General features: G+C 33.5%; 1 protein-coding gene across 3 annotated transcripts; it reads right to left on the reverse strand.

The window, feature by feature from the left end:
• Positions 1-32,388: 32,388 nt before the first annotated feature.
• LOC143234273 (uncharacterized) lies at positions 32,389-60,177 on the reverse strand. Of its 3 annotated transcripts, none has more exons than XM_076471511.1 (5): positions 59,893-60,177; positions 46,095-46,271; positions 40,977-41,235; positions 35,921-36,058; positions 32,389-33,807 (listed from the first exon to the last, which is right to left on the reverse strand). In XM_076471511.1, exons 1-5 carry the CDS (start codon positions 59,905-59,907, stop codon positions 33,398-33,400), a joined length of 999 nt encoding a protein of 332 aa, XP_076327626.1. In that variant the 5' UTR covers positions 59,908-60,177; the 3' UTR covers positions 32,389-33,397. The 3 variants fall into 3 exon arrangements, with proteins under 3 accessions (XP_076327626.1, XP_076327625.1, XP_076327627.1); XM_076471510.1 differs by lacking the exon at positions 59,893-60,177 and adding an exon at positions 48,467-48,579; XM_076471512.1 differs by lacking the exons at positions 35,921-36,058; positions 59,893-60,177 and adding an exon at positions 48,467-48,579.
• Positions 60,178-67,899: the final 7,722 nt, after the last annotated feature.

A 67,899-nucleotide genomic window follows, 5' to 3' on the forward strand; every position in this document is an offset into this window, starting at 1 on the left:
CAAAGACCGAGGTTTTCCATTATTTAATTTAAGTAGAAACTTAAATCTTTTTTTCTGTAAATTCTGTATTCGGCATAACTTCCATATGGTTAATAACATTAACACCAGATGTCAGCTATCGTTACGAACGCTGTCCAAACAGCCGTTTTAAAACAGCATATCGCAGAGAAATGACTAATTATTGCTCATTACTCCACTGCTTCCCGATGAAGGCTACGTAAATAGACCCAAATCTTGCAAATAAAGAAATAATATTTTAATGTAAAGAACAATCCATGTGTTTTTCTACATAGTTACTAATATGTTTATAGCAACCACACACACTCAAACTCTAACATTCGAATGAAAATTATGAAATAAAATAAAGATATAAAAAAGTCCTAAATATTGACGTATAAAAAGGCTTACAAGAAGCAAACATCTGTCAAAACAGTAGTTCAGGCACACGACTCGCAATCTGGGGGTCGCGGATTCGAATCTCCGTTATACCAAACTGTGGTACAACTGTATGCATGCGGACTTACAATCGCTAAAACCGCTAAAAAACCCTCGATACCCGTGGTTGGCAGAGCACAGATAGCCCATTGTGTTGACTTGTGCTTAAATTCAAACAGACTTTTCGTACATATTGGTTTATTAGTCTTTGAGATAAGTGCGCGGTAACACAGACAAACAGACAGACAGACACAATAACGTAATTGTAATACCCTTATCCACCCTTTGACATTTTTAATATGACTTGTTCTATAAACTAACTTCATTATACATGTATTTACTTAGAATCACCAACATGCATATTGTTTACAATTGCAGATTACAATACGGATTAAAGAGAAAGGTATATTTAGGGTTATTCGTTTTAGAAATAATTAGGTTTCTTTTTAAAACATTCACAGAAAATACGGCTATGATTCGTGTTCATGTATGCGCTTATGTGATCTAAAACAGTAATACAGTCACTTCTAGTACTTTACAGCAAAGATAGATAGAGACATATAGATGGATATGACGGTTTGCATATTTAATTTTCTGAAACGTTTATGACGCTTGTGCTGCCATCTAGGAGCAGCGAGTTCGAATCTTGTACTGTAATTTCTTGCCCTTTCAGCTGTAGAAGCATTATAATGTTACGATCAATCATCAGTCTCGCTTTTCGCTAGTTAAGAAGGAAACAAAGTATTGACGGTGTTGACTAGTCGCACTTTCAGTTATAGAAGCGTTATAAAGTTACGATCAATCACACTTTTCGCTGGTCAAAGAGTAGTCCAAGTATTGACGGTGTGGGATGCCTGTCTTTTTGCTAGTTAGTCTCTTACTTCTAAAGTAGGGACGACTAGCATAGCTAGTCCTTGTATATCTCTTCATGAAAATCTTAAACAGACACACACTCATCTATCTTTGTCTAAACTAGGTATAGTTAAAACTAAAATTACACTCACAGAGTGACTATTTTACAAAAACTAGATTTATTTGAACTAGGATGTTACTCGAAAAAACGCCTGTGTCTATAATAAGCAAGAAAAATTAAACAGGAACTGATAAGGCAGTTAATTCAGTTTAGATTAACGGTATATTGGCCTGTCATGGCCATGCGTGTTAAAGCGTACGACTCATAATCTGCGGGTCGCGGGTTCGCATCCGCGTCACGCCAACCATGCTTGCCCTTTCAGCCGTGGGGGTGGTATAATATGACGGTCAATTTCACTATTCGTTGGTAAAAGAGTAGCCCCAGAGTTGGCGGTGGGTGGTGATGACTAGCTGCCTTCCCTCTAGTCTTACACTACTAAATTAGGGACAACTAGTACAGATAGCCCTCAAGTAGCTTTGCACGAAATTCAAAAACAAACAAACAAATTTAAATGAAAATCCCGAGCTCTGTAGTTGATCCTTTACCATAAATAATAATCAAAACTTTTTGTTCTTTAATTGGTCAGTGGTGAGTTAACGGACGTGCGAGTCCGTGGTTCGATTCAATACAGTTAATAGAGCACAACTGTCTTATTGTGTACCTTTGCACTAAACTAACAATAGCTTCTGTTTTATTAAACAGAAACAGAACTTATTTTCGGATTTTATTGTAAGTTGCCAAATATTTACATGGTAAGACTTTTGTTGAATATGCTTTATTAATCCTTAAAATACGGGAATGTTGTAGGTAACAACCTCATTTTATGGCCGCCGTATAAGGGTTAAAAACAAACAGAACTTATTCTGATATTTTATTTTCAGTTGCCAAATCTTATCATGGTAAGAAATTTGTTGAACGTAGTTTGAAAATTAGATATTTCTCTCTCTTTTTTTCATATATGGTCACCACATGAGTTAACAAACGCAATTTTGTTTGTCAAACGAAAATGAGTTTGTACTCTTAGTTCTAACTTGTTTTTTCTTTACTTTTCTTTTAAAGCAGTTTTTATGTGTTCAACCAATCTCTGTTTGCCGTACACTGTAAGGTCAAACTGCCTAACAGTCTAATAGTTATTTAGGCTTTAAAAAGCGAAATTTACTTTCAGAGGAAAAGCTAAAGGGATGTAACTTATGAGAAATAATAATAATTCCTGTAGGGGGGTGAATGCTGTCTGAATGTCCTTGAAATAGGAAACAGTAGTTGAATCGTGAGGTAAACAACTCTGAAGAGAGGTTGTCAAGAACATAAATGGTGTGGAGCGAGCTTGTTTTACTGAGTTTGAGCTTATTTGTGGTGAGCAAAATCAGTTCATGTATTCGTGTTTCTGACTGCAATATGAAGTCCGTACTAGAGAAATAAATACGTAAAACAGAATAGTAGATATTATCAATACCGGCTATTGCTTATTAGAAACCTAATAAGGCTTAATTTAACGTACATTTCCTATAGAGGAAGAGAGGAAGTGAACTTTTTTCCAAACCATACCTTTAACATATGAGTTATACTGGACAGAGTAAATATTTGTTTAGGAAACAAAAACAACAAAACAAATAGTCAGTCCAGTATGACCAAGCACGAGTCAAGCTATCCAAGTTCAATAATGATATATTACACCTCTCTCAATCTGTGTCACCTACAATCTGTTAGCGACACCGCTAACACGTTTTTTTTTAAGTTATATGAGACAGAAAGTTATTATGTGATAAGAGTATATGAAGAAAGTAATTAATCAGTTTTTATATTGCAACAGACATCTTACACGTGCGTTTGTACTAAAGGGCACTGTAAGAGATAACGAAAAGCTTCTAATCTGATACATTTAATGTAAAATAATAAGAAAATAAACGTTATTGTGATATGTGTGCTCTGCTCACCACAGGCATCGAAACTCGGTTTCTAGACATACCACTGTGCCACTTTTAGATACCCACAGTTTCACAAGTATTTTAGCAGAATTTATGTATTTTATTATTGTTTGTCTGTTTTAGCTCAAAGCCACATTGCACTATCTTTTGTGTTCACTTTGGGGAATCGAATTCCGGATGTTAGTGTTGTAAGTTAGTAAGCTTACTGCTGTCTTGCGGACATAGCTTATGAGAAAATGACTCCATACTTTACAAATAATTATACTTTTACAAGAGTTACTTGATTAAAGTGTTCTCAATTGTCATCCATTCTGAAACTTTAGAAATAATTTCTATTCATTTAATATAAGAGCTCACCCCTTAAAATTCACTCAAACGTAAACGTGCAGGGTTTATATGATCTGAAAACGTTGAACAAAAATTCTGTATATATTAAACTAGTATTAATATTCATTGCAATAAATGTTCCGAGTATATACTGGCAGAAATGAGTTCTAGCAATTCACACCAATTTCCACTTATATACGATCTGTTACAAGTGTGACAGTAATAGCTCTCGTCTTTCGAAGAATAGTGTGGTTTAAATTTCGTTCATATCTGTCAGAGGACTATCTACGTTCATATCTGTCAGAGGACTATCTACGGTAGCCATTCAATAGCATCCCTAATTTAGCAGTTCAAGACTATGGGGAGAACAGTCTTGAAGGGTTTGGAGGAAAAGAATGTAGAAAGAGTAGTTTTGACATCTTCATTTGTTCCAAGCTCTTTTCCATCAAGATAGTTCTGCAAACTTCAAAATAGATGATAACCAGATGGGACAAGGTCTGGAGAATAAGGAGGATGTGGAAGTTTTCCCAGTCTAGCTCTTCAATCTTTACAGATGTAATCCTTGCTGTATGGAGCTGTGCATTATCCTGGTGTAACACAACACCTTTACAATTGATAAATTACAATTCTTTTATTTTCCTGAACGCTTTTATACACATCCTACTACATATTTTAGTCATTAAAGCCTGCTCCAAAGACAGAAATGATAATGCACTTTGTGCATTACATTTTCGGATGACTTGACACATTGAGAGACAGTGTATTTAGATAATAAATATATATGAACACGCAGCTTTTAACATATTTATTTGCTTTGCTTGTATGGGTGGAATGATTACCTTACAGGACGTTGAAACCATGCCAAATGACTCATATTTCTGAATGCATATACCTATCAGCAGTCAAGGTGCCATCATTTTTTATATATTCCTGACAATGTTAACCGAGTGTAAATGCTCCTCACTTCCACCGACGAACAAGTTTTTGCTCAACGTTGTTGAATAATTAAAACTTGGATTCATCTGAAAGAGCACACGTTTCAGCCTTTGTTTGTGCCATTGATTATGGGGCAGAAGTTTACACGTTAATTAAGTTCACTCCAAGATAACGTGTATACCTCACTCTTCTCGAGACAACATTCACGTATTTATTTATAGGAAGATCTGTACATAACTGTCATCTATTTTGTAAAACACATAGCCTTAGAGTTTCGGTTTTCTATCACATTCACTTCTATTATTAACGGCGTCATTTCCAAGTAACCCCTCTGGACCTTTGCATACAACTCTTACGGATACAAGAAGTCTTGTCGTAGTTTTAGCAACATACTGTAACCAGCCTAATCTTTCATTTTTACATATTTATCACAGAATATTTTAGTCCTGAGAGACTTTCATTATTCAATTCACACTATAACTACTGGACACAGTATGACTTACCGTACTTTTACAGGTTTTATATTGGAATGGTATTTTCTGATTTTCTATATAGCAGCTACCAAAGACTTAACCTGTTAACATCAGACCAAATTTAGACGCAACTTATTTTCATAGCATTTGCTTTTTAAGCCCTTTTGCTTAATTTTTTAAATAGATACTCCTAAACCTACATGTCTCAGAATCATAAAACCATTAAAGCATGGGTATATATAACAAGGTGTTAAAGTATACATAAAACATCATAAACATCAAAAAAGTTTGTTTTTCTTAATAATGGATTTACCATAATTCAACTACGTAGATTTCGAAAATGATATTCCTTTTTTACTAATCTTAGATCACAATATTATTTTATTTACCACAATGAATGTTTTCTATAGTTATGTTTACCATGTATGGGTTCTAGAATGATTGATGAGACTTTCACGTCGCGATTGGTCTAGAGAAATCTATAGCCAGTGGTTGTCAACATTTTAAGTATAACATTGAAAATGATTCTCTTATGTAAAAGCTCGTGTGACGTTTTCTTAAAAAGAAGCTGTACGTAGCGCGTGCGGGAATTACTGTAAAACATGTAAAACTTTCTAAACAAAAAAATTCTCGCAGACCTGTGAAATTAACCAGATTAATATGAGTGTCAATGGAAGGAACAAAATCACTTTCATTACAATTTCAGGTATTAACAAATGACGTTCTGATTTTGTAACATGAAGGAAAAAACGGTACAAACTTCGTCTAAGTCATTTTGCCATACATGTATATATATATGGAAAACGTGTCTGTATTTAATGAAACAAAATAGTACACATGTGAAGCACACGGTATGAAATTAATTTCAGTTGAAATTAACATCACAAATAAAAACACCGTTATTAATAAATAAATAAAAACTCACAGAATTAAATAAAGGTGTAAAAGGAGGTCATGCTACGCCATCTGAAAACAAAACAAAACTTAAATACATCATCAGTTGCATTAATTAGATTATTCAGGATTTTTTAAATGCACACGGATATATTCTGAACAGTTGGCCTTTTTATTTTGTTTTTAGTTTAGGTGTAAATTAGCCCTGTATTTCAAAGCTGGCCCGGCATGGCCAAGCGTGTTAAGGCGTGTGACTCGTAATCTGAGGGTCGCGGGTTCGCGCCCGAGTCGTGCCAAACATGCTCGCCCTTTCAGCCGTGGGGGAGTTATAAATTGACGGTCAATCCTACTATTCGTTGGTAAAAGAGTAGCCCAAGAGTTGGCGGTGGGTGGTGATGACTAGCTACCTTCCCTCTAGTCTTACACCGCTAAATTAGGGACGGCTAGCACAGATAGCCCTCGAGTAGCTTTGTGCGAAATTCAAAAAACAAACAAACAAATTTCAAAGCTAGCGGACGATTATGTACCTCACATAGTGGAGAGCATTCCCAGACTATGAATGCGATCAGACTAGCACAAAACGAATTTTGTTATGATCACTGTTTACCAGTTGTATTGTGTCTAGTCTATCGGCTCAAAATTAGGAATTACACAGCTGAAAGAAATGAAATCAATGTATGAAGCGAGTATTGGATAATATTAACTAGAATTATTTCATCAACTTTATACACGTGGAATCCTTGTTTAGTCACATGTCATATGATGGATAGAAAGCACAACGTGTTCATAAATATTTCTATTTCATCAAAAATATTATTCGAATGCTGACAGTCTAGAAAGGAAGTGACGTAACAACTCAGTTAACTTTATTAAGTTTTAAATGTAATATAAGAATTAAATCCGTACATATACCGACATACGCCACTAGATGGCCTAATGGCTTAAATCCTACCTTTTGTTAGATAATGCGATCCCCTAAATATATATTTAAATATGAGTTTTGTTCTCTTATTAATGGAATATCCACCAGGATTAAAAAAATAAGTGTATATTAAGAAGTCTCTACACGTCAGGTATTTATTTGCTGATTGATTAATTTAAACCATGGGGTCAACTTTCAACCACGACAGTATATTATAGCTTTATTTGTTTAAAGGTAATCAGTTTTGGTGTAACTGACATACATTATGTTACAAAACTTTTCATGTATCAATTTGCATCTTTAGCCGGCCGTTTAATTAGCTATTTATTTCCATGCTTGCATATAGGATTGCATGTTTATTTTATTTGTTTAAGTTGAAAGCTGCAAATATGTTATCCTCACCATTCCTCCGCAAGGGATTAGACCCGGAATTTTAGTTTCATAAGATCTAAGTTCCGGCCCAGCATGACCAGGTGGTTAAGGTACACGACTCGTAATCCGAGTGACACGGGTTCGAATCTCCGTCACACCAAACATGCTCTCTCTTTCAGCCTTGGGACGTTATGTGACGGTCAATCCCATTTATTCGTTGGTAAAAGAGCAGCTCAAGAGCTGGCGGTGGGTGGTGATGACTAACTGCTTTTCCTCTAGTCTTACACTGTTAAATTAGAGACAACTAGCGCAGATAGCCCACGTGTAGCTTTGTGCGGAATTCAAAACAAACCAATCTAAATTCTCTCATCAAGTGTCTATGTATTTGATCTACATTTGAACTCCAGTGCCCTCTATCAACATATACACGCACTATTTCAATTAAATCTAAAGTGTATAAGTAATCATTGTTCATCTTCAAAACAGTATCGTCTATATACATGTACCTATTTTTAACTGGACGTAAATTTTATGTTTCATAACATGTATGTTTGTGTGTAAAAATAATATATTTAATCAAAATTCATCAAGATTTTATTATATGTGCAAACAATTTCAGTCTTCTAAGGTTAAGGTGTGCAAAATACTTTTTGTACATACCTAATAACGTGTGATATTTGCATTTGACGTTTTATGATAAAGTGTGTGTGTTTTTTATTAGAGACTGCATTAATAATTTCATTAACGAATAATTGGTCTTCTGATGTATGGCGCGATGAGTCTGAAACCATATGTGTGAGAACGGAACAGACGAGCGCGGTGTCATTCGAAGTCAGTTATCTCCGGATAAATGAAGAAATAAAACATTTTAAAACCGGGCAAAGCTATATACAGGCTGATAAAAAACAATGATTTTAAAGAATTATTCAACTTATTTTTAGTTAAGCATTTACGGTAGTTTATCGTCAGACGCTGAAGCGTTCAGACATTTTATAATCATGGCTGTAAAACGTTGATACATGACGTGGGAAAGTTTAAAAGGTGTTGACGTTAAAATAGAGCAGTCGAAATTTGAGTACGTTTTTAAAGCTTGTAAAATACTGATAAAAACTAACAAATGTGCTGGCTTATATAAGGATCAGATAACATTAAACTGTGCTTGGAATATAAGGAGGAAGTTAACAAAAGTTAACGAATGGGCTGGGTTATATAAGGATCAGATAAGATTAAACTATGCTTGGAATATGAGGAGGAAGTTAACAATAGTTAACGAATGGGCTGGGTTATATAAGGATCAGATAACATTAAACTATGCTTGGAATATAAGGAGGAAGTTAACAATAGTTAACGAATGGGCTGGGTTATATAAGGATCAGATAATACAAAACTGTGCTTGGAATATAAGGAGGAAGTTAACAATAGTTAACGAATGGGCTGGGTTATATAAGGATCAGATAATACAAAACTGTGCTTGGAATATAAGGAGGAAGTTAACAAAAGTTAACGAATGGGCTGGGTTATATAAGGATCAGATAACATTAAACTGTGCTTGGAATATAAGGAGGAAGTTAACAATAGTTAACGAATGGGCTGGGTTATATAAGGATCAGATAACATTAAACTATGCTTGGAATATAAGGAGGAAGTTAACAAAGTTAACGAATGGGCTGGGTTATATAAGGATCAGATAAGATTAAACTGTGCTTGGAATATAAGGAGGAAGTTAACAATAGTTAACGAATGGGCTGGGTTTATAAGGATCAGATAAGATTAAACTGTGCTTGGAATATAAGGAGGAAGTTAACAATAGTTAACGAATGGGCTGGGTTATATAAGGATCAGATAACATTAAACTATGCTTGGAATATAAGGAGGAAGTTAACAATAGTTAACGAATGGGCTGGGTTATATAAGGATCAGATAATACAAAACTGTGCTTGGAATATAAGGAGGAAGTTAACAATAGTTAACGAATGGGCTGGGTTATATAAGGATCAGATAATACAAAACTGTGCTTGGAATATAAGGAGGAAGTTAACAATAGTTAACGAATGGGCTGGGTTATATAAGGATCAGATAACATTAAACTGTGCTTGGAATATAAGGAGGAAGTTAACAAAAGTTAACGAATGGGCTGGGTTATATAAGGATCAGATAACATTAAACTGTGCTTGGAATATAAGGAGGAAGTTAACAAAAGTTAACGAATGGGCTGGGTTATATAAGCTTCAAATAACATTAAACTGTGCTTGGAATATAAGGAGGAAGTTAACAAAAGTTAACGAATGGGCTGGGTTATATAAGGATCAGATAAGATTAAACTATGCTTGGAATATGAGGAGGAAGTTAACAATAGTTAACGAATGGGCTGGGTTATATAAGGATCAAATAACATTAAACTGTGCTTGGAATATAAGGAGGAAGTTAACAATAGTTAACGAATGGGCTGGGCTATATAAGGATCAGATAAGATTAAACTGTGCTTGGAATATAAGGAGGAAGTTAACAAAAGTTAACGAATGGGCTGGGTTATATAAGGATCAGATAACATTAAACTGTGCTTGGAATATAGGGAGGAAGTTAACAATAGTTAACGAATGGGCTGGGTTATATAAGGATCAGATAACATTAAACTATGCTTGGAATATAAGGAGGAAGTTAACAAAAGTTAACGAATGGGCTGGGTTATATAAGGATCAGATAAGATTAAACTGTGCTTGGAATATAAGGAGGAAGTTAACAATAGTTAACGAATGGGCTGGGTTATAAGGATCAGATAACATTAAACTGTGCTTGGAATATAAGGAGGAAGTTAACAATAGTTAACGAATGGGCTGGGTTATATAAGGATCAGATAACATTAAACTGTGCTTGGAATATAAGGAGGAAGTTAACAATAGTTAACGAATGGGCTGGGTTATATAAGGATCAGATAACATTAAACTATGCTTGGAATATAAGGAGGAAGTTAACAAAAGTTAACGAATGGGCTGGGTTATATAAGGATCAGATAAGATTAAACTGTGCTTGGAATATAAGGAGGAAGTTAACAATAGTTAACGAATGGGCTGGGTTATATAAGGATCAGATAACATTAAACTATGCTTGGAATATAAGGAGGAAGTTAACAATAGTTAACGAATGGGCTGGGTTATATAAGGATCAGATAATACAAAACTGTGCTTGGAATATAAGGAGGAAGTTAACAATAGTTAACGAATGGGCTGGGTTATATAAGGATCAGATAACATTAAACTGTGCTTGGAATATAAGAAGGAAGTTAACAATAGTTAACGAATGGGCTGAGTTATATAAGGATCAGATAACATTAAACTGTGCTTGGAATATAAGGAGGAAGTTAACAAAAGTTAACGAATGGGCTGGGTTATATAAGGATCAGATAACATTAAACTATGCTTGGAATATAAGGAGGAAGTTAACAAAAGTTAACGAATGGGCTGGGTTATATAAGGATCAGATAAGATTAAACTGTGCTTGGAATATAAGGAGGAAGTTAACAATAGTTAACGAATGGGCTGGGTTACATAAGGATCAGATAAGATTAAACTGTGCTTGGAATATAAGGAGGAAGTTAACAATAGTTAACGAATGGGCTGGGTTATATAAGGATCAGATAACATTAAACTATGCTTGGAATATAAGGAGGAAGTTAACAATAGTTAACGAATGGGCTGGGTTATATAAGGATCAGATAATACAAAACTGTGCTTGGAATATAAGGAGGAAGTTAACAATAGTTAACGAATGGGCTGGGTTATATAAGGATCAGATAATACAAAACTGTGCTTGGAATATAAGGAGGAAGTTAACAATAGTTAACGAATGGGCTGGGTTATATAAGGATCAGATAACATTAAACTGTGCTTGGAATATAAGGAGGAAGTTAACAAAAGTTAACGAATGGGCTGGGTTATATAAGGATCAGATAACATTAAACTGTGCTTGGAATATAAGGAGGAAGTTAACAAAAGTTAACGAATGGGCTGGGTTATATAAGCTTCAAATAACATTAAACTGTGCTTGGAATATAAGGAGGAAGTTAACAAAAGTTAACGAATGGGCTGGGTTATATAAGGATCAGATAAGATTAAACTATGCTTGGAATATGAGGAGGAAGTTAACAATAGTTAACGAATGGGCTGGGTTATATAAGGATCAAATAACATTAAACTGTGCTTGGAATATAAGGAGGAAGTTAACAATAGTTAACGAATGGGCTGGGCTATATAAGGATCAGATAAGATTAAACTGTGCTTGGAATATAAGGAGGAAGTTAACAAAAGTTAACGAATGGGCTGGGTTATATAAGGATCAGATAACATTAAACTGTGCTTGGAATATAGGGAGGAAGTTAACAATAGTTAACGAATGGGCTGGGTTATATAAGGATCAGATAACATTAAACTATGCTTGGAATATAGGAGGAAGTTAACAAAAAAGTTAACGAATGGGCTGGGTTATATAAGGATCAGATAAGATTAAACTGTGCTTGGAATATAAGGAGGAAGTTAACAATAGTTAACGAATGGGCTGGGTTATATAAGGATCAGATAACATTAAACTGTGCTTGGAATATAAGGAGGAAGTTAACAATAGTTAACGAATGGGCTGGGTTATATAAGGATCAGATAACATTAAACTGTGCTTGGAATATAAGGAGGAAGTTAACAATAGTTAACGAATGGGCTGGCTATATAAGGATCAGATAACATTAAACTATGCTTGGAATATAAGGAGGAAGTTAACAAAAGTTAACGAATGGGCTGGGTATATAAGGATCAGATAAGATTAAACTGTGCTTGGAATATAAGGAGGAAGTTAACAATAGTTAACGAATGGGCTGGGTTATATAAGGATCAGATAATACAAAACTGTGCTTGGAATATAAGGAGGAAGTTAACAATAGTTAACGAATGGGCTGGGTTATATAAGGATCAGATAACATTAAACTGTGCTTGGAATATAAGAAGGAAGTTAACAATAGTTAACGAATGGGCTGGGTTATATAAGGATCAGATAACATTAAACTGTGCTTGGAATATAAGGAGGAAGTTAACAAAAGTTAACGAATGGGCTGGGTTATATAAGGATCAGATAACATTAAACTGTGCTTGGAATATAAGGAGGAAGTTAACAATAGTTAACGAATGGGCTGGGTTATATAAGGATCAGATAATACAAAACTGTGCTTGGAATATAAGGAGGAAGTTAACAATAGTTAACGAATGGGCTGGGTTATATAAGGATCAGATAATACAAAACTGTGCTTGGAATATAAGGAGGAAGTTAACAATAGTTAACGAATGGGCTGGGTTATATAAGGATCAGATAACATTAAACTGTGCTTGGAATATAAGGAGGAAGTTAACAAAAGTTAACAAATGAGCTGGGTTATATAAGGATCAGATAGCATCAAACCGTGCTTGGAATATAAGGAATACATTTTTGTTTCATGAAAATATAGAACTACATACTTCCATGTAACTTAAATATAACAAAGACCTGCTGACAATCGTTTGAAGCTCAATTATATGTCTGAGAACTTATAACGCCAAAAAACTGGTTTTTGATACCCGCGGTATGCAGAACACAGATAATCCATCAGGTAGCTGTGTGCATAATAACAAACAAACGAAAGCCTGCTGCAGATTTCACACAAGTGTAATTTTATTATTTCATGTGGCCCGGCATGACCAGATTGTTCGGGCGTTCGACTCGTAATCTGAGGGTCATGGTTTCGAATCCTCGGCACACCAAACATGCTCGTCCTTTCAGTCGTGGGGGCCTGGTCTTTCTATATAAGCCAGTTACTTCATGATTAAGCTATTGTACGGTACAACAGGTGTATCTATATTTGTGGCTACAGTCTTCAGGTTTTATCTCAGTGCGATCAAACTCCTGACAAAAACGTTTGTGAATATTCAATTGTTCACAGTATCATTTGCTTTAAACTGCAAAACTTCTCTTGTGTTGGAAAACCTGAGTTTCCCATTTTGGTGGGATTCACGGAATTAGTGAAATGCAGAGTTTGAATGCTGTGTGTGTGTGTGTGTGTGTGTTTTTTTTATAGCAAAACCACATCAAGCTATCTGCTGAGTCCACCGAGGGGAATCGAACCGCTGATTTTAGTATTGTAAATTCGTAGACTTACCGCTGTGTCAGCGGGGGACGTTTGAATGTCGACTTTATGCATTACTTCCAAGCTAAGACCACGTGAAATAAGGAATTACAACCATATGCTAGTCATAGCTTTAGAACTTTTACCCGATAAGTTCAATTTTCTCAGTACTATAAAATGTCATAACATCAAATTAAAATCAAATAGTTACTCATTTATCATTAGGGGGCGCTAAGTTCTTCTGATAAAACGAAGCCTAGGGCTCGTGTAAATAACTTCCTGTAAGCTTGTTTGTTTGTTTGTTTTGGAATTTCGCACAAAGCTACTCGAGGGCTATCTGTGCTAGCCGTCCCTAATTTAGCAGTGTAAGACTAGAGGGAAGGCAGCTAGTCATCACCACCCACCGCCAACTCTTGGGCTACTCTTTTACCAACGAATAGTGGGATTGACCGTAACATTATACACCCCCACGGCTGGGAGGGCGAGCATGTTTAGCGCGACGCGGGCGCGAACCCGCGACCCTCAGATTACGAGTCGCACGCCTTACGCGCTTGGCCATTCCAGGCCTCCTGTAAGCTTCAATTTGTGTTTAAATCCCAATAAAGTATTATCAGTATGAAGTGATTTGATAATTAAATTGAGGTATTTATATTGTAATCAAGTCATCTAATTTCGTAAAGCAATTAAATAAAGATCTCACCCGTCCACATACACACGCATGCATCCTTATTTGCATGGTAATTGGTTGAATTTCTATTAACATATTTCATGTTGCCATAATTTCTAAAAATTACTGAAGACGCAAATCTTATCCTCTGCGTCAGTTCTGTTACAAAAGTGGTCCATACGTCAATACAACCAATATATCGAAGCTGACTAAATAATGACAGCTGTGTATGGCGTAACAAACTATTATTAATAATGTAAATGGTTGGTTCAATGGATGTATTTGAAAAGATGGATACACCGAATTTCAATATCTGATTCTAATCATTTTTAGATAGGCTAGGAAACAGTCAGGTAAATTTTCAACACACTACAGCTGCTGTTAATCACGGTGTTAGGACCATCCACTTTAGACCTCTTTCGTGTTTTATAATGATTTAGAAACGACCATTTCTTTATTTGTTCACCGTTTTCATTTTCCAGTTAAGGGGTTTATCTTTTGTGGAGAATTTGGTTCAGGTTTCTTGCTCTTTTCAAATATAACAATCGCGTGGATCAATTATTAAAAACTAGAGAGCGCAGCTGTATATCTGAGGAAATTTAAAAGAAACATTGTGCTTTCTAATAAATACGAAGTGTAGTGTTTTAAGAAGTTTTTTTTAAAATATATTCTGGCTCAGTTAGATAGAGCTTGTTTTATTACTTGTTATCTTTAATCAAATTAAGTATTTGAAAACTCGTTCGCTTGCTTAATGTAATTATAAGGAACAAACTTTATATATTGGAATTCATGTTGACACATTACGGGCTCACGTATTTTACTGTGAGGACTGGAATGGGGTAATGCGAAAACGAAACTTTTCGGATTAAGGTATCGATTAAATTAGATTTAGGAAAACATGCGCGATCATTTATTTTTCTGATTTAAGAATTTAAATAACATCTTAAGAAGTATAATTCCTTATAAGTCAGTTGTCTGAGTTAATAATATAAACATTTACATTCTTTTGACACTTTTGTTACCAATATATTAAACGGAATTATATAACTAACATGAAGAAGCGTCAAACCCCTCTTGTTTCCCGGTGGGACAGTGGTAAGCCTAAAAATTTGGAACACTAAAATTAGGGGTTTATAGGACATAGTAGATAACACAAGCCCCTCGCTATTATTACCAATGGTATTTTACCGCGAGCAAGTGAATCATAAACATTTACAAGATGTTGTCAAACATTTTCAATAATAAAATGATAAACTTAAATCGCAAAACAATTCCAGATTTGGAAATATAACTTGTAACCATTTTCCATTCGAAATTACTAGCTTTTCTTCTCCGAAAAGGGACCGAGGTCGCTTGGAAGGGTCACCTGTTTTAACCACTCGCACCATAATATAATACTGTGTTGTCTGTCAGTCATTCAGTAGACACTAAAATGATGTCACGTAAGGGACGCTTAACGTTGCAATTTGTATTATCGTGAGTAAGACGTACACATGCTACGAATTATAAAAAAATAATTGTGCGCTCTAAGCATGAGATATGAATTATAAAACTAATTGTGCGTTCTGAGCATGAGATATGAATTTCAAATGGGAGAAATAAAAAATATTTGTTATTTGTAACTTTGGTTTAGTTTACTCTTGAAACAAAACACTTTCAGGGACCGTGCGGAAGTACACCTAGTATATATATATATATATGTTATTTTAAAGACGATCCCTTACGTGTTTGTATGTGTATTAACATTGATCATCTCAGTTTTGTTGGCTAGATTTCTGTAAAACATTTCAACAGCTTCAATTTTACTTTGGAGTTTTTCTGCAAAAAATTCAATAGTACCATCACAGACGGTCCGGCATGGCTAGGTATTAAGGCACTCGACTTGTAATCTGAGGGTAGTGGTTTCGAATCCTCGTCGCACCAAACATGCTGGTCCTCTCAGCTGTGGGGGCGTTATAACGTTACGGTCAATCCACTATTCGCTGGTAAAAGAGTAACCCAATAGTTGGTGGTGGGTGTTTATGACTAGCTGCCTTCCCTCTAGTCTTACACTGCTAAATTAGGGACGGCTGGCGCAGATAGCTCTCAAGTAGCTTTGCGCAAAATTCAAAACAAATAAACCAATCCATCACCCATACTTAGGCTCGATTATCGTAATTTATGGTGAGTAACTGGACCCTGTTCGACAATGTACGTAAATTAAGTCGTTTTAGGGTTGTTGTTGTTTTGTTTTGTTTTTTTGGCCTGAGAAAAATAGTAAAAGACAACCTGAAATAGGGCATATATCTACTTTTTTATAGACTTCTTGCTTTGAACTTAGACATAAGTAATTAATCAGTTACATTTGTCAATTATCACCTTCTACAAAGTAGGATATAACAATTAGGATCTAATGAGGTCGTCGGGGGTTTAATAGCAAAGAAAAAAGAAAGAAGACAGGGTTAATATTATCAACATTGTCCTTGAGTCAGTATTTGTTTTCTCAACAATGTTAGATCGTGAGTATGAAATAGATATTGAACTCTTAAATTGTCTTTCTTTTTCTCTTCTTATGAACAGATACGTAGTGTTTTTTTTATATTATGACACAAAAATATTTCTAGACGTTTATTTATAAATGTAATCCTTATTGAAAACATGAGAATAGCTAGTATGTGTCAAATCCTAAGGGAAATTACACATCTTATGTCCTAAATGTAATTACTACAGATTGACGTATCTTTGCACAGTTTAACTCTTCAACAAAAAAAGAAAAGCAATTCCACGATAAAAATAGAGGGCGCCTTCATTTTCAGATGAATAGAAATTTTGAAACAATTCAATTGTATTATGGACATTTCTAGGATTGGTAGATGCATGTTTTGCTACAATAACTGTATTATACATATTTAATAAGAAAAGTTATATGCTCTTATACTAATGATGTTTTATTATAACTATGACACAGTTATAATTATGGATAAGAATAAACATAAACGTTCAGGCACATTACAACTTCTGAACAGTTGGCAATATTTCATGCAACAATAAAACCTGTCTTCTTGGGTTTAATCTATCAAACTAGCTGAATGGGTCAGAAAAACTAAAATTAATGTTATTTGTTAGGCTTAATCGCTTTTCTCTGCTCGTGATCTTTCGTGATAGGATTTGTACTTTCAGAACTTGAAGAATTCTCGCCAGGGTGAATTTGAGTTGCACACTAGATAAACGATCATAAAAAAAAAATTGATAAACTAATCGTAAAGCACTAAAAAGAATAATTCGGAAAATTAACACGTACTGAAACAGTATTGGAGTTTTATTTCTGCAAATACTATAAACGTTCGTTGAGCATCGGATATACTCGAAAAGATAGTTAAGTTGAGAAATAGAAGACGTGGCATCTGTTTATAAATGTTATTGTTGTATGAGTAGAAAGTTCAATAACACAGCAACAATAAGATTTTAAAATAAGTAAAAATATTTGGAAAAACAAACTAAACGAAGAGGACAAATTACTACAGATAAATCTAATTTATTTAGTTCAACGTTTTGCATTTACGATTTTTTCAGAGTTCACAAACAATCTGGTGCATATGATAAGAAACGTCAGTTTATAACTTAAGATGTTCTTTCCCGCGACGTTAGGAACATTTCACTTGCGAAAAAATAGAAATTACATGATTGCAAAAATACTGTTCGCATAGAATTGTTTGTTTTATTATGATAATGGCTATACAATGTTACAAATTCTTTTAATATAAAAAAATTAAAAACGACCTTTTCTCTCCAGATAATAGTAAACAAGACATGGATCTAAAACTGAAACTGTTCGATTAATTATATTCTGAAATTTACATATAGACAATAATCAATACAACTGAAGATATTAACTAGCTATTCAGAGCCTCCCAACCAGAGGAAATTGGGATTTGATACCCGTGGTGGACATATCACAGATATCCGATTGTGTTGGTTGTGTTTAACTTGAAACAAACAAAAACATTCCGAAGATTAAACATATTTAAATCAGCATTACTCTGAGAACGATTATAATGCAATAATGATATTCCTAATGTTCTTCCAAGGTTGACGTTCTGAATGTCAGGAAAAGGAACATCGCAAGACTACATTCCTTATTCAGTTCTTTTGCTGTTTTTACAGCATTGCAACACTACATTCTTTATTCAGTTCTCTTGTTATTTTACAACATCGCAACACTACATTCCTCATTCAGTTATATTGTTGTTTTTACAATATTACAACACTCCATCCTTATTCAGTTTCATTGTTATTTTTACAACATCGCAACACACCATTCCTTATTCAGTTCCATTGCTGTTTTTACAACATTACAACACTTTATTCCTTATTCAGTTCCATTGTTGTTTTTACAACATTACAACACTCCATTCCTTATTCAGTTTCATTGTTGTTTTTACAACATTACAACACTATGTTCCTTATTCAGTTTCATTGTTGTTTTTACAAAATTACAACACTTCATTCCTTATTTAGTTCCATTGTTGTTTTAACAACATCACAACACTTCATTCCTTATTCAGTTCCATTGTTGTTTTTACAACATTACAACACTACGTTCCTTATTCAGTTTCATTGTTGTTTTAACAAAATCACAGCACTACATTCCTTATTCAGTTCCATTGTTGTTTTTACAACATCGCAACACACCATTCCTTATTCAGTTCCATTGTTGTTTTTACAACATTGCAACACTTCATTCCTTATTCAGTTTCATTGTTGTTTTTACAACATTACAACACTATGTTCCTTATTCAGTTTCATTGTTGTTTTTACAAAATTACAACACTTCATTCCTTATTCAGTTCCATTGTTGTTTTAACAACATCACAACACTTCATTCCTTATTCAGTTCCATTGTTGTCTTTACAACATTACAACACTACGTTCCTTATTCAGTTTCATTGTTGTTTTAACAACATCACAGCACTACATTCCTTATTCAGTTCCATTGTTGTTTTTACAACATCGCAACACACCATTCCTTATTCAGTTCCATTGTTGTTTTTACAACATTACAACACTTCATTCCTTATTCAGTTCCATTGTTGTTTTTACAACATCACAGCACTACATTCCTTATTCAGTTCCATTGTTGTTTTTACAACATTACAACACTTCATTCCTTATTCAGTTCCATTGTTGTTTTTATAACATTACAACACTTCATTCCTTATTCAGTTCCATTGTTGTTTTTACAACATTGCAACACTTCATTCCTTATTCAGTTTCATTGTTGTTTTTACAACATTACATCACTTCATTCCTTATTCAGTTCCATTGTTGTTTTAACAACATCACAACACTTCATTCCTTATTCAGTTCCATTGTTGTTTTTACAACATTACAACACTACGTTCCTTATTCAGTTTCATTGTTGTTTTAACAACATCACAGCACTACATTCCTTATTCAGTTCCATTGTTGTTTTACAACATCGCAACACACCATTCCTTATTCAGTTCCATTGTTGTTTTACAACATTACAACACTTCATTCCTTATTCAGTTCCATTGTTGTTTTTACAACATCACAACACTTCATTCCTTATTCAGTTCCATTGTTGTTTTTACAACATTGCAACACTTCATTCCTTATTCAGTTTCATTGTTGTTTTTACAACATTACAACACTATGTTCCTTATTCAGTTTCATTGTTGTTTTTACAAAATTACTACACTTCATTCCTTATTCAGTTCCATTGTTGTTTTAACAACATCACAACACTTCATTCCTTATTCAGTTCCATTGTTGTTTTTACAACATTACAACACTTCATTCCTTATTCAGTTCCATTGTTGTTTTAACAACATCACAACACTTCATTCCTTATTCAGTTCCATTGTTGTTTTTACAACATTACAACACTTCATTCCTTATTCAGTTCCATTGTTGTTTTAACAACATCACAACACTTCATTCCTTATTCAGTTCCATTGTTGTTTTTACAACATTACAACACTACGTTCCTTATTCAGTTTCATTGTTGTTTTAACAACATCACAGCACTACATTCCTTATTCAGTTCCATTGTTGTTTTTACAACATCGCAACACACCATTCCTTATTCAGTTCCATTGTTGTTTTTACAACATTACAACACTTCATTCCTTATTCAGTTCCATTGTTGTTTTTACAACATTGCAACACTTCATTCCTTATTCAGTTTCATTGTTGTTTTTACAACATTACAACACTATGTTCCTTATTCAGTTTCATTGTTGTTTTTACAAAATTACAGCACTTCATTCCTTATTCAGTTCCATTGTTGTTTTAACAACATCACAACACTTCATTCCTTATTCAGTTCCATTGTTGTTTTTACAACATTACAACACTACGTTCCTTATTCAGTTTCATTGTTGTTTTAACAACATCACAGCACTACATTCCTTATTCAGTTCCATTGTTGTTTTTACAACATCGCAACACACCATTCCTTATTCAGTTCCATTGTTGTTTTTACAACATTACAACACTTCATTCCTTATTCAGTTCCATTGTGTTTTTACAACATCACAACACTTCATTCCTTATTCAGTTGCATTGTTGTTTTTACAACATTACAACACTTCATTCCTTATTCAGTTCCATTGTTGTTTTTATAACATTACAACACTTCATTCCTTATTCAGTTCCATTGTTGTTTTTACAACATTGCAACACTTCATTCCTTATTCAGTTTCATTGTTGTTTTTACAACATTGCAACACTATGTTCCTTATTCAGTTTCATTGTTGTTTTTACAAAATTACAACACTTCATTCCTTATTCAGTTCCATTGTTGTTTTAACAACATCACAACACTTCATTCCTTATTCAGTTCCATTGTTGTTTTTACAACATTACAACACTACGTTTTTTATTCAGTTCCATTGTTGTTTTAACAACATCACAACACTTCATTCCTTATTCAGTTTCATTGTTGTTTTTACAACATTACAACACTATGTTCCTTATTCAGTTTCATTGTTGTTTTTACAAAATTACAGCACTTCATTCCTTATTCAGTTCCATTGTTGTTTTAACAACATCACAACACTTCATTCCTTATTCAGTTCCATTGTTGTTTTTACAACATTACAACACTACGTTCCTTATTCAGTTTCATTGTTGTTTTAACAACATCACAGCACTACATTCCTTATTCAGTTCCATTGTTGTTTTTACAACATCGCAACACACCATTCCTTATTCAGTTCCATTGTTGTTTTTACAACATTACAACACTTCATTCCTTATTCAGTTCCATTGTGTTTTTACAACATCACAACACTTCATTCCTTATTCAGTTGCATTGTTGTTTTTACAACATTACAACACTTCATTCCTTATTCAGTTCCATTGTTGTTTTTATAACATTACAACACTTCATTCCTTATTCAGTTCCATTGTTGTTTTTACAAAATTACAACACTTCATTCCTTATTCAGTTCCATTGTTGTTTTAACAACATCACAGCACTACATTCCTTATTCAGTTCCATTGTTGTTTTAACAACATCACAACACTTCATTCCTTATTCAGTTCCATTGTTGTTTTTACAACATTACAACACTACGTTTTTTATTCAGTTTCATTGTTGTTTTAACAACATCACAGCACTACATTCCTTATTCAGTTCCATTGTTGTTTTTACAACATCGCAACACACCATTCCTTATTCAGTTTCATTGTTGTTTTTACAAAATTACAACACTTCATTCCTTATTCAGTTCCATTGTTGTTTTAACAACATCACAACACTTTATTCCTTATTCAGTTCCATTGTTGTTTTTACAACATTGCAACACTTCATTCCTTATTCAGTTTCATTGTTGTTTTTACAACATTACAACACTATGTTCCTTATTCAGTTTCATTGTTGTTTTACAAAATTACAACACTTCATTCCTTATTCAGTTCCATTGTTGTTTTAACAACATCACAACACTTCATTCCTTATTCAGTTCCATTGTTGTTTTACAACATTACAACACTACGTTCCTTATTCAGTTTCATTGTTGTTTTAACAACATCACAGCACTACATTCCTTATTCAGTTCCATTGTTGTTTTTACAACATCGCAACACACCATTCCTTATTCAGTTCCATTGTTGTTTTTACAACATTACAACACTTCATTCCTTATTCAGTTCCATTGTTGTTTTTACAACATTGCAACACTTCATTCCTTATTCAATTTCATTGTTGTTTTTACAACATTACAACACTATGTTCCTTATTCAGTTTCATTTTTGTTTTACAAAATTACAGCAGTTCATTCCTTATTCAGTTCCATTGTTGTTTTAACAACATCACAACACTTCATTCCTTATTCAGTTCCATTGTTGTTTTTACAACATTACAACACTACGTTCCTTATTCAGTTTCATTGTTGTTTTAACAACATCACAGCACTACATTCCTTATTCAGTTCCATTGTTGTTTTTACAACATCGCAACACACCATTCCTTATTCAGTTCCATTGTTGTTTTTACAACATTACAACACTTCATTCCTTATTCAGTTCCATTGTTGTTTTTACAACATTGCAACACTTCATTCCTTATTCAGTTTCATTGTTGTTTTTACAACATTGCAACACTATGTTCCTTATTCAGTTTCATTGTTGTTTTTACAAAATTACAACACTTCATTCCTTATTCAGTTCCATTGTTGTTTTAACAACATCACAACACTTCATTCCTTATTCAGTTCCATTGTTGTTTTTACAACATTACAACACTACGTTCCTTATTCAGTTTCATTGTTGTTTTAACAACATCACAGCACTACATTCCTTATTCAGTTCCATTGTTGTTTTTACAACATCGCAACACACCATTCCTTATTCAGTTTCATTGTTGTTTTTACAAAATTACAACACTTCATTCCTTATTCAGTTCCATTGTTGTTTTAACAACATCACAACACTTCATTCCTTATTCAGTTCCATTGTTGTTTTTACAACATTACAACACTTCATTCCTTATTCAGTTCCATTGTTGTTTTTATAACATTACAACACTTCATTCCTTATTCAGTTCCATTGTTGTTTTTACAACATTGCAACACTTCATTCCTTATTCAGTTTCATTGTTGTTTTTACAACATTGCAACACTATGTTCCTTATTCAGTTTCATTGTTGTTTTTACAAAATTACAACACTTCATTCCTTATTCAGTTCCATTGTTGTTTTAACAACATCACAACACTTCATTCCTTATTCAGTTCCATTGTTGTTTTTACAACATTACAACACTACGTTCCTTATTCAGTTTCATTGTTGTTTTAACAACATCACAGCACTACATTCCTTATTCAGTTCCATTGTTGTTTTTACAACATCGCAACACACCATTCCTTATTCAGTTTCATTGTTGTTTTTACAACATTACAACACTATGTTCCTTATTCAGTTTCATTGTTGTTTTTACAAAATTACAGCACTTCATTCCTTATTCAGTTCCATTGTTGTTTTAACAACATCACAACACTTCATTCCTTATTCAGTTCCATTGTTGTTTTTACAACATTACAACACTACGTTCCTTATTCAGTTTCATTGTTGTTTTAACAACATCACAGCACTACATTCCTTATTCAGTTCCATTGTTGTTTTTACAACATCGCAACACACCATTCCTTATTCAGTTCCATTGTTGTTTTTACAACATTACAACACTTCATTCCTTATTCAGTTCCATTGTGTTTTTACAACATCACAACACTTCATTCCTTATTCAGTTGCATTGTTGTTTTTACAACATTACAACACTTCATTCCTTATTCAGTTCCATTGTTGTTTTTATAACATTACAACACTTCATTCCTTATTCAGTTCCATTGTTGTTTTTACAACATTGCAACACTTCATTCCTTATTCAGTTTCATTGTTGTTTTTACAACATTGCAACACTATGTTCCTTATTCAGTTTCATTGTTGTTTTTACAAAATTACAACACTTCATTCCTTATTCAGTTCCATTGTTGTTTTAACAACATCACAACACTTCATTCCTTATTCAGTTCCATTGTTGTTTTACAACATTACAACACTACGTTTTTATTCAGTTTCATTGTTGTTTTAACAACATCACAGCACTACATTCCTTATTCAGTTCCATTGTTGTTTTTTACAACATCGCAACACACCATTCCTTATTCAGTTTCATTGTTGTTTTACAAAATTACAACACTTCATTCCTTATTCAGTTCCATTGTTGTTTTAACAACATCACAACACTTCATTCCTTATTCAGTTTCATTGTTGTTTTTACAACATTACAACACTATGTTCCTTATTCAGTTTCATTGTTGTTTTTACAAAATTACAGCACTTCATTCCTTATTCAGTTCCATTGTTGTTTTAACAACATCACAACACTTCATTCCTTATTCAGTTCCATTGTTGTTTTTACAACATTACAACACTACGTTCCTTATTCAGTTTCATTGTTGTTTTAACAACATCACAGCACTACATTCCTTATTCAGTTCCATTGTTGTTTTACAACATCGCAACACACCATTCCTTATTCAGTTCCATTGTTGTTTTACAACATTACAACACTTCATTCCTTATTCAGTTCCATTGTGTTTTACAACATCACAACACTTCATTCCTTATTCAGTTGCATTGTTGTTTTTACAACATTACAACACTTCATTCCTTATTCAGTTCCATTGTTGTTTTTATAACATTACAACACTTCATTCCTTATTCAGTTCCATTGTTGTTTTTACAAAATTACAACACTTCATTCCTTATTCAGTTCCATTGTTGTTTTAACAACATCACAGCACTACATTCCTTATTCAGTTCCATTGTTGTTTTTACAAAATTACAACACTTCATTCCTTATTCAGTTCCATTGTTGTTTTAACAACATCACAACACTTCATTCCTTATTCAGTTCCATTGTTGTTTTTACAACATTACAACACTACGTTTTTTATTCAGTTTCATTGTTGTTTTAACAACATCACAGCACTACATTCCTTATTCAGTTCCATTGTTGTTTTTACAACATCGCAACACACCATTCCTTATTCAGTTTCATTGTTGTTTTTACAAAATTACAACACTTCATTCCTTATTCAGTTCCATTGTTGTTTTAACAACATCACAACACTTCATTCCTTATTCAGTTCCATTGTTGTTTTTACAACATTGCAACACTTCATTCCTTATTCAGTTTCATTGTTGTTTTTACAACATTACAACACTATGTTCCTTATTCAGTTTCATTGTTGTTTTTACAAAATTACAACACTTCATTCCTTATTCAGTTCCATTGTTGTTTTAACAACATCACAACACTTCATTCCTTATTCAGTTCCATTGTTGTTTTTACAACATTACAACACTACGTTCCTTATTCAGTTTCATTGTTGTTTTAACAACATCACAGCACTACATTCCTTATTCAGTTCCATTGTTGTTTTTACAACATCGCAACACACCATTCCTTATTCAGTTCCATTGTTGTTTTTACAACATTACAACACTTCATTCCTTATTCAGTTCCATTGTTGTTTTTACAACATTGCAACACTTCATTCCTTATTCAATTTCATTGTTGTTTTTACAACATTACAACACTATGTTCCTTATTCAGTTTCATTTTTGTTTTTACAAAATTACAGCAGTTCATTCCTTATTCAGTTCCATTGTTGTTTTAACAACATCACAACACTTCATTCCTTATTCAGTTCCATTGTTGTTTTTACAACATTACAACACTACGTTCCTTATTCAGTTTCATTGTTGTTTTAACAACATCACAGCACTACATTCCTTATTCAGTTCCATTGTTGTTTTTACAACATCGCAACACACCATTCCTTATTCAGTTCCATTGTTGTTTTTACAACATTACAACACTTCATTCCTTATTCAGTTCCATTGTTGTTTTTACAACATTGCAACACTTCATTCCTTATTCAGTTTCATTGTTGTTTTTACAACATTGCAACACTATGTTCCTTATTCAGTTTCATTGTTGTTTTTACAAAATTACAACACTTCATTCCTTATTCAGTTCCATTGTTGTTTTAACAACATCACAACACTTCATTCCTTATTCAGTTCCATTGTTGTTTTTACAACATTACAACACTACGTTCCTTATTCAGTTTCATTGTTGTTTTAACAACATCACAGCACTACATTCCTTATTCAGTTCCATTGTTGTTTTACAACATCGCAACACACCATTCCTTATTCAGTTTCATTGTTGTTTTTACAAAATTACAACACTTCATTCCTTATTCAGTTCCATTGTTGTTTTAACAACATCACAACACTTCATTCCTTATTCAGTTGCATTGTTGTTTTTACAACATTACAACACTTCATTCCTTATTCAGTTCCATTGTTGTTTTTATAACATTACAACACTTCATTCCTTATTCAGTTCCATTGTTGTTTTTACAACATTGCAACACTTCATTCCTTATTCAGTTTCATTGTTGTTTTTACAACATTGCAACACTATGTTCCTTATTCAGTTTCATTGTTGTTTTTACAAAATTACAACACTTCATTCCTTATTCAGTTCCATTGTTGTTTTAACAACATCACAACACTTCATTCCTTATTCAGTTCCATTGTTGTTTTTACAACATTACAACACTACGTTCCTTATTCAGTTTCATTGTTGTTTTAACAACATCACAGCACTACATTCCTTATTCAGTTCCATTGTTGTTTTTACAACATCGCAACACACCATTCCTTATTCAGTTTCATTGTTGTTTTTACAAAATTACAACACTTCATTCCTTATTCAGTTCCATTGTTGTTTTAACAACATCACAACACTTCATTCCTTATTCAGTTCCATTGTTGTTTTACAACATTACAACACTTCATTCCTTATTCAGTTCCATTGTTGTTTTACAACATTGCAACACTTCATTCCTTATTCAGTTTCATTGTTGTTTTACAACATTACAACACTATGTTCCTTATTCAGTTTCATTGTTGTTTTTACAAAATTACAACACTTCATTCCTTATTCAGTTTCATTGTTGTTTTAACAACATCACAGCACTACATTCCTTATTCAGTTCCATTGTTGTTTTTACAACATCGCAACACACCATTCCTTATTCAGTTCCATTGTTGTTTTTACAACATTACAACACTTCATTCCTTATTCAGTTCCATTGTTGTTTTTACAACATTGCAACACTTCATTCCTTATTCAGTTTCATTGTTGTTTTTACAACATTACAACACTATGTTCCTTATTCAGTTTCATTGTTGTTTTTACAAAATTACAGCACTTCATTCCTTTTTCAGTTCCATTGTTGTTTTAACAACATCACAACACTTCATTCCTTATTCAGTTCCATTGTTGTTTTTACAACATTACAACACTACGTTCCTTATTCAGTTTCATTGTTGTTTTAACAACATCACAGCACTACATTCCTTATTCAGTTCCATTGTTGTTTTTACAACATCGCAACACACCATTCCTTATTCAGTTCCATTGTTCTTTTTACAACATTACAACACTTCATTCCTTATTCAGTTCCATTGTTGTTTTTACAACATTACAACACTTCATTCCTTATTCAGTTCCATTGTTGTTTTTATAACATTACAACACTTCATTCCTTATTCAGTTCCATTGTTGTTTTAACAACATCACAGCACTACATTCCTTATTCAGTTCCATTGTTGTTTTTACAACATCGCAACACACCATTCCTTATTCAGTTCCATTGTTCTTTTTACAACATCACAACACTTCATTCCTTATTCAGTTCCATTGTTGTTTTTACAACATTACAACACTTCATTCCTTATTCAGTTCCATTGTTGTTTTTATAACATTACAACACTTCATTCCTTATTCAGTTCCATTGTTGTTTTTACAACATTGCAACACTTTATTCCTTATTCAGTTTCATTGTTGTTTTTACAACATTGCAACACTATGTTCCTTATTCAGTTTCATTGTTGTTTTTACAAAATTACAACACTTCATTCCTTATTCAGTTCCATTGTTGTTTTAACAACATCACAACACTTCATTCCTTATTCAGTTCCATTGTTGTTTTTACAACATTACAACACTACGTTCCTTATTCAGTTTCATTGTTGTTTTAACAACATCACAGCACTACATTCCTTATTCAGTTCCATTGTTGTTTTTACAACATCGCAACACTCCATTCCTTATTCAGTTTCATTGTTGTTTTTACAAAATTACAACACTTCATTCCTTATTCAGTTCCATTGTTGTTTTAACAACATCACAACACTTCATTCCTTATTCAGTTCCATTGTTGTTTTTACAACATTACAACACTACGTTCCTTATTCAGTTTCATTGTTGTTTTAACAACATCACAGCACTACATTCCTTATTCAGTTCCATTGTTGTTTTTACAACATCGCAACACACCATTCCTTATTCAGTTTCATTGTTGTTGTTATTATCAAAAGAGTCTGTAATAGTGTTTTATTTCTTACCTTACAAAACGGATATATCATATCTATATACCAGTTTTTATGTGTGTTTTTATAGCATAGCCACATCGGACTATCTGCTGAGTCTACCGAGGGAAATCGAATACCAGTTTTGTGCGATATCTGAAGAAACCCCGTATTCAGGGAAATTTTAGACAAAAGAAATCCTGTGTTTTCTGGAGTAAATGGTGTTTGTTTGTTTGTTTTCTTTGGTTTGGTTTGTAAATGACATATATTCTCCAGTCAACGCTACAAACTATTAAATCCAGAAATAAATTTAAGCATTGGTGTAAAAATGAAGAAGTGAAAAATATTACACCTAAATGATGAAAACGTCAGGTGTAAATAATTTTTTTGTTAATATTAGAAGAACATACGTACATTACAAACATGCATATAAGCTGTGGTTTTCTTTAATATGCATGTGTCTTTATATGTAAGTAAACATATAAAACTATTTAAAGATCTAGCCCCCTGGTTACAAACTTATTTTTATTTCGGTTACTACCACTGAGATTAACATGTCGAATTCATTTAATAGTTTTATGTTTTTACCGTTATGACGCTCATTATAAAAACTTTGCCAAAATATTTGGCGAAATCATTATTTTCTTTGCTAAATGCGTATAAATCCTCAGAAGTAATTAGAGGTAGTAATTGCAATACTGGTGTATTGTTGACAATTGTTTGTTTATCTCTTTAATACAGAAACCTTGTTTTTGTTTGTTTGAAAATAAGCACAAAGATTCACAATGGGCTATCCATGCTCTGCCCAATTCGGGTACCGAAACCCGGTTTCTAGCGTTGTAAGTCTGCAGACGTACAGCTGAGGGCACGAAACCTTGTAAACAGCAATGTTATGGATATAAAAGCAATTTTATGAGAAAGTAAAAAAAAAAATTATAAATCAACAGGATAAAAATAGTGTAAACATACATTAATAAGAAAAAATGTTAAGAAAAACATTACATTTAATTAATGGCCTCAATCTGGATCAACATACATGTTATAAAGTGTATTTTATCCTTAAGGATACTACCCTCTAATTCAGGCTCTCCTCTGTTTATTGTGGCTTCGGTCATTGTTTATAGTTCAGCCAGGAATACACTTGTATCGGGTGTGGAATGTAGCGTATTTTAAACTAGTGTTCTTCTGAGACGTTTCTCCACTTTGTTATTCATTCCATGCTCGTATTCGTTCATCTGGTGGAGTAAGTGGGGTATTTTAATGTTTCCATGTGTAGATTTCACAACACACACGCAGTGTGCATCTTAACTGGTAAACCACGATGTTTTCCAGAATATATTCACCGACACATCTCATAGGAATCAAAGACTACTTGACAACTTAGTCTTATCTAGATTTTACTGCAACCTATGAAATAACAAATATTGTCGCAGATGATGTGTCTGATCTTTCCACATCATGTTCAGAATTAGTGTTTTAGTCACTTCTTAAAACAATTGGTAAAAACGATTTATAATAAATGGTCCAAAGAAGAGGGACCTAAGCCATTTAGTGGCTTCTTTATTTCTTTGAGGTTTCTTACAAGCTCAGTTTTCTACCTTTTGACAGCTGTATTTCCCACTATGTTATAATCTAAACTGTGTTACTGGGAGGTATTGGAATTATAAAACCAGTCGAGTTTTGGTACCTACCATGGTCAACTACAAGTTAAACGGCTTCCTGACCACTTGTATCCTTAAAGGGATTCAAAGTTGCGGGGTTATATAAGAATGTATCGAAACTAGTTTTCCAAGTTCAAGTCTTCTGATAGATTAATAACGCTAGCAAGAAATTCATAAGACAGGAATCAAAGTTTAATAGTGAACAGTAGAACAATGACACCAACAACGACCATTTTACACGTGTGTGTGTATAGCGACAAACGTTTCGGAATATTCAATACATCCTCGTTCTACTGTATAGTGACAAACGTTTCGGAATATTCAATACATCCTCGTTATGCTGTTCATTATTAAACTTCTGATAGTTTGTTTCATTTGCAATGGTTTTTAATTAACTGCTTTCACCCACCCACCCAGTGGTTCTGTTGGCGTATAACGACATCAAATAGATTTCCGTAGATAGCCTAATGAGTAGCTTTATCCTTATCTGCAAAGAAATAAAATAACAAACTGCTTTACTCAGTATTGTGTTCTCGTATTACTACACTGCTGGCCAAAACCTTAAGGCCAATGAACATAAAGAAAAAATATGCATTTTGCGTTGTTAGACTCAACCACTTAATCGAGTAGAACTTCAAAAGACGAAAATAAGGAGATGAAAAATAAAAATCTTTTTTAGCATTTAATAGGAAAAATGTGAACACTATGACATTAGCCTAAATACCAGTTGGTCAAAAGTTTAAGACCATACTGAAACAAAGCGTTAATCGGTAAATACATAACGAAATTTAGTTATTTGTGTTCAAGCATTAGCGTTGTAAACATCTCCTACTGATATCTCCTGTGTTACATTGGGTAAACACATGGCAAAGGCTAAAAAGTTGACAGAGTTTGAACGTGACAAAATTGTCGAGCTGCAAAAGCAAGGTCTCTCTCAACATGCCATCGCTGGTGAGATTGGGCGTAGTAAAGCTGCTGAGTGATACGGAACGAGAATTTCAAGTGGTCGGCCCAAGAAAATTTCGCCGGCGTTGAGCAGGAGGATTCGATGGGTTGTCCAGCAAGACACCAGCCGATCGTCGAACCAGATTAAGGCCCTTACGGACACAGAATGCAGCACAATAACAATAAGACGGCATCTACGAGTGAAGGGCTTTAAAAATCGTAAACGTCTTCAAAGGCTACGCCTACTTCGACACCATGAAGAGCTCGGTTAAACTTTGCTGATAAGCACTAAACATGAGAGGTAGAAAAGTGGAAGAAGATTTTGTTCTCTGATGAGAAAAAATTTAACCTGGATGGTCCAGCTGGTTTCCAATGTTACTGGCACGATAAGGATATCACACCAGAGACATTTTCTACACGACACAGTGGAGGAAGTTCCACCATGATCTGAGGTGCTTTCTCCTTCCATGGAACAATGGAGCTTCAGGTTATACGGGGGCGTCAAACAGCAGCTGGCTACACTGGCTTGTTGGAGAGAGCATCCTTATTGACTGAAGGCCCTCGCTTGTGTGGAAATGACTGGATCTTTCAGCAGGACAACGCTGCAATCCACAATGCCCGCAGGACAAAGGACTTTTTCATGGCGAATAACGTGATTCTTTTGGTATGGTCTTAAACTTTTGACCAGCTAGTATTTAGACTAATTTCATAGTGTTCACATTTTCCCTATTAAATGCTGAAAAAAGTTTTTTTTTTATTTTCATCTTTCAAAGCTCTACTCAAATAAGTGGTTGAGTCTAATAACGCAAAATACATATTTTTTTCTTTATGTCCATTGGCCTTAAGATTTTGGCCAGCAATGTATATTACGTTTTGCCTAATATGACTAATAATAGAAACGACACAGATGTCACATTTTCTGTTTCCAAAATTTAACTTTCGTAATTATTTCAGTTATAGCCGAGCACCATCAGTTACGTTTAATGAAATGTAAAATCGAAACTTGGAAAAACTATATAAAAGACGCATTTCTTGAACCTTCTGCAACGAAAGGTCGTTTGGTAACAAAATATTTAAACTACTTCAGTCTAAAAAATAAAATAGAAAAGTAAACTCAAAGATATTAGTTTGCAGGTATAACAAAAATCAGCATGTTTTCATTGCTAAAAGAACTCGATTTATTCAAAATGAAGTTATGCTTTCACTGGTTAAAGGCCTTGATATGTTTTTAAACAAAAAACTACGTTTTCACTGATAAACAAAATGCATACAAAACGACACAAACTTTTTCATTTTTTATTTTTTTATTTTACTTGTTTGTTTTGAATTTCGCGCAACGCTAAACGAGGGCTACATTCGTTTTTTTAATGAGATACGTAAGAAGTCATACCAAACAGAAATCGATTTTTTATTATAAAAATCAGACAAAAACAAGTCTTTAGATCTATCCGAATTGAATTTTTAATTATTTTTGTAGAGAAAGTTTTTTTGTTTTTTTTTGTTACATCACCCTAATTTTTACGGCGTAAACTTGTAAGGGTTCGCGTATTTTGCCTTATCTCAAATATGCAAGTTTTATGCATTAAAATCATAGCTCGCTCTACTGTTCAACTGAAATATATTGAACAAAGTGCTGAAACTAAGCATAACTTATTATCTCATGATCAGTTAGATGGTTTAAGCAAGAATACAAGTAGTAACTACAAATGTGACGATCTGGGGGGTGAGGGGGTACGTAAAAAAATGAGAGAGGTAAAGAAACAAAACCGGGAAGTTTCTGAAGGAAGTTTTTTTTTCTACATGGTGTGTTCTGTAGGGTTAATGATTAGATACGACCGTTTGTGTAACATTTAAAGCACATTTTTGAACACCTATAATACAAGGGAATTTTAAGGTCTCAATATAGCGTTTCGGACGTGTCTGTATTTTCCTTTTGAAACGAACTATCAGACATGTGTATACGACGAAATACATATATATTTTATTTCCACAGAGTTCAACTGTTCTAGTGAATGACACGGATTACTGGACTGAATTAAAATAGTAATGGGCAGGAACGTGGTGACGAAACCGCTTAATGTCTGCGTGTATTTTGTTTCCATTAAAATTTAATGATGAAAAATGGCGTTCATATTTTATTTTCATATGAGCTGACAATACATTGTACTGTTGACTTAAAAATTCACAACCGTCACTCATCTTACGTTTCCAGCGTTTCGTTTGTATCTCCTGTCAATATCTTATATTTTGTGTTGTGTTCTGCCAATACTTAAGGCCCTACATGTTTTTGCATTAACAGGAATTACTTAGTATACAAATTTAAGGTTTCACCCGAAACCATTTTGATAAGGTCCAGTCGTTACTGGGTATTCTACTTTGTTTATCATGGAGTAGGGTCTCATAACCGGTTCATAAGACTTTAATCCCAAAGAAAGATAGTGGGGTATAGGCTGTACCACAGACGTCGGGATAGACACGTCACTCGCCCGTGGCTCCACGAAAGCTGCTCTGATGTGTCCAGTAGGTACACCATAGGGAAAGTCGATTGATTTAGAGGATGCGTGATTCTTTATCGCTAGGTATTCTCTGAATCGATTCCTTTGGGACGTAAAAGGTGAATATGGAAAAACAGATGTCGAAGAAAAGCGGAAAGAATGGTGTGGAAGGTTTTCCTGCGAGTCCTCAGCAGACATTATATGATGAACTGGTAAGTGGAATGCCGAACCTTGAGGAGGGCCTAGGAAAACATTATTAAGAGTTATTGAGTTTTCAATAGGAGTACAAAGTTAAACTGTTAAATCTATACGTATTCTACACACAAATTTCTCTAAGCAAAGAAAGCTTAGTCAGTGGAGATTTTACGGATCACTTGTTTGTATAATTACATGAAGAGATAAAGGCAGGTGATGAAATGGAATATAAATTCAAAACAGGAAGTAAGTCTCATTGGCCTGGTGTAAACCAATCAGATTTTCATAATTATATATTATCCCGAGTATTCAAATTTTTCTAGCGCAAAACAACAATCGTGGCAAAATAAGACAAAATACTGAGTTAGAACAAAGATTTCAAAAATGTATTTTCAAACATAAGATGAGTAAGAGCGGATCGTACTTATGTTTATGAATGTTCGGAACATAAAAAAATATTCTCCAGTGTTTCTCAACTTTTTCATAATATCAAAATCTAAAAGGTTATCCGTTTCAACGCTTTTTTCCATAAATACTATGAAGTATTTTGGAACATCGGGGTGTATTAACTGTATGGTGACCTAAACTTTGAGTTTTTTGTTTTACTTACTGACTTCACCTGCAACATTTGATTTTTTTTCTGAATATTTTGCACTTCATACCAAATGGCTACCTCCCCCCGTGACGGATCGAAACATATTTTACGGACTTACAATACTAAAATCCAGAATTGGATTCCCTCTGTGGACAAACCTGTGGTAGCTTTATGATAAAACAACATCACTGAACAGATAGAGCAAAAATGTTCATTAAAAAGTTTCCAACGAGTCAGTAACGTCAGATTAGTGTGATTTGGTTTGAAATTTGCGCAAAGCTACACGAGGGTTATCTGCGCTAGTTGTCCTTAATTTAGTAGTGAAAGACTAGAAGGAAGGCAACTAGTGATAAACACCCACCGTCAATTCTTGGACTAGTTTTTTACCAACGAATATTGGGATTTAACGTAAACATTCTAATGCCCCCCAAGGCTGAAAGGGATTAGAACACGCGACCCTCAGATATGTGAGTCAAGCGCCCTTAACCACCTGGCCATGACGAGCTCGTCAGCTTAATATCGAAATTTGATTTCACATTTCTAACGCTCTCACAGTTTGAAAATGCAGTAAATGATCAGAAGCATAATCTCTAGAACCTCGGATCCTTCGATCCAAAGTCCGATAAGTTAACACCAGGCTGCGCTCTTTTCTTCTTTTACAAAGAAGTACTCTTTTTCGCATTTTGCAATAAAGTTATAAATTCTAAAAAAAAAAAAAAATTCACAATATCTTTGTGAGAATAAAATGCTAACTTGAAACATTCCAGAGAAAATAAGTAATTATACAACTTAATAAAGAGAGCGCCCTCTTCGGTTATCAAAAAGTAGTCCCCCGCTAGTACATAGGCAAGTGTACGGACTTACAACGCTAAAATCATGGGTTCGATTCCCCTCAGTGGACTCAGCAGATAGCCCCAGGTGGCTTTGCTAAACGAAAACACACACACACATCAAAAATATTCATCAAGCAAAAATTGATTTAATTTTTAAAAATTGAAAATTTCATTTTATATTTTTATATCTTATGTTGTTCACTAAACATTTGTGTTGCCTACTACACATTTGTATTATTTAAGTAATGAGTATATAATATCTGACAGATAGGAGTGTTTACACTTAAAAAAAGAAAGAAAATCACCAAAGTTCCTTCCCCCCCCCCCCCCCCGTGTAAAATAAACAAGAGATAATCCGTATCAAAAACTATGAACGCATTGCATTTTTGTATAGTTTAAATTTAGTTTGTTTGGAATTTCGCGCTAAGCTACTCGAGGGTTATCAGCGCTAGCTTTCCCTAATTTAGCAGTGTAAGACTAGAGAAAAGGCAGCTAGTCATCTCCACCCACTGCCAAATCTTGGGCTACTCTTTTACCAACGAATAGTGGGATTGACCGTAACTTTATAACGCCCCCACGGCTGAAAGAGCGAGCATGTTTGGGATGACGGGGATTCGAACCCGAGATCCTCAGATTACGAGTCGAGTGCCTTAACCACCTTGCCATGCCAGCCCTAAGAGTCCTTTGTAAGTTCATGCAAAATAATAAATGTAATAACACAGTGGTACTTACTCGTCTGGTGGTTATTTTTGACGTTGAATTCTCCATACATTCTTAATCTAGACGAAGGCCTTGAGGCCAGTGATGGAATCTTACACACACTGCACACACAGGAACGAGGCTTTGTATCAACCAAGTCCGATTTCGTTTCTGAGGGCAGGAAAATAAACAAACTATTACACGTAGTCTCGTAATTGAAGAAAATAACTATCAATATAGAAATGTTAGAGTTATTAATTATTTGTAATTAATTGTCTTAATTCATAGTTTTCGTTAAAATCAGTGATATGATTTTGTGAGTAATTTTAACTATTGTTCCGGGAAAATGTTATAGAATTGTAATCATATTGTTTGTAGCAATACTTCAACAAAAAGACTCAGCCGTTTTCACTTGCAAACATGTTTTCTTGTTCAATTTGGATTGTAATGATTTCTTGATTGCGAACGAAACTATTTGATTTCATCTTCCCTCCTGCTATTACAACGATAAGTCTACGGATTTACAACGCTAAAAATTAGGAGTTCGATTCCCTTCGATGGTCTCAGCAGATAGCTCGATGTGACTTTACTAAAATAAAACATACAGATTTAAAATTACGTAAGTAGGTCAACATTTAATATTCGTAACATGTTACAATGTTCCCCACTCGTACAGCAGTAAGTCTTCGGATTTACAAGGCTAAAATTATGGGTTCGATTCCCCTCGGTGGGTTCAGCAGATAGCTCGATGTGACTTTCCTATAAGAAAACACAAACATTTCAATTACGTATAGGTCAAAATTTAATATTAGTAACACGTCACCATGTCCCTCATTGGTAAAGCGGTAAGTCTACGAATTTACAACGCTATAATCAGGCGTTCAGTTCTCCTCGGTAGACTCAGCAAACAGGCCGATATGGTTGCGATATAAGAAAACACACATACACGTTACGATATAATCTAATGTTTTGTGAACAATATTTTATAAGCTCATTCAGTGTCATGCATTAGTTTTGCATCCTGAGCTAACATCCTGCAAGGCATATTTTATATAATATGTAATACTACTAGATAAATATACATTCAAACATAAGCGTCGTTAACAAAGACCATTTCTTTGATCTGCTGTTCAAATAAATTTGCGAATGCAGCCTATCAAGTCAAGCAGCAGCTAATGGAAATGAAAAAAAAAAATTATGGCCTGTCAACCTCTGGTGGCATACTGGAGGAATATACGAGTGTGTCCCTTATAATCAGTTATTTTACCAACTTCTAGGTTTCAATAATTCCTTACCGCACCACGTGAAGGACCTTACAAAACATTCAATCGACATACTGTCTCATAACCAGATATATAATCAGAAAAGTGTGGTTTTATTACTGCTTGGGGTGAAAACTGATTCTGTGTTTGTTGTTGTTAAATTATTAAAAACAATAATGAGACATTTTACCCTGATTACGTGTTTGAACTATTGCAAAGTATTTAGGATGTTGTAAAAATATGGGAAATAGATTTACGACAGAAATTGAGTTTTTTAATATTTTTAAAGAGTAAATAATATTGACCTGCCAACAATGCTTATTTATCATCCTGATGGATAAGGGCCTTTCCAAGCAATACTATAACAATCTACCAATCTCATATTCACCAAAATTGGTTCAAAGAACACTACACTGATTTCAATTAACTTCCTTGCCAGATGAATCAACAAATTTCAGTTCAAAGTAACTTTTTAGGATGTTTGTATTAAATAATTTATTTGGACTATGGCGACAATACGATATTTTAAATTTTTTTGACGCGAAGGCTTTTGGCTTCATTACACTGCACAACAAAGTTTTTGCTTCTTGAACACTGTTGGGTGTTCATTACAGATTTTTGGCTGCTGATCACGAAAGTCACATCTAAATTTGCCCATCACGTACTGTTTCATCGAAATCTTCAGTTTCACCAGGACATTGCTACAATGGAAAAACGATATCAGGGCAACTGGAATCCATCAATGCTTGATGATTACTGTTGGAGGCTCGGCACTGCCAAACGTATTAAGGCGTTCGACTCGTAATCCGAGGGTCGCGAGTTCGAATCCCGGTCGCACCAAACATGCTCGCCCTTTCACCCGTGGGGGCGTTATAATGTGACGGCCAATCCCATTATTCGTTGGTAAAAGAGTAGCCCAAGAGTTGGCGGGGGGATGGTGATGACTAGCTGCCTTTCCTCTACTCTTACACTAGTAAAATAAGTACTATTAAAGTGAACAGACAGAATACATTAGTGGAATTGAATTTTAAAATTAACGCCATTTTTCTTTCCAAATATTTTGTAACATAGTTCTGAAATTTCTTAGCCCATACTCTACACGTAATAAAACATAAGTAAACCCCTCTACTTACAGTAATACTGCAAGTACTGTTACAGTCTTTTAGTGTTATTAAATGACAGTTACATTTACCATAAAACAACAAAATATATCATTGATGACAGAGGAGGAACTTTAATTTAAGCACGCGTCCAAGTTAGTTGGCAAGCTATAACACATTTCTGTGTCTTTAATATCCTCATAAGAAATACACTAATGGACATTGATAGCAAGGAGAAGTTAGTGCTATAATGACTACAGGAAGGTGTATCATGTAACAAATATTTTAGTTTAACTAAAGAAAACTGCTTTCTTGTATAAAGTATAATGAAATGAGATATGTAGATGATAAAGACATTAAATTGTGTTTTTAACAGCACTAGACTTTTAGATATTACTAGTGCATCAAATGTTTTGTTGCAATGGTTATTACTAGTTTATCAGAAGTTTTATCGTGATACTTATTGCTAATGTATCAGAAGTTTCACTGAAACAGTTATTACTACAGTATCAGAAGTTTTATTGTGATAGTTATTACTATGGTCCGACATGGCCGGGTCGGTTAAGACGATCGACTCGTAATCTGAGGGTAGCGGGTTCGAATCACCGTCGCACCAAACATGCTCGCACTTTTAGCCGTGGGAGCGTTATAATGTGACGATCAGTCTCACTATTCATTGGTGAAAGAGCAGCCCAAGAGTTGGCGGTGGGTGGTGATGACTAGCTGTTAAATTAGGGACGGTTAGCGCAGATAGCCCTTGAGGAGATTTACGCGAAATTCAAAACAAACAAGCAAGTTATTACTAGCATATCAAAAGTTTCTTATAATAGTTATCACTACCGTATCAGAAGTTTGTTGTAAAACAACAGATGAACTATTGACTCTCACAAAATTAGTCTGAGATACGAACTATTTTACCAAACGATACTGGTAGGTAATTTACTATGATTTCTAAACAACATTTCAAGGCCCAAGTTTTGTAAACAATTCTGAAATTGTTCATTATATTCTGAGCTAATAACCAATTGGTTCACAATGAGCAGTTCATGTTGGTAAAAATGTGTTGTTTTTTTACACTAGCTGCTGTTCACATCAAAATTCAAATAGTAACAATCATTCGTTAAGAATCCGTTTATTTAAAGCTGGAAAATTGTGTTTCTGAAAAAAATCACTTAAATTTGAATGTCAAGTCATTCACAAGGTATCGATTTAGTTCAAGTCTGGAAATTTGTATCATAAAAGCTCAGAAATCCGAATGTTAACTAGTCTATCTACTTAACCCGCGGAGAGGAATCGAACCGCTGATTTTAGCGTTGTAAATCCAAAGACATACGATTGCACTAGCGGGGGGCTTAATCATAAGGAATCCACGCAGTTCAAGTTTAGAAACCTATGTTATAAAAATATGTTTTGAAAAACAAGCAGACAAATTTACTTAAAGTAACTTTCAAGAATTTTACGGTTGTAGACAGACACAAAATGGCACATAAATAAATTTGTATTCCTTGAATATTGTGCATTATTATATTTGACCTTACGATAAAACGTCAGAGATTTAGGTTTGAATTTCGCACAAAGCTACACGAGGACTATCTCCGTTAGCCAACCCTAATTTTGCAGTGTAAGACTACAGGGAAGGCAGCTAGTCATCACCACCCACCGCCAACTCTTGAACTACTCTTTTACCAACGAATAGTGGGATTGAATGTAACATTATAACGCCCCCACGGCTAAAAGGGCGAGCATGTTTGGCGTAACCGGGATTCGAACCAACGACCCTCAGATTACGAGTCGAACGCCTTAATCACCTGGCCTATGGATTTGTGAGCTTTTTACTAAAGTAAACAATGCATTTGTATTGGAAATCAGCGAAAAACCTCTAAGAAATACAGATATATACGTTGATACATAACATATTTGGACTTGAATTATTTTTTCTATGGAATCATTAACTTACATTAAATTAAGTTGATAAACTATAAGCTTTACCAAACACTTTCATTACCTCTGATAATTTGTTTGTTTGTTTGTTTTTCGAGTTTAGTTAACAATATAGAAAACAAATGTTGATGCATTAACCAAGCCCAGAATTAACAGGTACAGAAACAATAAATATATTATAGGCTTGGCCTGCTGGTTAGGGAACTCGACTCGCAGTGTCGAATCCCTTTCCTAAACATGCTTGCCTTATTAGCCATGGGGGCGTTGTAATGTTACAGTTAATCTTTATATTCACTGGTAAAATGTAGCTCAAGAGTTGCCGGTGGATGGTGTTAGCTAACTGTATTTTCTTTAGTCTATCACTTTAAAATAGGGTTTCGTTTGGTTTTTGAATTGCGCGCAAAGATACGCGAGGACTACCTGTGCTAGCTCTCCCTAATTAAGCAGTGTAAGCCTAGAGGGAAGGTAGCTAGTCATCAGCACAACCGCCAACTGTTGGGCTACTCTTTCACCAGTGAATAGTGGGGTTGTCCGTCACATTATAACGCCCCCACGGCTGTAAGAGCGAGAATACTCGGTGTGATGGGGATTCGAACCCGCGACCCTCAGATTACTAGACGAGCGCCCTAACCACCTGGCCATGCCGGGCCTGTTCAAAGTTAAAGACGACTACCGGAGATATTTCTCGAGTAGCTTTTAGCGAATTAAATAAAACAAACAAACAAACAAACTTTTTTCTTACATCTGCGTTGGAAGGTATAATGGGAAATACATGTAGATGTTTACTTGATTGCGATATATCCTGTGTCTTAAGACACTTAATAACGCTATGAAGACCTTCTTTTATCGGAACGTGAGGAAAAGCATTGATATTAATAGATCCACTAGAGACATCTGGTAGTGTTCTGAACATTCCTGGAATAGCGTTGTACAAGGGTTTTGCTAACGAAACATTTGTCACAGTTACTGGAAAAACTTGTCTCGAAATCTGCTCATGTCCCCAAACTCTCCAGAACTCTTTAACCACAGGTTCTATCCCAGGGCTCTGTAATGAAATTCCACGATATTTAATATTAAGCTTTATTTTTTTTCTGAAATACAAATAAATAAAATATATTTTTATCGTTCGTTTTTTGAGACTAATTATTAGTTTTAGATCCACAGTAACACGTATTCAACATAAACTACAATTACCAGAAGGTACAATGGTTTTTAACAAACTTGAAATATAAGAAAAGAGAAAATTAAAAGAAATTATTAAATTTCAAACATTCAGTCTTTGAATTAAAACTACCTACATCTGCGGTTCCCTAATTATGGGTCGTTAGAAGTTTGGGGTTTTGCTGTAAATTCAGACTCAATAAACCAAACAAATTTTTACCTTAAAGTTATTTACGAATAACGAACCTAATATGTTTTTGCAGAAACACAAAAAGTTATCATTAGAATATATTCAAATATTTTATAACACTAAACCCTGTTGTCCATATCGACATGGATCCCAACAAGTTGTTTGGCTACTCAGTTGATTCATGGATTGAAACAAACACTGGAAACCTCTGTCCTACGAATAAAATATATAATTAGGTGTACTTGTGTAAGGTACCTGAAATTATTTTGTTTCAACAGTAAATAAAATCAAAATTAAGCGTAAAAATATTTCTATTTCTTGCTTTTTATAGTTTGCGTTTGATGCTGCGTTGTAGCTTACAACACTCGTGATCCATGGCGTGCGCACCTTTCACTGATGTCACGACAGTAAAAAATTGCAATCTTATTCTTTGTAATTTGATACTGACGATAACCCGAAGTTAACCTGCTGCTACTGGTCGAAATATCTTTTGTAAGCCAGTCACGTAATTTGCCAATTTAAAAACAAAACAAAACAAACCTGCTTCCTATACCATTTAATAATTTTGTATGGTCCTCACTCAACAGCCCACCCCCGCTAGTACAGCGGTATGTCTTGGGATTTACAACTCTAAAATCAGCGGTTCGATTCCCTTCGGTGGGGTTAGCAGATAACCCAATATGGCTTTGCTATAAGAAAACACACAGTCAACAATAACACTACCGTTTTGATCTTCGAAACCAGTTTGTTATTTCAATAGCTTATTCATTTTGTATCCTGGTACGCCCGATGAAGGGTAAACACGATCTGCTATGTTCACCATCCATGTAATAGGCAAGGGTTAAGCCTACTTAAGTAATCGTGTTGAAATGGCTTATTGGGTTGCTCTGTTTATCATAGACACGAGTGAGCCGTCGGTCACAGCCATGTGCTTTTAAAAGAAGCTGACAAAACAGGATTCGTGTAATAACAAACCTGATATTATGTTGCCCGCTGAACCTGTCAACTGCAACCCGAAGTGTCGAGTGACTATCACGTACAACTCTGTCAGTACCTTCTGCTAGTGCTCTGAACGGTTTCATGTTAATAATTATTAACGTACTTTATTAAATATATTGTAATTTTAATAAATAGACCATGTAAAATTGATGTACATTATTTTTGAGCCACGAAAAATTTGTTGACAGTAAGTAAATTATATCTCCAATTATTGATATTTTTGTTGTATTTGAAATTTGAATTCCATGAAATGACTTGTTTTGTTTCCTTTGTCCACAAAGGTATCACCTCAAGACAGTTCACTTAGTTATTTATCATGTATATCCTCTACAGAATATAGTTTTACTTCCCTCGTAACATTTAATCTCTCATTTTAAAGGAAGGTAAACCTGCGTGACTAAATGTTTAAATTCAATGCAAAGTAACCACGTAAGAAATCATTAATGCAATTCAAACTTTGGTAAATGTTTCCATAAGACAAAAGCAAGGCTATGAATATCTTTCATATTAAAACTGAGAGCGAATGACGAATAAAGACGAGCTTTTCTTTCCATTTGTCACTCGTGTTTAAATTTATATTATGATAGCGAGGACAAACATCAATCAAAATAGAAGGAAAGTTTTAAGCTTTAAATGCTACAGTTTGAAACCAAACTGTTTTTGATTTAACAAAATTAACCCAGGACATCTTAACAACGTAAAGGTAAACCATAACATTTCAACAACGTAGGCTTGGCATGGCCAGGTGGCGTTCGACTTCTAATCTTAAGGTCGCGGGTTCGAATCCCCCTCACACCAAACATGCTCGCCCTTTCAGCCATGGGGGCGTTATAATGTGACTATCAATCCCGCTATTCGTTGATAAAAGAGTAGCCCAAAAGTTGACGGTGGGTGGTGATAACTAGCTGCCTTCCCTCTAGTCTTATACCCCTAAATTATGGAAGGCTAGCTCAGATAGTCCTCGTGTAGCTTTGCGCGAAATTCAAGAAACAAAATAACTCGACAATGTAAAATTAAACTGGAACATGTCAACAATGTCCATAAGAGTCTAATCTAAATAAAAACAAAAACCTTGAGTGTCATTCGATAATGGTTTTATCCAACCAAAGTTATGTACATATTCCTACGTATTTAAAAAGGAAAACATTCACATTTTCGAATGACAAGAAGAGACGAATGCTTTAATAATTGCTACTGTTATTGCAATACATAACGCAATAAGTATGATAGACGGGCATTTCGAAAACAACCACAAAATTACTACAGGTTTAAAAACACCGGTTTGACAGCACAAATCAGGTTGACAAGGTATCGCATGGTATATACAGACGCCGAGTGATATAGGTGACGCTTGCATCGACAACAGAAAATCAAAAAACAAATAAAAACTTTAATCCAATATGACAAAAACAGAGATTGCAGTACAACATACCCGCACTCGTACAGTTAGTATACTGTGAACAGGGCCTTAAGGCACCATGATTAACTATTTAATTCTATGATGTTGAATGTTGTTAGTTCAAGAATGCTACGTATCTTCCTCTGCAAATCTCGTGGCTCACGACCTCTTTAATTATTTTTTTCTTTTAGCCTCTTTCTATTTGCTTTCTTCTCGTGCAGTTTTCGTCTCGTGCAGTTTCGTGTATTGCTTTCTTGGCATTTCGAGCTAGTTTCTTTTTTCTCAGCTGTTCTAAAAAACTTTTGAAACACATGCAACTTGTACTTGAACTCTTGTTTTTGGTTTCTTAATTAACCTCACGCACAGATTGAGGATTTTCACCTCATGTAAAAAGACATCACCGTTTGAAAGTGTTAGAGCTTTTAAACCATTTCTATTTAGCCTCATAATCCCTGGAATTACTTAAAATTATTTCATATGATTTTAAACACAATTTTTCTGAACTGTTTGTGCACCAAACTGGTTATATATTTTGTTGGTTTCTGAACTGTTTGTGCACCAAACTGGTTATATATTTTGTTGGTTTATAGTAACACAGCTGTCGTACAAAATATTCAAAGCAAGTTCGTCAATATTACAATTAAACCCTTTAACTATTATTGTGATTCCTTACGAAAAATAATTGTTTCACCCGATTGTTTTGGTGATTTATGTACACCAAATGCTGCCACAGGTAGAAACATGATATTACTCAATACGATGTCTTCTTCAGTGAGGAACCGTATTCACAAATAAAACGGTTGTTTGAGGGTTAAATATACAAAATAATAGAGTTATTATTGAAAGGAGGCCAAAACCTGTTGTTCTAACCCTAATGGTCACTTCTATCTGATAACTGAAGTACAGTTGTACCAAAACTAAATACTGTGAGTTAAAAAAGAACTGAAAATTCTACTATTTCTAAAATATATGTTAGATATTATAATTATATTTGCCTTGCTTCATAAAATAGGCATCCGTTGTGCATTTCCTAAATACAAAAGTAACATATAAAGAGTACACAGGAGACTTATTCTGTTAAATAAAGACTGTAAATGAAAGTATTGTTTGACAAATATATTTAAGTTATACCAAAACAAAATCTATAACAGAGGGTTGGATACTTTATACTAAAATTATGTAATGTAAATTAGCTAGTCACGCAAAATAAAGTTGCAATGGAACGGCGTGGATCAAAACTACACGTTGACATTGCTTGGAGTTTTATAGATAGTATTATACCACCGAAAATTGGTCATTTTGAGGGATTTGCTGTATCAATCCTTTCTAGTACATAATATTTATTCATTCAGACCATTAAGATGTTTTCAGATCAAGAATTTAGTGTTTTCAAAATAAGGATTTCCATTATACTGGCAGGGATCTTCATTATCCATTATCAGTGGTAGGGATCAATCTGGGGTACCAAGACCAATCCACAAAGACACATGAAATACGTCGTGCCCTAATCACGCTAAGCAAACGTGCCATCTTTTAACAGGTGGAAATCTGTGAAGATAAACACCAGTAGTAAAAGCCGTTAACTCTTCCCAAAAAACAGTGCACAGCATAATCAAAAAAATATCTTCTTCTGGAAATGAGGTCAACAGTGTCTGAGATCACCAAAATAAGGCTTCCAACCATACCATTATTCAATCGTTGAATACTTCAAGCAACTGGAGAATCAAATAGGCATTTATGTCATTACATATGAAGACATGCTGACAACTTGCGAGACGCAGCGCCTATGGACTTTCATACGCCTTGACTGTTGAAAGAGATAATTGAAAGCGAGCAGGGAGGACTGGTATGCTTGGCAAGACAGCCTTACGACTGAGCCTTTTACAATAAAATCTCGGCTGCAGGCCTATTGTTAAGATTCAGTCATCAGATATAACTGGATATAACGACATTAACTGAAACGACACTGTGACGTTCCAAACTCGTTATAATTTTAATATAACATACCGAACCCTCTGTGCGTGTATAGAACATTAATTCATTGGCTTTCCTTTATCTATACATAAAACTTCAATAATTTGACGTTCCATCTCCGACGCCTTAATTGTATCTTTCCACATGAGGAAGGCCATAAAATAAGAAAAGATAGTTTTACCTTAAACATCACATCAATTTGCTTAAAGTCAACACGGGAGCAATTGCGCCCTTGTAGCAGTTCCAGAACTGACAGGAAATAGGCTGGATCTGTCGTGGCTAGTTGCCTCACCACCTCTTCTATATTTCGATGCAGAAGGTCTCGATAGGATACAAAATAAGGTCGTAATAACTTCTCCTTAAAGGAAAAAAAAAAAACATAGGACGAAAATATGAAACATGTTTTAAAATAAATCTATCTTTACAACAGTATGTTACTAGACCCTTTGGCAACGAACACAAATGACGAAAAATTGTTTGACACATTTGAAACGTGTAACACATGTGAACTCAGTTTTCTTTATTTTATCCACAGGAAAGCGGCTTTCCTTTTCCTTCAACTTGTTTCGGATCTTATTCTTGGTAAAATTCTCGAAATTTATTGGTTGATTTTCGCGAAACGTTACTTAATTATTCGAGAAACGAATGAAATAAAATCTTAAGGAAGAATCAATTGTATGGTCATAAATCAGCCAGTTAATTCACATTCGTGGAACATTAATTTATGCGTTTGAAACGTAACATAATTCCCTCTACCGTATCTCTAAGCCTCTAATCCTACAGAATAATATATACCATGTTTAATTACAGAATAAACATTTTGTGTGGCGAACTAGTACTTCAATAAAGACGGATTTCTTATTGTTAATATTCCATAATTTTCAAGTCATGGGATGTATCTAGTCAACATCACGTACCGCCAATTATTAGGCTACTTTGTAAAACCGAATAGCGTTATTTGATGGTCACTCCTATAATGCGCACGCGGCCCTAGAGTGCGGTGCGCAATTTGTTTGGTGTTTTAATGAGACACGAACCGCAGACCGGCACGTTAACCACTGAGCTGTGTTCAGCCCTTAAACAAAGATATTACTAATAGACTCCCTCCAGAGGCACAGCGGTATGTTTGTGGACACACCCCGCTAGTAACTGGGTTTTGATACCCGTGGCGGACAGATAACAGATAGCCCATTGTATAGTTTTTTATGAAATTAACAGAACTACGCATGGCAGCATATCAAATTTATACGTTTTCATCAGACTTTTATCTGAAATATAAAAGTCTGTGATTAAAATACAATATATACCGTAAACTGGGACATTTAATCCTGATACGTCAAAATAAGTATGATCCAGTAGTTTGAGAATTAGAAGTGTTCTATTGAATTGTTGCTTAAGACTTTTAATTATGTATGCTGTTTCTTTATCTCCACAAATCCCAACCTGTCTTTATTCCCTGCCCCTTACGGTTTACTGAAATTTGATATAGAATAAAGGTTTTTGTATTTTTCTTGAACTTTGGATCCAAAGTTCGAGTTTCATTATCGTAACGGAAAAGTTGTGCTCTGCAATTTGGAGTTGTAGGTGCATTATAAACGTGACAGTCAAATCCCATTGTTCGATAAGATCGGCCCAAGAACTGGCAGTGAGTGGTGTTAATTATCTGGCTTCCCTCAAGTTTACCATTTATCAATTAGGGTCAGCTAGTACAGATAGTCTTGGAGTAACCTTGCGCAAAAAATCAACAAACAACAACAACCATTTTGTTAACCTCTTATGTACAAACAGCAACTATTTTTTATCGACCTCTTCTGTACAAACAGCAACTATTTTTGTTAACGTCTTCTGCACAAACAACAACTATTTTTATTAGTCTCTTCTGTACAAACAACAAATATTTTTGTTAACCTCTTCTGTAATTCATATTCTCTCCTGAAAAAAAAAAAGCGTAAAAGCGTGAGAGCTTATAACCTTATAACTTATGGATCAATCCCCGTGACGGACCCTGCGCAGTTAGCCCATTGTTTAAATTTACACTGAAAAAAGTAGACAAACAAACAGCAGACCAATAACTCCAGTCATTAAAACCTCGTGCTTAGTTATACACCTTTCTGAAATAACCAAATATTTCATATAAGTTATAATCCCATTCGTCAGAGAATCTCTAATAGAAAAAAAACAAAGCAAAATTCCAAGTAAGAACAAAATACATTAAAAACAAATCTACACACATAAACATGTGTTCATAAAAAAAAACCTCTGCGAAGAAGAAATGCAAATTATTGTACTGTGGTCATGATTACTTTCATATTTAAATTCACAGTTTATCCAACATTATGAATTTACACTAAAAAAACATGTAGACTAACACGGTTACAACTGACAATGTTTCTTACCATGGTTCTGGTTTGTTTGTTTTTCTATTTTCTGGTTATTGCTTTTATGAGGGACGCGTCTGAAATTTTTTCTCAGGCAATTTAAACCTGAATATTCACTATTATGGTCACGAATAATATCATTAAAATTTTCCAAGTACGGCAAAGTAATTCTTACCTTTGTACTCTCCGTATTATGCATAGAGCTCTCGAACTGTACATTATACGTACGTACCCGCATGACTTCAGTTCGCCACCTTACAGCGCATCAAGGAAACACGGCGTAGCAGTTTCTGTCACAATCTGAACTGTTACTAGTCCTTTAGAACTGTGAGAGGACGGCCCTATTAGATCTTCAGAGCTCAAGATGAACTGAGGTAGGACTAATCCTACGTTTCTTTTCCATTTATACTCGTATTTAGCTTATGTCCTGCCAGTTGTTGTTTTTTAGCTTACGGATTCCCCTTATTTATACTGATATGCAGTTTCTTCTATTCTACGATTTTTGGCTCTAAAATGAAAGTGGAAAATTTACTTCCGATCTTTGTTATACAACTAGAGTTTTCAGCATTTGTGTTAAAATGTTTCTTGCCTTGAAGAGGTCTACTTTAATTAAACGATGAACGAAAAAATATCTAATTTTCAAACAAAAATTTCAGAATTACTCATTTCTCTTTGGTGTTTTTTGTTGTTATTGTTAAAAATCTTTCTTTGAGATTTCTTTGTTTTGAATCTGTACGAAACACCTTTTTCCTAAACAAACGAACATTTGTTTTTATTTTGAAACATTACCCAAGTTAATAAACCGGGTTTCGATATCAGTGGTTGACAAAGCACAGATAGCCCACTGTGTAGCTTTGTGCTTAACTTCAAACAACCGATCGAAAAATCTAAGAACACTAAGACACATGTAGATATAAACTAATTAATTAAGTAGCTTTTTACGAGTTCGTTTTAGCAATATCAGGCCCGGTATGGCCAGGTATGTTAAGGCATTCGACTCGCAATCTGAGAGTCGCGGGTTCGAATCCCCATCGCACCAAACATGCTCACCCTTTCAGCCGTATGGGCATTATAATGTGACAGTCAATCCCACTATTCGTGGGTAAAAGAGCAGCCCAGGAGTCGACGGTGGGTGGTGATGACTAGCTGCCTTCCCTCTAGTCTTACACTACTAAATAAGGGACGGCTAGCGCAGATAGCCCTCGTGTAGCTTTGCGCGAAATTCAAAAAACAAAATAAAATGTTAGTAATATTAAAGCAAAACATTTACTTAAAAAATAATCTTAACAAGTTTCTAATTACTCTGTTATTTTAGCCAAAGTCACGAAAGTACTCTTAAAAACATGTTTCCCAATCAACAATTAGATTCAACGTAGATGGAAAAAACATATTTATATATATAACTTTACAATTACGTAAAAAAACATCAACTGTGTGATTGAAATAAATGAAATCTCGAAGTTTTAATCACAGCTGAAAAAATATGTTGATAAAGTACATTCTTTCGAGTGGTAAATTTGAAAATATTGCTTCGATATAACATATGTTGTATTTATGTTAAAAGCAAACATTCAAAATCACGACTGAAAAGTTGAGTAACTTAGAATAATAAAAATATGCCGCGCACGTTGTTCAAAACTGATATTTTCATTAATGCAAATATTTGAAGCAGTGCCTATTTAAAAAGTAATTAATTTCCTTTAATGAGTATGAGGGTTCTTAAAGTTTCGCTCAAACGATTATTTGAGTTAGTTAAATCGTTAGTTGACTCAAAGAACTCAGGAATTAACGTTCACTTATAGAGCTATACTCGGATATGTTTAAACATTACAGTTGTCTCTCTCTCAACTTAACTGGCGTAAGAAACGTAAGTAATAGAAAGAACTGAGCAGAACAAAACTAGTGAATTTGTTTTTATCACAGCTGATTATCAATAGTTGTCATGCGATAAATTATCGAATGAAGTAAAATTGAAATCGATAACTCCCGGTTTACATGTTTAACGCTGCGATTATTACGAGAACTTACGCAATCTGCGTGTATTTACTGCATGATTCGCGTGTCTTAAGTGGAATTTGAAAGAGATTTTCATGCCTTTGATTCCACTGACTGAGCAACTATACAGTAACTGACTTTTGATTGGCATACTCCAAAGATCTTGGCCATTCGATACAAAAATGTTTATACTAATTTTTGGCACCACCAAGTGCTTTATAAATTAGGCATCGAGGAAACAGTGAATTAATTTTGGAGCATGATGGAACTGAATACACACGTGACATAAGTCATTAAATCGTTTGCTTCTGCGTATGTGTATAAATATTACGCAACCGTTTTAAAAAATTTCACATCTGAAGATGATAATGAAGAGAATTAGCATCTCATTTCCTTGGAAGTTACATTAAAACTTTTTTTTCTGGCAGTAAAACTAGTCGTTCAATTTTTTTCAAATATAAAATAAATAAATAAAGCGACAATTTGGAAAAGGTAACCGAGTAAAAGGAGTAACATCTGGGAAAATAAGAAAAACTAAACGTTAGAAATACACCAAATACCACAACTCTTCGCAAGTTTCACATGCGGAGAAAACAACATTTGTATTTAAATAACTTAAAGCGTATAGGAAGTAAGAAAAGCGTAGAACGGAAACTGATATTCAAAGAAATATCAAAAGTTTAGAACGGGAATTGATATTCAAGTGTATATTAAAAGTGTAGAACGGGAGCTGCTATTCAAAGATGTATTAAAACTTTAGAACGGGAACTGATATTCAAAGACGTATTAAAAGTTTAGAACGGGAACTGATATTCAAAGAAATATTAAAAGTTTAGAACGGGAACTGATATTCAAAGGTGTATTAAAAGTTTAGAACGGGAATTGATATTCAAAGAAATATTAAAAGTTTAGAACGGGAACTGATATTCAAAGAAATATTAAAAGTTTAGAACGGGAACTGATATTCAAAGATGTATTAAAAGTTTAGAACGGGAACTGATATTCAAAGAAATATTAAAGTGTAGAACGGGAGCTGCTATTCAAAGGCGTATTAAAACTTTAGAACGGGAATTGATATTCAAGTGTATATTGAACGTGTAGAACGGGAGCTGCTATTCAAAGACGTATTAAAAGTTTAGAACGGGAATTGATATTCAAGTGTATATTAAACGTGTAGAACGGGAGCTGCTATTCAAAGATGTATTAAAAGTTTAGAACGGGAACTGATATTCAAAGAAATATTAAAAGTTTAGAACGGAAACTGATATTCAAAGAAATATTAAAAGTTTAGAACGGGAACTGATATTCAAAGAAATATTAAAGTGTAGAACGGGAACTGATATTCAAAAATGTATAAAAAGTTTAGAACGGGAATTGATATTCAAAGAAATATTAAAGTGTAGAACGGGAACTGATATTCAAAGATGTATTAAAAGTTTAGAACGAGAATTGATATTCAAAGAAATATTAAAGTGTAGAACGGGAACTGATATTCAAAGATGTATTAAAAGTTTAGAACGGGAATTGATATTCAAAGATGTATTAAAAGTTTAGAACGGGAATTGATATTCAAAGAAATATTAAAGTGTAGAACGGGAACTGATATAATGTTTTTGGTGTGAGTGTTTATAATAGTGTTTATGTATGTTTGGTTTAGAGAAAAGTCACGTTGCGCTATCTTCTGTGTGAGACAGCCCCCGGAGTTTAGCATAGTAAGTCCGTAAACCCACGGCTGTCTCCTCTTGGGACTGGTTCTTCTGTATAAGCTGTATTATAACAATTGCTTCAAACTGAATTTCGCTTTTTTCTATCAGCCTTATAAGTATTAGGGTAATATCTAAATTTTTAATATATCAAGAGAGTTCTCGTATTGCTTCGTATCATCACAAGTTGTATAACAACCGCCCGTTATATCAATACTGACTTAGTTGAAAACGTTAATATGTGTTGAGAACTCTCATCAGCTGTTTGAAATATACCTATATGTGATGGCTTTGTTGGTAAAGAATTGGCTGTGGGTTGAATGGCTATCTTCCTGCTGCTTTCCATTAGGAATGGCTAGCACAGATAGCCCTAGGGTAGAGTTGCTCGAAATTGATAAACACAAACCAAAATAAGCTTAAAAACGGTACGTACAATAATATAAATAGTGTACTCCATTTTACTAGCCCACAGCTTTGTCGGAATCTTACATTTTCTTAGAAGGCAATCTTTCAGTTCTTGATCTCACATTTAGGATTTAAAATGACAACTGACTCGAAACTGTATGTTTGTGCTTTTGTTGTTGTTGTCCTTTAGGTGTGTACACTAATTTGAAACATAAGAGATATCACTAACATTTATTAAAGTAAAATACTACGAGTTTTGTGATGTTTCTTTGTTTAGAATTTCGCGGAAAGCTACACGAGTGCTATCTCCTCTAGCTGTCCCTAATTTGGCAGTGTAAGACTAGAGGGAAGGCAGCTAGTCATCACCACCCACCGCCAACTCTTGGGCTACTCTTTTACCACCGAATAGTGGGATTGACCGTGACATTATAACGCCCCCACGGCTGAAAGGCCAAGCATGTTTGGTGCGACGGGGATTCAAACCCACGATTCTCAGATTACGAGTTGAGCTCCCTAACCACCTGGCCATGCCGGGAGAGTTCAAGTCTTGTGTATGAGCTTGGTCAACGTTGAAGTTTAGCGAAGAAGTGAAGTCGCTTTACACTCGTAACGGCTTCAAATGACAGCAAAAAGCAAAGGTTATCATTCGTATCAAGAGAAAGTCAGACCGAGGGCGACTGTAGCTTTGTGAGTTAGAAGGCACTGATAAGGTGTTTGAAGGGCAATGAACGTTTTCAGATAGAAAGTATAAGTTGAAGAAGAATGCAGTTAAAATAAACACGTTCTTATGTTTAACTCATTCAACAGATCAGAATAAGCTGTTTATGTTAATCTGCTTCTGCTGTTTTTTACACAAATGAAACCATTTAATATTCACACCCTGGGGAATTATCTGCCTCAGAGCCAACATGGATGTTTAGTATACAGTCGATATATTACATCGAGTACTTGGTACAGCTAACACACGATGTTGGCATATTAAGTAAAACGTGAAGTATTTTGCACACAGTTGACACAATATATTGCTATGTTAAATAAACATGTAATATTTTGTGCCCCTAAACACGATATATATTATGTTTGCATTAACAAGGAAAGGACGTAAATGTTCTTATCTATTGTTTTAAGATCTAGTATTTAAGTGAAATAAACAAATTTCTAAATTAAAACTAAAGTAAACTAGTGATCATGCGATATGTTGCATAAAATTCACTTGTCTGAGCATTTACTGATAGTGTGATGTGAAACTTTACGCTTATGTTACATTCGCTGCCACTGAAATCTGATAAAAGTACGGGCTGATAAAACCACAATGATGCTGAAATATGTCATACGATCTTCTAGTAGTGTCAATTAAGAGTCACACTTGAAGCTTTATATAAAATAATGATGGCGGTGCTATAACTGGATTTCCTGTTTGTGTCTTATGTTTGTCACCTCGATTAGAAAGCTAAACCTTATACCCTTCATCGCTTTATACTCCTTAAGGAGCATAGAAGGTATCGAAATATGATATTTTTGATAGATAGAAACATGCAGGTGGCTATCTTGCTTTGAGCTCCCCAAAGGGAACGTTCTTGAGATTATGGACTAAATTATATATGCATTGTTGAACCATTTATTTGGATTTCTCAGACTAAGTTTGAGATGAATATTAGTAACACTAACATCGAACTGTATTCATTAAGGAAGTTTACGTTGTTTGTTGCAAATAGTTAATTAAACATAATCAAATATACAGCTACTATAGATTTAGTGTTATACCATTGGTACATTTGGCATACGTGGTACAATTGGTATTATGTAGTTGGTATATTTGGTATAGTTAAAATTATATTGTTGGTAGGTTAGTATTATATTGTTGATATAGTTTGTACAACATTGTTGGTGTAGTTGGTGCAGTTAGTATTCTATTGTTGGTATACTTAGTAATATATCGTTGGTATAGTTGATACAGTTAGTATTGCATCGTTGGTAAAGTTGATATACTTAGTATTATATTGTTGGTACAGTTGGTATTATATCGTTGATATAACTGATACAGTTGGTATTATATTCTTTCTATAATTGATATAGTTAGTATTATATTGTTGATACAGTTGGTACAGTTAGTATTATATTGTTGTTTTAGTTAGTATAGTTAGTATTATATTGTTGTTTACAGTTGATACAGTTAGTATTATATTGTTATTTTAGTTAGTACAGTTAGCATTATATTGTTGTTTTAGTTAGTAAAGTTAGTATTATATTGTTGTTACAGTTGATACAGTTAGTTTTATATTGTTGTTTTAGTTAGTACAGTTAGTATTATATTGTTATTTTTACAGTTGGTACAGTTAGTATTATATTGTTGTTTTAGTTAGTATAGTTAGTATTATATTGTTCTTACAGTTGGTACAGTTCGCATTATATTGTTGTTTTAGTTAGTAAGGTTAGTATTATATTGTTGTTACAGTTGGTACACTTAGTATTATATTGTTGTTTCAGTTAGTACAGTTAGCAATTATATTGTTGTTACAGTTGATACAGTTAGTATTATATTGTTGTTTTAGTTAGTACAGTTAGTATTATATTGTTGTTACAGTTGATACAGTTAGTATTATATTGTTGTTTTAGTTAGTACAGTTAGTATTATATTGTTGTTACAGTTGATACAGTTAGTATTATATTGTTATTTTAGTTAGTACAGTTAGCATTATATTGTTGTTTTAGTTAGTAAAGTTAGTATTATATTGTTGTTACAGTTGATACAGTTAGTTTTATATTGTTGTTTTAGTTAGTACAGTTAGTATTATATTGTTGTTACAGTTGGTACAGTTAGTATTATATTGTTGTTTTAGTTAGTATAGTTAGTATTATATTGTTCTTACAGTTGGTACAGTTCGCATTATATTGTTGTTTTAGTTAGTAAGGTTAGTATTATATTGTTGTTACAATTGATACAGTGAGTATTATATTGTTGTTACATTTGGTACACTTAGTATTATATTGTTGTTTCAGTTAGTAAAGTTAGTATTATATTGTTGTTACAGTTGATACAGTTAGTTTTATATTGTTGTTTTAGTTAGTACAGTTAGTATTATACTGTTGTTACAGTTGGTACAGTTAGTATTATATTGTTGTTTTAGTTAGTATAGTTAGTATTATATTGTTCTTACAGTTGGTACAGTTCGCATTATATTGTTGTTTTAGTTAGTAAGGTTAGTATTATATTGTTATTACAATTGATACAGTGAGTATTATATTGTTGTTACATTTGGTACACTTAGTATTATATTGTTGTTTTAGTTAGTACAGTTGGTATTATATCGTTGGTATAATTGATACAGTTAGTATTATATTGTTGTTTTAGTTAGTACAGTTGGTATTATATTGTTGTTTTAGTTAGTACAGTTAGTATTATATTGTTGTTTTAGTTAGTATAGTTAGTATTATATTGTTGTTTTAGTTAGTATAGTTAGTATTATATTGTTGTTTTAGTTAGTACAGTTAGTATTATATTGTTGTTTTAGTTGGTACAGTTAGTATTATATTGTTGTTTTAGTTAGTACAGTTAGTATTATATTGTTGTTTTAGTTAGTACAGTTAGTATTATATTGTTGTTTCAGTTGGTACAGTCAGTATTATATTGTTGTTTTAGTTAGTATAGTTAGTATTATATTGTTGTTTTAGTTAGTACAGTTAGTATTATATTGTTGTTACAGTTGGTACAGTTAGTATTATATTGTTGTTTTAGTTAGTACAGTTGGTATTATATCGTTGGTATAATTGATACAGTTAGTATTATATTGTTGTTTTAGTTAGTACAGTTGGTATTATATTGTTGTTTTAGTTAGTACAGTTAGTAATATATTGTTGTTACAGTTGGTACAGTTAGTATTATATTGTTATTTTAGTTAGTACAGTTAGCATTATATTGTTGTTTTAGTTAGTAAAGTTAGTATTATATTGTTGTTACAGTTGATACAGTTAGTTTTATATTGTTGTTTTAGTTAGTACAGTTAGTATTATATTGTTGTTACAGTTGGTACAGTTAGTATTATATTGTTGTTTTAGTTAGTATAGTTAGTATTATATTGTTCTTACAGTTGGTACAGTTCGCATTATATTGTTGTTTTAGTTAGTAAGGTTAGTATTATATTGTTGTTACAGTTGGTACACTTAGTATTATATTGTTGTTTCAGTTAGTACAGTTAGCAATTATATTGTTGTTACAGTTGATACAGTTAGTATTATATTGTTGTTTTAGTTAGTACAGTTAGTATTATATTGTTGTTTACAGTTGATACAGTTAGTATTATATTGTTGTTTTAGTTAGTACAGTTAGTATTATATTGTTGTTACAGTTGATACAGTTAGTATTATATTGTTATTTTAGTTAGTACAGTTAGCATTATATTGTTGTTTTAGTTAGTAAAGTTAGTATTATATTGTTGTTACAGTTGATACAGTTAGTTTTTATTGTTGTTTTAGTTAGTACAGTTAGTATTATATTGTTGTTACAGTTGGTACAGTTAGTATTATATTGTTGTTTTAGTTAGTATAGTTAGTATTATATTGTTCTTACAGTTGGTACAGTTCGCATTATATTGTTGTTTTAGTTAGTAAGGTTAGTATTATATTGTTGTTACAATTGATACAGTGAGTATTATATTGTTGTTACATTTGGTACACTTAGTATTATATTGTTGTTTCAGTTAGTAAAGTTAGTATTATATTGTTGTTACAGTTGATACAGTTAGTTTTATATTGTTGTTTTAGTTAGTACAGTTAGTATTATATTGTTGTTACAGTTGGTACAGTTAGTATTATATTGTTGTTTTAGTTAGTATAGTTAGTATTATATTGTTCTTACAGTTGGTACAGTTCGCATTATATTGTTGTTTTAGTTAGTAAGGTTAGTATTATATTGTTATTACAATTGATACAGTGAGTATTATATTGTTGTTACATTTGGTACACTTAGTATTATATTGTTGTTTTAGTTAGTACAGTTGGTATTATATCGTTGGTATAATTGATACAGTTAGTATTATATTGTTGTTTTAGTTAGTACAGTTGGTATTATATTGTTGTTTTAGTTAGTACAGTTGGTATTATATTGTTGTTTTAGTTAGTACAGTTAGTATTATATTGTTGTTTTAGTTAGTATAGTTAGTATTATATTGTTGTTTTAGTTAGTATAGTTAGTATTATATTGTTGTTTTAGTTAGTACAGTTAGTATTATATTGTTGTTTTAGTTGGTACAGTTAGTATTATATTGTTGTTTTAGTTAGTACAGTTAGTATTATATTGTTGTTTTAGTTAGTACAGTTAGTATTATATTGTTGTTTCAGTTGGTACAGTCAGTATTATATTGTTGTTTTAGTTAGTATAGTTAGTATTATATTGTTGTTTTAGTTAGTACAGTTAGTATTATATTGTTGTTACAGTTGGTACAGTTAGTATTATATTGTTGTTTTAGTTAGTACAGTTGGTATTATATCGTTGGTATAATTGATACAGTTAGTATTATATTGTTGTTTTAGTTAGTACAGTTGGTATTATATTGTTGTTTTAGTTAGTACAGTTAGTAATATATTGTTGTTACAGTTGGTACAGTTAGTATTATATTGTTGTTTTAGTTAGTATAGTTAGTATTATATTGTTGTTTTAGTTAGTACAGTTAGTAATATATTGTTGTTACAGTTGGTACAGTTAGTATTATATTGTTGTTTTAGTTAGTATAGTTAGTATTATATTGTTGTTTTAGTTAGTACAGTTAGTATTATATTGTTGCTACAGTTGGTACAGTTAGTATTATATTGTTGTTTTAGTTAGTACAGTTAGTAATATATTGTTGTTACAGTTGGTACAGTTAGTATTATATTGTTGTTTTAGTTAGTATAGTTAGTATTATATTGTTGTTACAATTAGTATTATATTGTTGTTTTAGTTAGTATAGTTAGTATTATATTGTTGTTTTAGTTAGTACAGTTAGTATTATATTGTTGTTACAGTTAGTATTATATTGTTGTTTTAGTTAGTATAGTTAGTATTATATTGTTGTTTTAGTTAGTACAGTTAGTATTATATTGTTGCTACAGTTGGTAGAGTTAGTATTATATTGTTGTTTTAGTTAGTACAGTTAGTAATATATTGTTGTTACAGTTGGTACAGTTAGTATTATATTGTTGTTTTAGTTAGTATAGTTAGTATTATATTGTTGTTTTAGTTAGTACAGTTAGTATTATATTGTTGTTACAGTTGGTACAGTTAGTATTATATTGTTGTTTTAGTTAGTATAGTTAGTATTATATTGTTGTTTTAGTTAGTACAGTTAGTATTATATTGTTGTTTTAGTTAGTATAGTTAGTATTATATTGTTGTTTTAGTTAGTACAGTTAGTATTATATTGTTGTTACAGTTGGTACAGTTAGTATTATATTGTTGTTTTAGTTAGTACAGTTGGTATTATATCGTTGGTATAATTGATACAGTTAGTATTATATTGTTGGTATAATTGATACAGTTAGTATTATATCACTGGTACAGTTGAGCAACATTGCTTGGCATGAATAATTTTCTGGAGTTTATCGTCGTTTATAATAATAGTTTTGTTTATTATACTTCAATCAGCATTACGTAGTTTAAAAAAATAACTCTCTTTATTTACGACTTATTTTAGAATAAGACGCTCAAAATAAAACTATACTCTTAACGAAACTAGGATGTAGTCTCTTTCACTTCACCCTGTTTAGCGACTTTTACTAATAACCACTGAATATAATCCTTAGCATATATAAGAAGTTACATTTTGCTCCTTGTTTGAGAAGTTATATTTTTCCTATGTGAAATACACACGGGGTGAAATCTTGGACATGCGCAGAAGACATTCCCATAATAACCTTTTGAAATATATCACGAAAGAGAAGAATTTACGTCTAAGCCACGGTGTTATATAACATAAAACACATTAATGTGTCGAATGAATAACAACAAAATAGACTAAAAACCTGGTTTGTCTCAGATTTAAGTAGACGGAAACATTAGGTATCTGTGTATCTTTAACTCAAACCCACTGATACGATCTGTAGCTTTGAATTTGACTACATAAAAGACTCTTTTCTTTAACCAACACTTAAACACAAACAAGTATCTCATTCAAACAAGGTGCTAGCTCCTAACTTTTAGTTTTCTTTAATGTAACAAGTTTTTTTCTTAAAATACGTTTCTGAAGTCTTGTTTCTCCTAAAGTACTTCGTACGCAGTTTATTCGTAGTCAGTTACAAGGGGCGCATCGTGCTCTTAATCCTGTAAAAATTGCATTGCTCGTTTCGAAATTAAAAAAAAACAACAACAACAGAGAAACAGTTAAGAGCGAACATATGTTTCACAATTAAAATCTTACAGGTTAGACATTAAGTTACATACAAAAATACAAATTTATATTGAACTCTCTGCACAACTGATGTATTTATATAAGAGACTTTAAACGTAAGAGAACCAAAACCATACCTTGACCTGTATCATAAGTTCTTCCGTCGGTTTTTCAGAAAATCCGTGGCAGCTTCCTTCCGTCTGGCATTCTGTGACAGCTTCGGCGCATGTGTTCAGGACAAGCTCTCGAAGCTTAGGACTTAAATCAACGACCAGTGTCTGTAATACACCATCCGAAAATATACGTATAATAATTTTACACAGTACTATCGAGTTTTACTACCACGTGTGTGACAAACAGAAAATATTATAGGGTATTAAAAAAGGGGTACTTTTACTTTTACCGCCCTTAATGAATATTTGACAAATAATTATTGCCAAAATCACAGCCTAGTCGGTCTTTCATCGAGTAACTCATAAATATCTTTAGGAAGTGTTAACTTTGTTTTATTTGTTTTTTAAGTCTATGACTGAATGTTTCAGGCTAATTTTAGAATGTTTTCTTATCTCATGCGGTTTATTGCCTCACATGCACTCAACAGTTGGAGCAATTTCTAAAAGTCTGATGACAATCTACAGACCTGTGTTTGTTTATCTTTCAAGTTCTTGTAGCCCTGTAATAACCAAAAGGAGTAAAATCATAAGGCTAATTACACGTTCAGCTAAAGCAGATACGCTCTTAACACATCACACGTGTATAAAAAACATAATTCAATGCGTTCCTGTTCAATAGAACGAACGTCTCGAGTGGCATATTTTGACTCGTAATTCCCGCTTGGCAACAAGTAACCCTAACGAAGAAGGCTGGAAATAGATTGGAAATTTCGAAATCTTTCATGTGTGTTCGGATTTTGGTTTTACTCTCACCATTTCAAAGTAAAGTAAAAAGTTCGGCTTGGAAAGATAGGGGATGAATCATGCCAAAGAAATAAGCAATAGTTTATCATAGCGTAAACCAAGAAAAACCGCTGTTTAATATTTATAGCTAACATGAAATATATGAATGGTAGAATTTAAAAAAAAATTGAAAACCACATTTACGAACCTGATAAACTTCAACCCCTTCAAGGGATCCATCTTTCAAAAGCACTATAGGATTTTATCAGTATTTTTTTTTAAAATGCGAATTTAGTTTACTATAAACTATTCTTGTCCTTTGTCCTGATTTCGAGACGACTATTTTGGTATTCACAATTTCGTAACTATGCTATAATTGTATGTTCTTTTGTTAAGCGTTTTGACATGAATATTGGTATGAGTCTTCAAAACTTTATATCTTTTACCCTTATATATGTATGTGTGTGAATATTTAAAAGAACACTGGAATATCAGACTATTCCGTTTTTTCTGTCCTTTACTAATTTCTTCAACCAGTTTCGTGATTTCAAAGGTCATTCTTCAGGAGGTAATTTTACTGAGAAAATAAAAATAAATTCTCAGTAAAATTATATACCTATTTCGTGACCTCAAAGGTCACTCTTCAGGAAATAATTTTACTGAGAAAAGAAAAATAAATTCTCAATAAAAGCACATACCAGTTTCGTGACTTCAAAGGCCACTCTTCAGGATGTGTAATTTTACTGAGAATATATTTTTTCTCAATAAAATTATTTCCTGACGAGTGGCCTTTGAAGCCACGAAACCGGTTAAAGTAGGTAATTAAGATATAGAATAAACAGTTTGATATTTCAATGTGGTATTATTCGTATCCATAGGTGAATAATTTTATTGATGTTTATAAATGGAAAAATACCGGATTACCGCAAATGTGAAGTTAAAAAATACCTAGAATTTATCGCAAAATGTTTTGTATTATGTGGTGGCGCCAGCGTCTCATACGAACCTGTGAACAGCAGCTGTGAAATACATCAAACCCTCAAAATCTGTTTCTGGTGAACACAGCTCGTCTCACAACACCTTGACTACACGTACGGTCAACAGCTTAGTTTCGGAAAGATATATTAACAAAACTAACTTTGTTGTAATAGCAAGGTTACCGTAACCTAGCGGAAGAGTTAAGTAAATAGCGCTGAGTTCCTCGTCACCCAAGCACAAACAGAGGGGTTAGAGTTCCAGTTTGTCCTCATACTCTCTTCCCTTACAGATGAACCCTCTTGGTTTTGAGTGCATTAAACCCTTTGGCTATTTCAGATCCCTCACTTGTGTTTTCATCCGCCTGTTTATTTCTCTTCGTCGCTTTGCGAATAAATATTGAAAATATAAAGAAAGGCTAACATCTAATACAAGCTCTGAACATGAGCTATTCCGCGATACTCAGTATGGGGGAAAAAAAAAATTATGACGTAATGACAGTACAAATTTAATTTATGACATTCATTATACGTATACTTATAATAAGGATTAATAGAAAATATAGGGCAATTCACTTCATGATACGGCCCAACATGGCCAAGCGCGTTAAGGCGTGCGACTCGTAATCCGACGGTCGCGGGTTCGCATCCCCATCGCGCCAAACATGCTCCCCCTTTCAGCCGTGGGGGCGTTATAATGTGACGGTCAATCCCACTATTCGTTGGTAAAAGAGTAGCCCAAGAGTTGGCGGTGGGTGGTGATGACTAGCTGCCTTCCCTCTAGTCTTACACTGCTAAATTAGGGACGGCTAGCGCAGATAGCCCTCGGGTAGCTTTGCGCGAAATTCAAAAACAAAAAAAACAATTTTATGACATTTTATTTTGAGAGTTACAGTAATCTAAAGGAAAACTCTTATAATGAGAAGAATTGTGGGACAAATGTCAAAACTTTTTTTAAACATATGTAATGAATGCGGTTCCCCGGTGGGTTAGCGATAAATTTAGGATCTTACAACATTAACATCCGCGGTTCGATTCCCCCGCAGTGATAATGGCATTAAGAGTCCATTGAGTAGCTCTGCGTTAAATTAAACCTGCAACCTATCTTTAACTAACCTGATTAGTTAAACTGGGATTTTATTTGCTCGTTAACTAAGGGAATCCTAAGTTAATACGAAGCACTTGTAAGACTTAAAGTCTATTTATTGTATTCATTAAATAAAATAGTATAGTGTAATAATGTGCAATGAATTAAACCAATGAACTATTGTATTTGTTATGTTCTCAGCACAAGTCTGCAAAATGTGTTAACTCTACTTCGTTCAACGAGGGGAATCGATCCCTAGGTTTTAGTGTTTTAAGTCTGTAAAGTTAAGACTAGTATATCGCAGAACACATTAATATGAAACATACTATAGATCCAAGTAAACTTTTTTTAAAATAAATTTTTATTTTATTTTAAATAAATAAATTATTAATTAATCTTTGTATTTTATCTTATGTTTCTTATTAATTAAAAGTGCTCAAATAGACAACAAATTAGATTTGTAGTTAAATTTATAATATTTGTTATATGTGTGTGTTTGTATTTTCAGACTATCTGCTACGTACACCGAGGGGAATCCAACCCCTGATTTTAGCGTTGTAAACCCGAAGAGTTACCGCTTTCCCACCGGGAGACAATATTTTTTATGTAAAGGTTTATCATAATAAGGCATGCCCTAAGTTAATACGAAATACGGAGTCTTTTATGAATCTTTATTATTAATTATTACTTGTATTCATTTGAGATTAATGTATCAACATCATTTATGTGTTGTTTATTGGCATGAAATTAAATAGTTCTTGGTACGTATGTCCAAGTTACTTAGAGTTTGATTGGACTTACTAGCTACTGTTTAGCTGGCTTGGCTAATATTCTACAAAATTATTTCAATAGTGTTCATTTGTCCAACAGAATTACTCATAGAATATTCAAGTATGAAAAGGCATAGAGACTTAGTTGTATTAGATTCCTCACGCTATCTACCTTGATGTGGCTTGATGCCAGCTTGTTGCCTGTGGCAACTGCAAGCGTATCAAGCCTAAGCAGTAAAACACCGTGAAATTCTGATAGAAATGTACCTGATACAGGCTTATTACCAGCTTGACTTACTGTAGAATATGTATGTATAATACAGGGAACTAAATGAATGACTCGATGGCTTCTGAGCTTTGAGCTCGTAGTTAGACGGTTGTGAGTTCGAGGCTAGTCCGTGTTATACTGTTGTGTTCTTGACCAAGACACGTCAATTCCCCCACCCTCACACCAGCGTTTCAGCGTATCCAGCTATAAGATTGGTGCCAACTGTTAGTTAAGAATCAACCTGCTATGGACTGACATCCGTCTAGCGAAAATGTGTCCCATTCTCATCCGCTTGTGCCAATTAAGCCCAGAGTTGAGCATCGAATCCTAAGCGTTGTGATTTTACAAGATCTTAACAGTAAAATCAATTAAAACAAGCAGTCTCAGATAACAATAATGATAAAAAAACAAACTTGCGAACGTAGAGAAAAATATGCATTTAAAATAACTTATTTTTCCCTGTAAAAACTTTACCACTGTCGTTTTTCTGTGATTTACAGTGCACCTCTTATTTTATCTTCGTCCGTTTTTCGTTCCACAGTTATGATAGTTCGTTTTACACAGAAGCTGGTGAATTATGCAGACGAACATACTACGCAGACCATTATCACTCAATGATTTATTGACTCTGTCACCTAACCCTCGCGAGTTTCACATTATTTAACAATGCTATGTTCTTCAGTAAGTATATCTGTCACGAGTTTCACATTATTTAACAATGCTATGTCCTTCATTAAGTATATCTGTCACGAGTTTCACATTATTTAACAATGCTATGTCCTTCATTAAGTATATCTGTCACGAGTTTCACATTATTTAACAATGCTATGTCCTTCATTAAGTATACCTGTCACGAGTTTCACATTATTTAACAATGCTATGTCCTTCATTAAGTATATCTGTCACGAGTTTCACATTATTTAACAATGCTATGTTCTTCAGTAAGTATATCTGTCACGAGTTTCACATTATTTAACAATGCTATGTCCTTCATTAAGTATATCTGTCACGAGTTTCACATTATTTAACAATGCTATGTCCTTCATTAAGTATATCTGTCACGAGTTTCACATTATTTAACAATGCTATGTCCTTCATTAAGTATATACCTGTCACGAGTTTCACATTATTTAACAATGCTATGTCCTTCATTAAGTATATCTGTCACGAGTTTCACATTATTTAACAATGCTATGTCCTTCATAAGTATATCTGTCACGAGTTTCACATTATTTAACAATGCTATGTCCTTCATTAAGTATATCTGTCACGAGGTTTCACATTATTTAACAATGCTATGTCCTTCATTAAGTATATCTGTCACGAGTTTCACATTATTTAACAATGCTATGTCCTTCATTAAGTATATCTGTCACGAGTTTCACATTATTTAACAATGCTATGTCCTTCATTAAGTATATCTGTCACGAGTTTCACATTATTTAACAATGCTATGTCCTTCAGTTAAAGTATATCTGTCACGAGTTTCACATTATTTTTTCAATTCAATTTGTTTCAATTAAGTATCTGTCACGGTTCACGGAAATTAACAATGCTATGTTCTTCAGTAAGTATATCTGTCACGGTTTTCACATTATTTAAACAATGCTATGTTCTTCAGTAAGTATATCTGTCACGGTTTCACATTATTTAACAATGCTATGTCCTTCATTAAGTATCTGTCACGAGTTTCACATTATTTAACAATGCTATATGTCCTTCATTAAGTATATCTGTCACGGTTTCACATTATTTAACAATGCTGTATCCTTCATTAAATTATATCTGTCACGAGGTTTCACATTATTTAACAATGCTTGTATTGCCTTCATTAAAGTATATCTGTCACGAGTTTCACATTATTTAACAATGCTATGTCCTTCATTAAGTATATCTGTCACGAGTTTCACATTATTTAACAATGCTATGTCCTTCATTAAAGTATATCTGTCACGGTTTCACATTATTTAACAATGCTATGTTCTTCAGTAAGTATATCTGTCGAGAGTTTCACATTATTTAACAATGCTATAACTTCTTCCAGTAAGTATATCTGTCACGAGTTTCACATTATTTAACAATGCTATGTCCTTCATATAAGTATATCTGTCACGAGTTTCACATTATTTAACAATGCTATGTCCTTCATTAAGTATATCTGTCACGAGGTTTCACATTATTTAACAATGCTATGTCCTTCATTAAGTATATCTCATCACGAGTTTCACATTATTTAACAATGCTATGTCCTTCATTAAGTATATCTGTCACGAGTTTCACATTATTTAACAATCTATGTCCTTCAATTAAGTATATCTGTCACGAGTTTCACATTATTTAACAATGCTATGTCCTTCATTTAGAGTATATCTGTCACGAGTTTCACATTATTTAACAATGCTATGTTCTTCAGTAAGTATATCTGTCACGAGTTTCACATTATTTTTTTCAAGTTCAATTTGTTTGGTGACAATCAAACAGTTTTTGTTTTTTTTCGATGGCACGGAGGAGAACGGAAATCATGAAAAACCCACTTGGGTGAAGCATCTTGGGGAACAGTATAAGCATGAGCTGCCTTTAAGTCACTGTTATTGGTGATTTACAGAAAACTGATGGCACCCTTGCTGCTGTTTGTACAGGTAGGTTCTTACACATCATATAATTGTCTTAGGAACAATAATTATTGATCAAGGATCTGTTTTCGGATAATTCAGTGATCCTAAATAAGTAGCAAATGTGAGTAACCTTTACCTGGAAAGAAGAAAAAACAAAGAAGGAACTGGTGGAATACTTCCAACCTTGCCTTGGCGATTGAAAATTTTTGATATTAAATTAAAGTTATTAATTATTAAGTTATCTGTGCTTATACAAATGAAAGGTTCAAGTGGCAACTGAAAGACTTTGCTGAAATAGGAGAGGAAACATTACGGAACTTTTAGAATAGTAATTTACAATCGTGTATTGTCAAATTTTTTGGTAACTAAAATATAAAGTGTACTGTTAAAAGTAATTACAACATGTCAGTGCTTTGTATGAATTATTTGCTTTTATTTTATACTTTATAAAATAATTTGTTATACTAGGAATAAGTTGAACATTAAATTAAAACTATACTGTTCCCAAGATGCTTCTGCTACAAGTGGTTTTCATGATTTCCGTTCTCCTCAGTGCCCATCGAAAAAAAAAAAAAAACTGTTTGATTGTCACCAAACAAATTGAACTTGAATATCTCTTAAGATCTACCTGTTCCTTTATTCATCCAGTGTTTGAAGCCTGATTCATTTTGTTTTCATATCAAAGCAGTGGTTTATGAACCACTTCGTACTTCACACACACATCATAATGCGTCTACTCGATCCAAATAGTACTTGCAATCATGCACACATGTTCATGAGTCCCGCATATGTATAAACCTGTACGTTTGCTTTGTTATTTCGAATACTATCATTGGAAATTTCTCATTGTGATCTGCATTTGGTAATGTTTTCTTCCCATTTAACACCAACATTACATCCTCATCCGCGGCACTGGATGAACAGCTGGAACGATATTTCTAAATGTTTCCAAAAATCGTACTTTCTCTCCCATAACCTAAAATAAAGCGTTAGAAAAACGGATATATTAATTTTAACCAACCACCAACCAAGTGCAAATATATGTAAATGTTCTATAGTAAATCAGCGGTAACACATTAGAACTTACATTACTACTAGATCCAAGGGTTCGATCCTCACAGTAGACGCAACACCCTCCGTGTTTTCTTTTGTTCTAAAACAAACATTTATGCAAATTATCAAACATGAAATCCCAAGTATCTCGGCATTAAATCTGAAGGCTTATGACGCTGAAAAGTTTCAAACCCTGTGTGGGCAGAGAACAGATAGCCCGTTGTGTAGCTTTGTGCTTGTCAACAAATAAATAAAATAATTGAGAGCAAGTGTTCGACACGTTAAACATAAGAATGTTGTATCCACCAGATTTATATTTAAGTGTGACGGGTTAAGCATATCTAATCAAAAAAGTCAGTTACAAAAGTCTTTTAGGTTTGCCAACAACAGTTTTATTGTAATCAAGACGTATTTGACAAGGAGGACGACATCGTAAGTTCATCAAAATAAGGCTTCATCATATCACCCGCTCAACCGTCAC

The sequence above is a fragment of the Tachypleus tridentatus genome, chromosome 12 (assembly GCF_004210375.1).
Source record: "Tachypleus tridentatus isolate NWPU-2018 chromosome 12, ASM421037v1, whole genome shotgun sequence".
NCBI lineage: Eukaryota > Metazoa > Arthropoda > Merostomata > Xiphosura > Limulidae > Tachypleus > Tachypleus tridentatus.

Excerpts from the sequence above, each read along its gene's own strand:
- LOC143234273 (XM_076471510.1), bottom strand. The coding sequence starts at position 48,529 with ATGCGGGTACGTACGTATAATGTACAGTTCGAGAGCTCTATGCATAAT. Across the intron at positions 41,236-46,094 it reads AAATTGATGTGATGTTTAAG|AGCCCTGGGATAGAACCTGT; the intron begins GTAAAACTATCT and ends ATTTCATTACAG. Across the intron at positions 36,059-40,976 it reads ACAGGATATATCGCAATCAA|AAACGAAATCGGACTTGGTT; the intron begins GTAAACATCTAC and ends TCCTGCCCTCAG.